We start from the raw sequence: 69,459 nt of genomic DNA, 5'->3' as shown, positions 1-69,459 counted from the left end.
TACGATTTGACAAACCCCCCCAAACTTTCAAATTTCTCACTTTGGACTCCTGAATTTTCAGTTGCTCTCAATGTGGACCCCTCCGTTAGATTTTAAACATTACATAACGTTTATAACTCTGACTTTTGTATAAAATTTCAAATTTACTCTTAATTCCAAAACATTTTTTTATTAAAAAAAAAAACAAAAATTAGGGATATGTTGGTCTTTTTTGGTATTTTTAACGGTTAAAATTGACGGAGAGGTCTACATTGAGAGCAATCGAAAGTTTAGGAGTCCAAATTGAGAGATTTGAAAGTTTAGATGGTTTGTCAAATCGCGTGAAAGTTTAGGGGGTTAAAATGAAGTTTCTCCTTTTTTTAAAGCACCTCCAATGGCCTCACTATTGACAAAGTTTTCCTCCAACTGGTTTGGAAGAACTTTCTCCAACTCAGTCTATAAAAATGACATGTGTCATTTGAACATGTGAAATGCACATGTTTTTTTAATAGCAAAGGCAAAGTTGGAATAAATAATATTTAAAACTCATATGCATCTCACATGTTATTAAAAAATAGGACACATATCATTTTTATAGACTGAGTTGAAGGAAGTTTCTCCAAACTAGTTTGGAAGAAAACTCTATCATTTTAACAATACACTTTCACTATTCAATTTAAACATTATTTTTCAAAGATTTGTTTATTCTTTCTTTAACTATTAAAGGATAAGAGAAGAACGAAACAAAGAAAGGGAGGAGATAAAAACTTTTTGGGAAAAATACAGTTTACCCCCCCTGAAGTTTTATAGGTTTTTCAATTTTAACCTCAAAGTTCAAAAATTGGCAATTTACCCCCCTGAAATTTCAAAAATTGGCAATTTAAACCTTCCGTTACTAATTTTCGTTAAATTGGACAGAAATTTTTTAAAAAAAAAACCTGAGGGTAATGATGTAATTTCATAGATTTCCGTCCATTTAGACGGAAAAATTAAACAGAGGGTTTAAATTACCAATTTTTGAAACTTCAAGAGGGTAGATTGCCAATTTTTTAACTTTGGGGTTAAAATTGAAAAACCCCTTAAACTTCAGGGGGTAAACTGCATTTTCCCCAAACTTTTTTTTTATTCAAATGGTGAGTGAATAGTACTCACTATTAAATAGTGAGTATTGTTCACTCACAATTTATTTTGGGTTAAAATGATGAGGCTGAAAATGGAAGATTTTAGCCACTTTCACCAAATTGCCACACCAAAATAACCAAAAAATGGTTTTGGTGAGGCTGCAAAGAATGCTCTGATGTATAGAATTATTATAATATGGTATTAAAAATAAGTAGCGTTATATAGTAAAATATATATGACTGCCTTATAATTTGATGACGTGTCATTAAAAATCAATATTAAAATCAATACTAGTCACAAATTAAAGGGAATAGATCCTCTCAATTTAAAATGAAATGGAGAGTATCCATTCAGTGCATTTAGGAGAACAAACTCTCTAACATCATAAAGCATAAAGCTTTTAAAAATATAGGCAAAAGCTATGTGGTTACAAAGTCGTAGATACATAAAAAAATCTAACAATCAAATCGCATCCATGACCTCCGATCTCACCCATGTACAAACATCATTTTTGGCATAGATCTGTTATTGCCATACTAGATCTAAGACATGGGTAGATCATATCCCTACAACAAAAGTTTTTATTTAACTGGCCATGAGAGATAAGCCCTCACATTGAAAATTTTTCGTCCTCAACTCGAAAGCCAAAACAATATGAATAAACAAAAAACCACAAACAACAGTAGCAGGCTCACACAAAAGTGCATAAGATTCAAGCGATCCACGCTCCGGCTTGTTCGAACCATAACTGTCGCATGCCGACCAAAGGGAAAGCGTTTGTTGTCTACAAGACTCATTTGTGCCAGGGAAGAAGGTGTAATGACACATATAGAACTTGGACCAACGGCAAAAATGTAGATCTATTTCGGAAAAAGCCGATCTAAGAACCCTTGCAGAAACTAACAAAGCCAAATGATCGGGGAGGAAAATGAATGACGATGCAGAATAGATGGCCAAAGCGGTTAATGAGGCTGGGCGCTACTACTGGAATCTAAACAAAATCTAAAACAAAAACAAGGAAAAAGGGAAATTGAGGAAGGATGGAAGAACCATCCTTTCTCCCTTTTGGATCGCATTGGAAGGGGGCTAGGGTTTGCTCTTTTGATAATTTTTTCCTTAGTGTTTATTCTTAAGTACTTATTTATTGACATGATAGTGAAAATTATCATTAATATATTATAGACAGATTAAACCGTTTAAAATTTAATGGTGATTTTTAATGTCACATCAATGATTAGGCATTTGAAACTTAAAAGTACATATAGCTTTTCTCAAAAAAAAAAATTATCAATGATTGATTTTCACTGTCGCGTCATCCTAATTGTCTGACAATTATATAACAATTTACTAAGGGTGCATTTGGCATTGCGATTTTCGCATACTAAGTCTGTAATTTTAAATCAAATTGCATAAAATGTACTGTTAGTGAGTGCATTTTTAAAAAATTATGATTTGAAAACGTAAAAAATATGTGTTTTCAAATCGCAGGCAAGCATGCATTTTAAAAAAGGCTTGATTTTAACCAAACTATAACTTTACCATATACTTAACTGCATTTATAAAAATTGCATTCTCAAATTGAAGGTGCATAGGATGATCACACTATTCTAAGTGTGGTCATCCCCACACCTGATTATATAATATTTACAGGAAGGTAATGTACTTCCAGGTGGAGGTAACAGGTCATGAGAGACAACTCTTGGTCAAGGGTTGTATTAGGACTCTATAAATAGAGTCCCATGAGAATGCAAACACTAAGCCTCTATAATTTACATTGGTTTGTTATATTACTTTCTGTTTTAGTTTTCTACATTCTGAAGGCCTGTTATTCTCCATTAGATTTCTACCCTAACGGGAGAACTTCTTTCTAAAGATTATTTACAAGATCCTACATTCAAATTTCTAGAGTGGTATCAGAGCCCAAATGGTGATGGAAGATCAAGAGAAAAACAACAATTCTACAAAAACTTCTACAGAGACTCAACTTTTTCTGTTTGATATTCGTCAAACAATCAATCGTCAAGTGATTGGTTTGGCTTCTACAGTTGCACTCTACAATTTGCACAAATCCATAGAGAAGCCAGATGAACAACCTCTTGTTTTGACGATTGGTAGTTTGCAATATACAGGAAATATTGAAGCAATGAAGAGAACGCATTTTTTGGAAAAGAAATACTAGGTCAAGTTTCTAAGTCAGCCATTGGAGGATTCGAAGAAGATTTTTCCAGAAAAAACCATCACAATCAACAATGAAAATTCATCTCCGAACCCATATTACAATTCAAGATCGTGTGTGGAAAAAGAAAGCCCAAGGGTCACTTCGTCTGAAGATTGTGACTCATTTTTCTCACTTTGGGAGTAAGAAAATCTGCAAAATTTGTAAGAGGAGGAGGATCCTGAGGAAGAAGACGAACCAGGCGAAGGAGATTTGCAAACTTGCCAAAACAACAGTGTTTTGACCAACCAGGAAGAAGACATTCAGTCTTCTTTGCAAAACGACGCCGCAGAGGAAGACCAGCACCTCTTGCGAAATGACACCATCCAGAATAACACGGACGACGTCGTTTCGGGCATCCCTGCACAGGCGCCTTCCAGCGCTTGTTCTAAAAACGACACCGTCCCAGTGAAACGGGATGATGCCGTTTTGATTTTGGATCGGGTCAACCAACCTGCTCCATGACTTCTGAAGCATGCCTGCAACACTTATAACGACGCCATTTCTAGACCCTGCAGCCAAATACGTCAGCCCTTCCGCAACATCCCAAAGTGAAAACACATAGCCCGAAAGTTTGTATTGAAAGCCCAAGCCTAGATAAAAAAGGCCTAGATTGAAGCCCACGCTTGAAGTCCACAATGTAGCCCAACCAGTTGGAACCCGACCCACTAAAGCCCGATCCGTTACTAAACAGCCCGCGCCCCTGAAGCCCGACCCGCCATTCCGCCTGTATCCGATAACCAACCCGGGATTCAACCCATGCTTTAACCAGTGGTTCAAGAGATCCGACTTCAACAGATCTAGTCCAACACCCACAGACCGCCCGGTTCACCTAAACCGACCGGTTCAAGGTAGATTTAGTAATTTCGACTGTTCTTGCCCGTTTTAGCCCCAATTTCGTCTGTTCAAAAACCATTGGAAGCTGATTCAAAAGGCTACAACTCTACAGGTTCTGTTTATAATAATTTCAATAATTTTCAGCATTATAATCATATAAATAATTGGGAAAGAGTTTGGTTTTCAAATCAAAGCCATCGAAGCATCAACCGGAGGTTCACCCGATCCCATTGGTTGGATCCAAGTGAACACAAGGAGGTTGCGTTCACTATTCCAGATTTGGCTAGAACAGAGATCTCATCTGACAAACGCATGAGTGGTCGACATCTTTTAAGGATTGTTAGGACCGCTGAGCAGAGCCCTAGGGACCCGTGGCCTATAGGCATACACCGCTACACTCCTCTGAGGACGAGTGATCGGGTCAGTCTACCAGATCCAATTTTTTGATATTATAAGGGTCACCTAAACAAATATAAGGCGTGTCTGACTTATCCCAATGATAATGGAGTTGTTGTTTTTTTTTTTTTGAAGGAAAATCATTCTTATCTCATTAATAGAGGAATCAAAAGCATTAAAACTCTTACAATCACAGAACATAACGTTCTGAAAGATCCTAGCTGAAGCTAAAAGATCAAAGTCGTAACTAAAAGATTACACATCAAAGACGCCAAACATCCGCTAATCTATAACTAATATTCAGTTGGAATAACAAATCTACGCTAGGCAGACACAAACTAATGCATAGGTAGCACTTATTCCTCGACCTTGGAATCAAAAGGACCCCATGCCGACACACATCCTCCTGAACCCGAAAGCCAGGATATCGTTCACATCCACAACCCCAGGGGTCTGGACCAAAATAACAAGCGAGGAGATCAAGAAAGAGGACATGGCCTTATTACAAGCAGTACAAGCAAAATACAGGGAAAATTAAAGCAATACAACTAAAAATTTAAAAATATGAGCATACTAGGCGGATGACAACAGCCGGAAGAAAAGCCGATCGAGTGCTTGCCGGAAACCGATGCGTAGATGGCGTTAGAAGCACATCGCGGTGGGAACGCGTGAAAAGACCCAGCAGAAGACAGTAAACGGCAAAGCTGGCGCGGAGGAGATCGGCGGCGCACTCAAAGAAATTGGGGGGAAGTTTGAGTGAATCCCCCATGAACTGCACCCACAAAGTGTGCCCAAACAAACACCTAGCAAGAAAAAATAAACAAGCAAACAAAGAACAACAACAGGGAAAAGAAAGCGAAATCTAAAAACAAACACAAAAAAGAAAAGAAACACAGATCGGGGAAGAGAAGGGGGAAGGATAATGGGGAAGGAAGGGGGGAACAGATCAAGGAAAGAGAGGGGGAAAGAGAGGAGGGGGAAGGGGGAGAATCCCCTCCCCCTCAGCTGTGCGGCACTTCCTTAAGCTTTGCTATGGTTTTTGAAGTTGTTGTTATTATTGTTATTATTTTTATTTTTACAAACAATATTGGTTTGTAATAATAATTAGAATCACAAACAATTATTTAGTTTGTAATAATTAGTACAATTATTCAGACAATTGTAAAAATTGTACTGAAAAATTATTAAAGTAAATATTATTATTATTGTGTTGTTACTTCTACTTTCTAAAATGGCTATTAAAGGTAATATTGATTCGTCTAGAATCAAAAGTCTCAATGAGATGAATTTTAGAATGTGGAAACGACACATTACTTATGTATTCACACATGACAAAGCACAGTACACCCTTACATCTGAGAAGCCTGATCTAGTTGACCTAAATGATGGAGAAGTAGAAAAGAAGCATGAAAAATGGATAGAAGACGATTTAATGGCAAGAGCCACACTTCTTCACAATATGAAGGACACCATCATTCCTCTATTTGAAGGTCACGAGTTTGCCAAAGAAATGATGGAAGCACTAGAGGCAAAGTATGGCCCAAGATTTGATACACATGTACAGTTGCTATTGGATAAATACAATTGTGCACGTATGAGTGAAAATGATCATGTGGGTGAATTTGTAAACCAAATGGAATTAATTGTAAAGGAGCTTGCAAATGCTGGTCATCCTGTATCAAATAAAATGCAGGTGACCACAATTAGGGCTGAAATTTAAAACCGCCTAACCGCAACCGCTAACCGTTAACCGCTATAACCGCTAACCGCTAACCGCCTAACCGCTTAACCGCTTTGAAAGCGGTTAGTAAAAACCGCTAACCGCCTAGGCGGTTGCGGTTAGCGGTTAGTGGGTTTTGGAAAACCGCTAACCGCTAACCGCTTTTTTTAAATATAATATATATTTATATTATATATATATATTTCATATAATAAATCACGATGAGGTGTTGTAGCGTAGTGGTACTTGCGCGATATTTCACTAACATTTCCGGGGTTCGATTCCCCGAACAGCCAAACCTTAGTTTTATTATTTTTATTATATAGAAGTGCAAAACGACCCTAAAATCTAAAGCTCCTTCTCCCTCCCTGCATCTGCTGCCGCCTCTCATCTCAACTCCGTCTCTCGTCGCTCTCGTCGCTCTCTCTCTCTCAACTCGCTGTCTCCGACTCTCCGTCGCTCCCTCTCTCAACTCGCCGTCTCTCGTCGGCGTCGTCGCCAAGCAAGGTAAGTTGTTAGGAAGCCTGTATATAATTTATGAGCATTTGCTTCTATCATTATGCTCTTTTATATCTTATTTCACTCATCATGACTCTGTTTCATCTTTCCTGCAATGTTTACACCCTATTGATTGCTTCCCATGTCTGATCTTTCATTGAAATTCTTTATACACCTGTCTCTGACACATCTGTTTTCTAGTGGTTTCTAAAATGAATGTTGATGTTATTCCTCGCTGCAAGTGCCAAGTCTCCTTATGTTGTCGATGATTCACAGTTTTAGATTTGTGATGTTGCCTTGGCCTGGGCTCTTTTGAGTACTTGGAGGCCACTGGCAAGGCTTTTGTATCTTGAGTTTATATCATGCTTGCAATTACACATATGGACTCTATTAAGAGCTGGCTCACAAATGTAAGAAATCCTTAACAATATGAATAGAGATGGTAGAAAATCCCAATTTAAAATATATATATATATATATATATATTGAAATCCCAATCTTTAGAGCCTTGTTAAAGTTTGCAATCTGCACATGGGAATCCACCCACAATCCCCCATGGGCTAGGAAAGTAATAGTAGATATAGGTGGCTCACTTACCCTAGCCCACCCTACAAATGTATATAGCATAGTGTAGTCTTTTTTATGCCCTACTTCTTTCGTTATTTCATGACATTGCCTGCGAGGCATTGGACGCTTTGGTCTAAAATATTTATTTATTACTTACAATTTATTTATTTTTTGCTTCTTTGAAAAACATGATGATAGAACCAAACTAAGCTTACTGTTCTGATACTGTGACTTTTTCTGTTGCGAGGTATCTAAGTTAATTATAAGGTTGTGATGATATAGGTAAATGTTTTTAAATTAGTGATTTGCAAATTTATTTACTTTTAATTACTTATTAATTCATTGAACTTATTCTATTGTAGATGGGCCTCAAGCTTCAAGTTCAACGACCGAATCATCCTTTGATTGAATAAATATTTAATTGAATTGTCATGGTAATTAAGGTTATTATTTCATTACTTATTAATTTATTTATGCTATATGCAACTTGCTAATATTTTCCAATTTCTTCACAGGTGGGGATTGGCATGAATTTCTTTGAAAATGTTGGTTGAAATGGGTTGTCTTGGTTAATTGAATTTTGATGAATTTTTGTTGGTTGATTGAAATGAACCTCAAGCTTAAGTTCAACCATCTTGGTTTTTTTTGTTGCTTGTAAGTTTATGAACTTGTTTGTGTTTTATTTTAATTCTATGTTGTGTATAAGACTACAAGTGAAGTAATGATTTTGTTGTAATTTTATCATTATATTGTATGATGTGTAGATTTGTAGAAGGTGGCCAACAAGATTTTGGTATATAGCAATTTTTAATGCTAAAATGGCGATGAAAAGGGAAAAAAAACCAAAAAACAAAAAAAAAGGTTCAAAATGAGTAAAAAAAATGATTAAAGTTAGCTCAAAACCGGGCCAAAATTGGCCCAAAACAGGTCCAAAATTGGCCCAAAACCGGTCCAAATTTGGCCCAAAACCGGTCAAAAAAAAAAGCCCAAAAAAAGCGGTTAGGAAAAAGCGGTTATCACAAAGCGGTTAACCGCTAACCGGGCGGTTAACCGCTATCCGGTTAGCGGAGGCGGTTAGTAATTTTTACTAACCGCCTAGGCGGTTGCGGTTAGCGGTTTTAGCCACTAACCGCTAACCGCAACCGCTATGTCAGCCCTAACCACAATACTCAACGATCTTCATTTATCATGGGAACATGTGGTGACTTCTTTAACACTTAGAGGAAAAGAAGTCTCCATGATTTCTCTACCAATGTTACCCGTACTCAGAGAAGAGAGAATGAAAAGAAGAAGATGAGAAGGAACATCCAGCAATTTGATGATGGCCCAAAACACACCACAGACTATCCAAGCTCCTACATTCAGAGACAAACCCAAAAAGTTCAAAAGAAAATGGAAGGGTAAGCCCAAAGGTAAGGTTAAACCTAAAGGAGCATGCTTCAAATGTGGAAAAGTTGGACACTTCAAAGTGAATTGTCCAAAACTCAATTGCGATAAAAGACCAAAGGAGATTGCAATGACGATCATTGAAGCAATGATGGTAAAACCAACTTCAAGCTCGCGGTGGATAGATTTAGCAGCAACTAGATATATCACAAGGGATAAAGAATTTTTTGTAGACTTCAAAGAGAAAGCTGCTGGAGAGCATAAAGTTTGCATGGGCAATACCACCTATAGTGATGTGTTAGGAGAAGGAAAGTGTAAGATTTCAGTCAAAGGTTTAGTTATTATTTTGCATGATGTTTTGTATTCTGTATACCCAGTATCCAGAAAAATCTAATATCAGTTCCTGTATTAGATAACAAAGGATACGGGATCAAATTTAAATATGGGAAGGTTTACAATAGGAAAAGGAATACTTTTGTAAATGGTATAAAAGTGGATAATATGTATTTAGTTAACGTTATTAATAAAGTTTCTACTTCACATTACTCACATCTGTCTAAAAGTAGTTATTATCTATGTCATTTAAGATTAAGCCATATTAATAAACACAAATTGATAAGAATGAGCAAAAGTGGATTACTACCTCATATTAATTATAGAGATTTTAATACATGTGAATCATGTATTAAAGGAAAAATGACTAAAAAGTCTTTTTCAAAACAATGGAAGTCATCAAAATTATTAGAAGTAATTCACTTAGATATTTGAGACCATTAAGAACTAAGACACATAAAGGAATGGAATACTTTATTACCTTCATCGATGATTATTCAAGGTATGGATATATTTACCTCATTAAAAACAAATTTGAAGCTATTGATAAGTTCAAAGAATTCAAATTAGAGGTAGAAAAACAGTTAGGGAGATCTATCAAAACCTTGAATAATGATAGGGGAGAATATGAAGCTCTGGATAATTTCTGCAAAGAAAATGGGATAAAACATTTGTATACAATGCCATATAAGCCTCAACAAAATGGTATTGCAAAAAGAATAAATAGAAATGACAAGATCAATGATGGCATTTGTTGACTTGCCAATTCATTTTTGGAGAGAAGCCTTATCCACATCAGCTTACATACTCAACATTAAGACAAAATCCAAACCTTTAACTCCCTATGAGATCTGGACAGATCTGAAACCCAACATAGAAAATTTAAAAGTGTGAGGATGCAAAGCTCAGGTACTTATACCAAAACCTTTAAGGGATAAATTAAAAGATAAAACATGGGAATGCAAGTTCATAGGATATGTTGAGCATGGTAGTAAATGTCGATTCTACCATTCTGAGAATGGATTGATAGAAAGCAGAGATGCTGTTTTCCTTGAAAATTCAGATCTAATCACTCCTATGAAAGATATCAGACTATTAGAAGATAAAGAATCTGCACAACCAGTACCTATCGAAAGCTCACTTGAAAATGAAGACATTACAAATCTCCAGGACAGTGGGAGTAAGGGGATTGGATCTCAATAGCCCTAATCATGAAAATAGTGGGAGAGTTAAAAGACAAAGACGACCATTAGTCATGCTTAAAGATCATTATTTACTAAGTATAGATGACATAAATCTTCAAGATGATCCTACTAGTTTCAAGAAAGCTGTAAAAGGTGATGATGTAGACAAATGGATAGATGCAATGAATGATGAATTAGACTCTATCAGCAAAAATGACGTTTGGGAACTCACAAATCTATCACAGCAAAGAAAAGCTATTGGATGTAAATGGGTAGTGAAGAAGAAATTCAAAGCAGATAAAAGTCTTGATAAATATAAGGCTATGTTAGTAGCCAAAGGATTCACTCAACAACCAGGTGTGGACTTTGTTGATACTTATTTGCCCATAGCAAAATTTACCTCAGTAAGAATAATCATGTTCATAATAGCTAAGATGGATTTATAGTTGTACCAATTAGATGTAAAAACAGTATTTCTAAATGGAAAATTGAAAAAAGACATCTATATGGTTCAACCTGAAGGATTCAATGTGAATGGACATGAAGAAAATGTTTATAAATTGAAGAAGTCACTGTATGGGCTAAAGCAATCTTCAAGACAATGGTACTTAAAAATTTCATGAGGCTATCATGGAAATAGATTTTGAGGTAAGTCCACTAGATCATTGTGTTTACATATATAATGACAATGATAAGTTAACTATATTATCATTATATGTAAACGACATACTATTGATTGGAAATTGTTCAGAAATGATTCAAAGAACAAAGAACTTTTTAGCATCTAAGTTTGAAATGAAAGACATGGGTGAAGCAACCTATGTCTTGGAAATAAAAATTTCAAGGGATAGGACCTCGAAATTGTTATACTTAGATCAAGAGAAATATATAGAAAAAGTACTTAGAAGGTTTAATATGGATAAATCTAAACCTCTAAATACACCTGTTTCACAGGGTCAACATTTGTGCAAAACAATGTGTGCTCGAGATCAAACATAAATCCTTGAAATGGAAACCGTCCCCTATGCTCAAGCTATGGGCCGTCTTATGTATGCTATGACAAGCACAAGATCAAACATTTGTCATGCTGTAGGATTGGTTAGTAGATATCAATCAAATCCAGGAAAGGAGCATTGGCAAGCAGTAAAAAGAATATTTAGGTACCTGCAATGAACTAAAAACATAGGTTTATATTTTGGATTAGAAGATCTAAACATTGCAGGATACACTGACGCGGATTTTGTAGGAGATGTAGATGACAGAAAATTTACAAGTGGCTATGTATTCTTATTTGGGGGAACAGATGTTTTTTGGTTAAGTAAGAAACAAAATTGTGTTGCAAAATTCACAAAGAAAGCTGAATATATATCGTGCAACACAGCGGTAAGCAATGTTGTTTGGATTAAATGTTTCATTAAAAGTTTAAACTTTGGAACGCCAGATGGACCTGTCAATGTATTTTGTGATAATAAATATGTCATCTCTTTAATAAAAAGTGGAGCTCAAAGTTCTAAAAGCAAACACATTGAAATAAGTTATCACTATATTCAAGATATAGTGGAAAGAGGTGAAATAAAAGTTGAATTTATTCCCTCAATAGAAATGATAGCTGATCCCATGGCCAAAGGGTTAACTCTAGATAAATTTAGATAGCATGTAGCAAAAAAAGGATTAAGGAAAACTTAAGAAAAGACTACATGGTTGAACATCATAATCAGAAGGATTCAGGGATGCCTGAATGAATGATAGTATGCGTTTCTTTCGCCTCATTAAAATATTTTTTGGGCGAATGACACTTGTAAATAACAGACATTATAAACTGACATAAATGTAAAGTCCACCCAAAGGCATTATGTTAAGTTTGGTATAATATTTGTATACCGATAGTATAATAAATCATCGAAAAGAAGTGTCAATGTAAATCTCAAATAGGGATAACCTTGGAGATAAGAAATTGAAGAAAGATTCAATACAAGTTTACATATGGTTACTATGTAAAAATCCTTAATTGTAGTTTGGGTGTGGACTGTATTCCCAACTATGGATAATCAATGTTATTTGCTTAAATTACATAGTAGGTAAAGTCACCACTAGTATGTTGTCAGTCAGACACATATGGTAAAAATGTGCAAATAACATAAGTGTGCACACATCAAAGATGTTATGATCTGATTATTGTCTGCAAGCGTTAGCAGATAAGGAGTTGACATGTTTTATGGTACCAAAGGTAATCATGTACAACTATGGTTTTATTACCAATCAAAATAGTATGATCAAGTGGGAGATGAAGGTGCATATGATGATCACACTATTATAAGTGTGGTCATCCCCACACCTAATTGTATAATATTTACATGAAGATAAATGTACTTCTAGGTGGAGGCAACAAGTCAAGAGAGACAACTCTTGGTCAAGGGTTGTATTGGGACTCTATTTACATGAGAATACAACCACTAAGCCTCTATAATTTACATTAGTTTGTTATATTACTTTCTGTTTTAGTTTTCAGCATTCTGAAGGTCTCTTGTTCTCCATGGAATTTTCACCAAAATGGGAGAAATCCTTTCTGAAGAATATTTACAAGATCCTACATTCAAATTCCTTCACAAATCACAAGTTTTTAAATTGCAAACCCAAAATACCTAAAATAACATTACTCTACAAACTAGACAATTTTATGACAATCTATTAAGTTGACGGTTGGCGTTTGCCCTTGAGAAATGAGTGACTTTTGTGCTAGGTTGCTATTTTTATTTTATTTATATAATTTTTATTGTTTTTTAATTAATTTGATCAATACTTTTTTTTTAGGGAATTATTTCATCTTCATTCCATAATAAGAGATACAGAGCGTAAAGCTCTTACAAAGAAATATAGTCATAAGCTAGGAAAAGTACAACATCATAGATACACTGAAAATTTAACAATAAAAAACGTATCTACTTCCTCCAATCCAATCCATGTGTACACTCCATTTAAGGGGCAGATCTGTTATGGGCAAACTAGATATGAATACATGGATATGTCTTATCTCGGAAGAAACAAACTTTATTCATCCGGCCATGAGACAAACCCCTCATACCGAAACTATCTCTCCTCAGCTTAAAGGCCAGGATAACACAACAAAACAAGAACAAAACAAAGAAAACCAACTTCAATGGCAAGATCCAATAAGAAAACGACAGAGGAAACTCGAAGCATGAGGTTCATCGCAAAGCGCGTGAGATCCACACTCCTCCTCGCACGAACCACATCTGGCGCGTGCCAAAAAGAAGAGAGAAAAAGTCTGGTGTCTACAAGGCATAGTGGCACCGAGAAGAAGCGTGTAGTGACACGTATGGGCTTGAGCCAACGGCAAAAGAGTAGATTAGCAACACAAGGAGTCGATCTAAGTTTCACAGCAAAATATCGATGAAACCCAAGCGCGATGAGAAGCCAAAATACGAGGTGGAAAGGACGGCTACTACCGTTGTTTAATTTGGACGCTACTATTGGGTTCTAAAATCAGACCATAGGAAAGAAAATGAAAGAAAGAACAAAAAAAGGGGGGAGGAGATTCATCCCCTTCAGGGTCTCACCGGAGAGGGACTAGAGAGAGGCTAATTTGATCAATAATTAATATCTCATGTTATTTTAATGAAAATTTCATTTGAAATTTTTTTTTTATATAGTTCTTGATGGTACATATACATCATACATGTGCTAGTAAAATAAAATAATTAAACTTCATGTTAAAAGACGTCTTAAATATAAGATAAAAAATAATCCATTTTTACCTATTTTCTTTTACTCTGTAGAGAAAAGAAACGCCACCGCTCTCCCCTCCGCCGAGCAACAACCCTCCGCTGCTGGAGGACCCATAAACCTGTGGGCTTGCTTGAAGGTGTGAATCTCCTCTCTTGTCGATTTTTCTTCTCTTTCACTCTCTTGGGTTTCTCTCCCTTCCGCCCTCTCCAATTTTCTCTTTTTGTGCATTGATTTTTGCTTGCATCTCTGCCCCACTCGGGCCATTCCCTTGATTAAAGCTCCAATGTTGCCGGTCAATTAGTTGTTTCTTTTAATAAATTTTATTTAAGCTTGTGTTCTTCTTTGGATTGGGTTTGCTGCTTTTGACGTTGTTTGATAGTGTTATTGAGAAAGTTGGTTTGATCTATTTGTTTGTTCACAAATAGGAAATATTTGATCTTTAAGCTCTGTTTGGGTCTCCTGAATTGGTCGGAATATAAAAAAAAAAAAAAACAAAAACAAATTTCTGGGTCATACTTAATTCTATATATTATGCTTTAGAAGGCAAAAAAAAGTTATAGAAAAACGAAAACAAATGTAGCCTGGTTGTGCTTTAGAAAAACTCGAAGCAAGAGGGGAAAATCCGACAATTTCTTTGCCGGTACATTTGTTTTTCTTTTTCCGATCAACTGAGTATCATCAGGGTTTAATTGAATGAAAGTGGAAACTGTAATGCAGGAAGGAGAAGCGAGGCTTGTTAGAGATGAGCTCCGAAGCACTGCAAGCCGCCAAGGCGTATCGGCGGCTTCTCAAGGCTGTGAAGAACCACATTGCTCAGGAAGACAGCAAGAGGCGCTTCAAGGAATATGTGACGGAGGAGTTCCGCAAGAACTGCACGTTATCAGACCTCGCCTCTATTCGGCATAAAATCAAGCTTGCCAATGACTACACCTTTTTACTCAACAGCGTCCACCATCACCAGGCACTGCTCAATCTTCATCCCTTCGATTACATTTTGGCTTTCCCCTATTGAATTTTGAATTTTGATTTGGTATAGTGTTGGATTTGAACTGAATAAACTTCTTGTTGAACATGTTGTTAGTCTTGGTAATGGTGTGAATGTAGTGTAGTAGTTCTTTTCTGGGTTATCTTCTGCTTGCTTAGTATAGGGCTATATGGGTTCAGTTTTGGAAGAAATTGTGACATTTTTTTTCTTCCCATTTTGGCTCTAATGTTTGAATCGGTAATGGTTGTGGCAGGAGCTACTATTCTCATACAACATTGCGGTGGATAGGTCGGAGGAAATGAAAAGAATACTTGGAAAATCTGCTGCGAGCGTGGGTCTTCAGCTTCCGGAGGTTTATCGGCCTTGATGGTTGGGATTTGTTTTACTTTTGTCTTATTTTTCATGCCTTTGGTGAGTTATGATTTCTTTGTCTTATGTTTAACTCATTTGCTGCCAATGGAGTTGAATTTAAAGTTTTATTACTGCACTGTTTTCTCATCTTGATAAAGAGAAGCTCAGTTGTGTTGGTTGAGCGTATAAATTGTATCAATGGAAAATAAGGAGAGTGATCATAAAATTGTACTTTGTAGTTCTTGAAGGTCATATTGGAAAAAACCATACCCATTATGATGTTTTATTTGATACTTGCATTTGTTAATGGATTCTCAGTGACCCAATGATTTGGTTAATTTTCAAGTGAGGGTTCTCTCCCATCTTGAGTAAATTTTCCAGGCTACAATTTTGCAGGGAGCCTGTGGTTTGTTGTCATTTCTGTCTGATTGTTTTTCATTTCCCTTCCATTTGTAAACAACATAAGACTACTATTTTGAGAACTAAATCAGCAGGGTAGTTTTAATCGTCATCTAAATGAAAATGATGTATAAATTTTTAAGGCATCTTGGGATTGCCTTGGCTAACAAACTACTTCCACTTTGTGTTAACATTGGGGTGCCTTTATGCATTCAATAAAACTGATTATTACTTATCAAAAAAAAAAACTTTGTGTTAACAGCTCCTTCTGTCTTGTCATAAAACTTTATTCTTTGCAACTCTTTTTAATTTGAGGTGAAGCCTTTGCCCCAATATTCCACCCACGTTATGATCCCCTTGGATAGTATGCTTGCAGGGACTGTAATGCTCTACCGTCGTAGATGTGAGTTTTTGCAGAATTCTGAGATTGGTTGATATTTGTGATGTCGGTTTGTTAAATTTGCTAGGCAAGTGTTTGATAGAATGCCAAAACGGGACTTGATTAGGTAGTATTGATGTTGGTAGTGGAAGAGAGGAATTTGATTTTTTGGAATTCAATGAATAGATGGTATTCCCAATCTAAATATGGGCTTAATGTTGCATGGGATTTGTTTGTGAAAATGCCTGCTAGAGACTTCTCTTGGAACACAATGATTGATGGGTGCATAAAGCATGACAAGGTGGAAGATGGCTCTCATTTGTTTAATCAGATGCCAAAACAGGATGCGGTACGTTGCTACAAGTTTATTTGATGGAATGTCAAAAAGAGATGATGTTGCTTGTAATGCTTTGATACCTGGCCATGTTCAAAATGGTTATTGCTTGTGATGTTTTGTGGGCAACAAAGATTGCCATTGAACAACAAAACTAACGTACGATTTTTTTAGCAGCGGCGAGTGAACTTGTGTGAAAAAAAAGAAAAGTGAAGTGGGTTTGTTTATTGATAAAAAAAGAGTTGCGAACTCAGTCTAAGGGTGCTTTTGAGATTGTGATTTTATAGATAAAAAAATATAATTTTAAATCAAATTGCAAAAAATGAATTATTTGGAATTGTGTTTTTAAAAAATTCTGATTTAATCATAGGTAAAGAAATGTTTTTTTTTTTTAAAAAAAAATCAAATTGCAAAAAGTGAATTGTTTGGAATTGTGTTTTTAAAAAATTCTGATTTAATCATAGGTAAATAAATGTTTTTTTTTTTTAATTAAAAATAATAATTTTAAAGGCTAGACTATGATTTTAAAGGTTAAACCGTGATTTTGTCAAACACATAATTGTATTTTTAAAATCGTTATTTTTAAATCGCACTTTTTAAAACCGCAAATCTAAACAAACCCTAAGCAAAGAAATATATGATCTTACTCTTGTCTCATTACCTAGTAGACGAATTATCATGAGATTTTTGTGTGACACAGAGTTAGGGGTGTCAACCGGGTTTCGGTTCCCAGTTATTGGCCAAAATCGGGAATCGGAACCGAGGTACCAGGTTTTTTAATTTTGAAAAATGAGAACCGAAATCGGGTACCTAGTTAACCGGTTATACAATAATCGGTCGATTTTGATTGGTACCCGGTTATCCGGACCGAGTAACCGGTTTTTTAAAAAAATTCAGTTTTGGCTTATATTAGGTATTTGGCCTAATTTTTGAGCTTATTTTATGTATTTGCCATTTGGTCTAATTTTTGTGTTTAATTTAACAATTTTTTGCTCATTTTTTAAAAAACACAATTAGCATTTTTGTCCCAATAAGTTGGGCTTTATTGTGATTGTTCAAAAAAAAAAAAAATCCCAAAAAATCATTGTTTTTGGCTTTTTGGGCCTTAAAAAAAAAAAAAAAAAATCCTATGTTTAAAAATGTCCTTAAACTTCATTGTTTAAAAATGTCCTTAAAATCCAATGTTTACAAATGCCATAAAAATTCAATGTTTAAAAATGCCTGAAAAAATTTAAAAATTAAAATTAAAAAAATTATTTTATATATACCGGTTATAACCAAATGGCAAAAATCGGAACTGAAACTGAGTACCCGGTTACCGGTTGGTACCCGATTTTTTTGACACCCCTACACAGTATACATGATCTTAAAAAAATGACAACATTAATAAGGGTATGTTTGGTTGAGTGTTTGATGGGCTTAAAAGTGTGTTTAACACCTAAAAAATCGATTTTTTTTTTTTTAAAAAAAAAATACTCATTTGGTAAAAAAAATTAAAAAAGCTTTTAAAGGTCCAAAGGGCTAAAAATTGGACAAAATACACTTTGACAAAAGCTTTAAAAGCTTAAAAATAAAGTTTTTGCTAAAAAAATAATTTATAAGCTCTATTTCTTAAAAGTAATCATAAAGATGCTTTAAGTCGATTAATTGTTTATCGAGCCCAATTTATTTTTTATTTATTTATTTATTTTCCTGATTAATCATCAACGCATCTAAAAATATCTTGTAGACACCTGGCACCCACCATAAACACTTTTTTGGGTTTCCTGAATGCGTAGGCTTTTGAGGATTCCTTTACTCTCAGAGCATTAGGAAATGGCAGAACAGCTTCTCTTCGGAACTGCCGACAGAATCATCGAGACTTTGGGCTCGCTGGCCGCCAAAGAGTTCAGGCTACTCTGGGGCGTGGGAGATGAGATTGAAAGCCTGAGGAACACCGTTTCGGCAATCAAAGCCGTGCTTCTGGATGCGGAGAAGAAACAGGCTGCCGGGAACCATGCGGTCGGAGATTGGCTCGGAAAGCTAAACGACGCCATTTATGATGCGGATGACTTGCTGGATGCTATTTCCACTGAAGCTCTGCGAAGGGAAGTGAGTACCCTGGGGAAGAAAGCAAAGCAGGTACGCATTTTCTTTTCCGAATCAAACCAGCTCGCCTTTCGTCTTAGAATGGGGCTTAAGATTAACGCGATTGGAAAGAGGTTAGACGCCATCGACGCCGATAGGGGGAGATTTCACTTGGAGGAACGCCATGTGGAGACACGAGTGGGTTGCAAGGAGAGGGATAACACCCATTCTCTTGTGCGTGCGGAAGCAGTTATTGGTCGGGAGGATGATAAGAAGGAGTGTCTGATGGACTCAAATTTTGAAGAGAATGTTTCAGTCCTTTCAATTGTTGGAATCGGTGGACTAGGAAAGACTGCTCAACTCATATTCAATGATGAGCGAATCGAAAATCATTTTGAGTTGAAAATGTGGGTGTGTGTCTCTTATAACTTTCATGTTAAAGATATTGTTGAAAAAATCTTAGAATGTGCAACAAACATGAAACAACCAACTGTTGAAATGAATACACTGGTAAGATATTTTGGAAAAGTAATCGATGGAAAGAAATACTTACTCGTGTCGGATGATGTGTGGAATGAGGATCATGAAAAATGGTGTCGCTTGAAAGAAGTGCTGATGGGTGGTGCTAGAGGCAGTAGAATATTAGTGACTACTCGCAATGAAAGCGTTGCAAGGATTGCCGAGACAGTTCAATCATATTCCTTGAGTGGTTTAGACGAAGACGCGTCATGGTCTTTATTTAAGCAAATGGCGTTTGAGAAAGGAAAAGAACCGGAGAATTTGAGCATCATAACACTTGGGAGGGAGATCCTAGAAAAGTGTTTAGTGTCCCTCTGGCCATAAGGACAATTGGAAGTTTACTAGAGTGGTTGTCTTTTAAGAACAATGAACTCTCAAAAATATCTCAGAAAGAAAATGACATCTTACTGACTTTGAATTTGAGTTATGATCAAGTTCCTTCACATTTTAAGCACTGTTTTGCTTATTGTAGTTTGTTTCCAAAGGATTACGAGATTGATAAATCAACACTGATTAAGCTTCGGATAACACAAGGGTTTGTCAAGTTATCAGATGAAAGATGCCCGGAAGATGTTGGCAATGAGTATTTTATGGATTTACTCTGGAGATCATTCTTTCAAGAAGCTGAAATGGATAAGCTTGGTAACATTATTTGATGCAAAATGCATGACCTCATGCATGATTTTGCCCTATTGATGGCAGGATCATTGATCAGCACATTAGATGATAAGAAGATAAATATTGATGAGAAAACTCATCATATATCATTTGTAGGTTACAATAAATCTTCATTGTGTACAGCTAGTAGGATACGAACATTTCTTTTTGGTGTTAGGGCTGAGATTGATTGTGATGCAATTTTTTCAAGTTTAAAGTTCTTGCGCGTGTTGGATCTGCACGGGAGAGATCTTCATTTTCTACCAAGCTCTATTGGAAAGTTGAAGCATTTAAGATATCTTGATCTTTCTTGGAACTTCGAACTCGAGAAGCTACCTAATTCTATAACCAGGTTGCAGAATTTGCAAACACTAATACTCTCCAATTGTGTATCACTCAAAGAATTGCCGAGAGGCATTAAAAGATTAGTCAACCTCAGGCATCTTGAGACAGATGAATGTTATGATTTGACTTATATGCCACGTGGATTGGGGCAACTCACAAATCTTCAGACATTATCAAGTTTTGTGGTCCACTCTAGTTCTCACTCCAAGCATAGCAGTGGTTTACAAGAATTAAACGGACTAAAAAAGCTAAGAGGAGAGTTAGTGATTTTCGGTCTGAGACATGGGATAGGTGTTAAGTCAGAATATAAAGCAGGAAATCTAAAGGAGAAACAACATCTCCATGCTTTGGGTTTATGCTGGAATGATGAAGGAGATGTCAATGATTCGGACGTTGCTAATGATGAAGCGTCATTGGAAGGCTTCCAACCGCACCCAAATCTGAAACAGCTTCATTTATTATGCTATCAGGGTTCAAGGCTTCCGAGTTGGCTTTTGTTACTCTCAAATCTTGTTAGATTTGAATTATGGATGTGTAGGAAATGCCAGTATCTGCCACCATTGAGTCAACTGCCTTCTCTCAAGTTTCTTAATCTTAAAAATATGGAGGCTATGCAATACATAGCAGACGGTGATGCTAGTAATGAGTTCCCTTCATCTTCATCGGCGCCAGTTCCATTTTTCCCATCCCTCAAGGAAATCCAACTTCGTGACTGCCCTAATCTCAAAGGGTGGTGGAGGAGGGAGGATTCTTCTGTGGAGGTGAATAGTGATAATTTTGCTGAAATAACAGCAGTAACATCAATGATAAAACATCATTTACTCCCTTTATTTCCTTGTCTTTCAACATTATCCTTCAAGAACTGCCCTATGTTGACTTCCATGCCAATGTTTCCACATCTTGAAAGAGAGTTGGACCTGGACAATGCTAGCTCGAAGCCATTGCAACAGACAATGATGATGAATATGGTAGCACCACAAAGCCCAACGTCAACAACAACAACCTCCTCTTCATCTGCTCCTCTCTCAAAATTGAAGTATATACAACTGAGTTCCATTCCGGATCTAGAAAATCTGCCGCTGCAGAACCGCACTTCTCTTGAGTCTTTGAAGATATCTTATTGCCATAGATTAAAGTCTCTCTCCGAAGGTATGCAACATCTCACAACCCTTCAAGTTCTGAATCTTGAGGATTGTCTTGAGCTTGAGCTAGCCAAAGATGAGGATTGGATGCAGTGGCAAGGCCTTACAAGCCTCCTCTCTCTTCGCTTCTCAAGACTTCCAAAATTGGCGTCTCTCCCCTTGGGGCTTCAATATGCTACCACTCTACAAAAGCTCAAGATTTCAGATTGTATAAGCTTAACGGCTATTCCAGAGTGGATCCACAATTGCAAATTGCTTCAAGTGCTTGAAATTCGTGGATGCTTGAGTTTGGGATCACTACCCGAAGGGATGTGCAAGCTAACGTCTTTGCAGAGGCTACAAATTAAGAATTGTCCCATCTTATTGCGAGGATGCAGGAGAGACGTAGGTGAGGATTGGGCCAAGATTGCTCACATTCCAGAGTTAGACTTACGATATCTGCCTCAATAGAGAGAAAATTCAAGCAGCCATGCTTGCTCAATTGATTCAGGTATATTAATCGTCATTTTATCTTAATCCTCCATAGAACTTGAAGTACCACCTTCTTCACCTTTATTTTCTTCTTTTTTGTCTCAATATTTCTTGGTTCTTAACTTCCAAATGCAGAAGCAGCAGGACCAGTTGAAGCATAGAAGAGTAACTTTCAAAATTGTAGGGCGCTGAATTCATGATTCTTCACATATCAGGAGAAACAGTTAGTCTCTATTCTTGCTCTTTTCCACAACCATTTAATCAATTTGTAATTGAGAACCTGTGTTCATCACTCCCCCAATTCCACGCTATTGTCATCTCAAACAAGAGACATTGAGTCAACTTGCCATCCTCAGGACTGAGTCGATTTGCCATAGGTTCCACAACTTTGCTAAACCGCTCTCAGCAAGATCTTTCTGCCAACCCCTACACCACGGTGTGTGAGTTTCACTATCAAGGAGGATTGGACGCTGACAAGTGGGACGAAGCCCAGATTGACCCCTCCACGGGAATTGGTATCCAAACGTTTGGCTTTTGGTCTTGTTTTTCAGCCCTTTTTTTTTTTCTGAGTGAATGAAAGATGGGATGGTTGTTGATAATGCAGTAGATGCCAAATGAAAGGGGTGTAGGAGAGTGAGAGGATGGCTTACACTGCTGGGTTCTTTGAGCTTGAGCCTTGATTGGTAAGGTTCTATTTCCTATTATTAACTACTAGTAGTACTTAATTTTTTTGTACTCGTCTTTCATTTCTATAAGTAAATATTTGGTTGGGTTTCTAGTGTTTGTTTTGATAGCTCTACTGCTGTTTTAAGATAGTATGAATATGGCATGCTGTTTCTTTTGAATTCAACCCCACTATGGTACATTTAATATCAGGATCAAGAAGAGAAAACACCCAACAAATCAAGAACAAGAAAAAAGAGAACAAAAATCAGCACAATTAAAGACACGGGGTAAAGCGGTAGTAAAGCTCCACTCAAATAAGGTTTGGTAAGATAGGTCTGTAGAGCCGCGCTTGTTTTCTCTTGATCATTAAAGCTTCAAGCGTTTCTTTCTCCCCATATGCACCAGAATAAGAATGAATGAATTGCATTCCAAACAATAATGTTGTCATTCCTTCTATGTACTTGTTATCAAAATTATACATATTTTTAGGCTTCAAATTTAAGCTCGGTTATCAAAATTAGATGCTCTGATGAGAAATCTTGGTTTCATTTCTAATTTAGATTGAGCTACACTTGTGCATACCGATTCAATTTTGCAATGACAGGCATGATTAGTTAAATGATGCAGTGCAGGACAAGGGTTATATATTTAGTTCTTCTGGATCAAGTTCGACATTTGTCATTTTGTAATACGAGTCAACAGAAAACAACAACAAAACCTGTAAAAAGTAAAACGCAGCAAACCCTCACTAACTTGGCACTCTGGACCCCTAAACAATGACATCTGTCCTAACCAATTTTGGGTCCTTCCGGAGGATTATCAGCCTTGATTGTTGGGGTTTTGTTTTACTTTTGTCTTATTTTTCATGCCTTCCTTATTTACCATCTTGTGGAGAAATAGTTGCCTTTGTCGAACTATGATTTCTTTGTCTTAAGATTAACTCATTTTCTGCCAACGGAATTGAACTTAAGGTTCTATTACTGCACTGTCAATGGAAAATAGGGAGAGAGATCATAAAAGTTTACTTTGTAGTTCTTGAAGGTCATATTGGAAGAAACCATTCCTATTATGATGTATTATTTGATACTTGCAATTGTTAATGGATTCTCAGAAACCCAAATGATAAGGTTAATTTTCAAGTGAGGATTCCCACCCATCTTGTGTAAATTTTTCAGGCTACAGTTTGCAGGGAGGCTGTGGCTTGATTCTGTCCATCATGAAATCACTCCTCCTTAGATCCAGGCATCCGTTTGAAATTGCAACAGCCTCTAGTTGTCATTTCTGTCTGGATTGTTTTTCATTTCGCTTCCATTTCTGATAGGTGAAGCTTTTGGGAGAAAAATTGTCACAACTAAGACTACTATTTTGAGAACTAAATCAGCAGGGTAGTTTTATTCGTCATCTAAATTAATATGATGTATAAGTTTTTGAGGGATCTTGGGAGTGCCTTGGCCAACAAACTACCTCTTTGTATTATCAGGTGCCTTAATTCCTGTTTACATTTGTAATATAAGCTCCTTCCGTCATAGATTCAAGTAAATTATGTTTCCCTGTTTCATGCCGCAGCATGTTTACATTTGAATATGAAGATAGAACGCATTAATTTATCTAATTTTAGAGATCAATTCTATTTTTTATTTTGAAATTGCAGAGTTCCATCTTCAATTTCAATTTGCCCTCGCATCCTTTTATTGCATTTCTTTTTTGGGTCAATTGAAGGCTTTTTTTTTTTTTAAAAAAAAAAAATTACCTTCTTTGTTGGAGTCACGTGTATCGCATATGAGTCATTTTCTTTTGGATATAACGAAAAATCCTAACAGAATAAACTAAGTAAAAGGACTAAGTAGTTTGGAGGGTCAAAAAAGGACTAACATATATCAACATATAATACTCTTCAATTATATGCTAAATGTAATGTAAATCGTAGAGTTACATAGAATATTTTTTTAGTAATGCAAACCACACTTTTATTCAATCATTATCTCACCTTATTGATATGATAGTGTCAATCGACCAATGATTTTTTTTTTTTTTTTTTCTCTCTTTCTTTCTTTTAGCAATAGTTTCGAATAATTAATTGACACCACCACGTCATTAAAGTTGGATATTGTTAGTAATTTGACCATATGGTATACCCACAATAGAGCTAATCTATATGTTTCCAAGAGTAATATTTATTGGATTTGTAACTTACATAACCAAGAGTTGTGTATCTTGATTGGTTATAAATAACTCATAGAGTCTTCAAGAGGTAGCTCAATCGGCTGGGATCACATTTTATGAAGTGGAGGTCACTAGTTCGAATCTCCTTCCCCTCTCTTGTGCGGACATGTCAAAAAAAAAAAATAATAATAATAACTCATGGAGGAGTGTTATAAAATGAATTAAGTTCATCATTTCAAAATTTAAAATTATGAATCTCCCTCAATTCTCTCGTCTTTCTCACTCAAATAGCATTTAAGTTGTTAGCATATATGCTTAGTTCTTGTAATAAAACACTATCGTTTGAGTTCTTTCAATTCTAGACGTTATAGATATCACTACACTACTTACAAAATATCTTAATTTGTGAGTTCTCAAGTACACATCATAAAACTCTGTATTTCTTACCAAAGTAAAGTTCGTAAATTAAAACCCTCATTTCATTACAAAAGAAAGATTCTACATAAAGATTTGGTCGCTTGTTACATATCTACGTATAATCAATGTGCTAACATCTTTACAAAGAGGTTAACGTCAATAACTTTTATTTCTTTTAAATAAACTCACGATCACAACCCTTTCCATGAGTTTGCAAGAGATGTTAATGCATCTATAGTATCTACATCTCTCACGGCACGGCAGTACACAATTTAACATGGTATTGAATTAAAAAATGATGAGTTTCAACTTTATTCCATTAATTCACTCTGCATTTAAATTAAAATTACTTTTACTCAAATTTATTTATTTAGTTCTCCCGGATGAGGTTGGATATTTTGTAATACGAGTATACGAGTCAAAAGAAAACAGCAATAAATCCGGCAGACAGTAAAACGTGGCAGTGTGAATCCCAAGACAATGACATCTGTCCTGATCAATTTTGGACCCTTCCTTCTCCTTTATCCATATACCCTAACTCTTGCCATTTCCTCTCTCCCAAAGCCTTTTGCTGTAGAAAAGAAAAAGAAAAAAACCTCCATCAAATTCAGCAGGAAATCATGGCTTCAGAAACCTTCCTGGAAGTGATACTTGCAATACTCCTCCCACCTGTTGGAGTCTTTCTGCGTTATGGCTGTGCAGTAATAATCGTCTAAATCTACTTCACATTTTCTTAACCAAAACATGTTTGATTTTGATTTTGATGAAGATGTTTTTTTGGGACATGCAGGTGGAGTTCTGGATATGTTTGCTGCTGACAGTGTTGGGGTACATTCCTGGAATCATATATGCGATCTATGTGTTAGTGGGATAGAGTTAGAAACTTTACTCTTTCTTTCTTTCATGTCATCATGGTCTGTTTTATTTAATGTAAGATGAGAGACTTTGTTTGTTTGTTTTTAGTTTAATTACAATAATTTGACCAATTCAGGTGATGTTGTTTGTCTTTAATTCAGTTCTTTCTTACTTTCTATATGCTTTTGATTCATAGTTGGCAATGGGAGATTAGATCTGAAAATATGTTAAATGGGTTTGAGGCATGGCATGGGGTTGATCTGTTGGGAGTAGATTTTCTTGTTTCTCTAAGCTGAAATGATGCAATTTTGGATTTAAAAAAGGAAAGGGAAATGGTTCGGAAATGGGAATTTTTTTTTTTTTTTTTTCTTTCCTAATCTCAAAGAGTTTTTCTCTGAGTGGGGGAGGAGGAAATCCTCCTTATCCATTCCACTAAACCCAGTTACTCTTGCCGACATTTTTTGCCATAATAAATGATATTAATTATACCTACAATATGTTTGAAGGGATTTGATAGAATCACATGCATTTTGCACGTATATTAAGCATGTGATTTTTACATTTCGGTGTCTAAAATGGATTTAGAATTACATGTACTTTTAACTTTTATGAACGTATGTCAATCCAATAGCGTAAGGTCCTGTTTGTTTATGCATATTTTTGAAAAATATTTTCATATTTTTGGGTGTTTGGTATAATCGAAAATAATAGTCAAATAAAAATATTTTGGTTAGACAGAAAAGCTTTTTTTAAAAAAAATTTTAAAAAATAGTTTTCGTTTTTAAATTTTATAAATTATTTTTATGAGTTTGAATTTTTCATTCTCAAACTGCCAAACTACTGACAACTCCGTTGGAGTTCGCTAGAAGTTGTTGGAAGTTTCTGCCATTTTTGCGTGGCATTTGGTTTGACATGTGTAAAGGTGGCCAAGTCGTCGGTGGCTTTTTGTGAGCTTTGAAATCAAGTTGGGATGGCATGGGAAGGACGTTTTTTAGGTCAAGTTTGATTGGTTTAGACAGAAGAAATAAAGAGAATAGAGAAAAGGCAAAAGGTTTTTTTTTGGTCTTTATTGACTAGACATTCAATTTGTTTTAGTTTCACGAGGGTTTGAATATATATAGGAGATCAAACATTTTGTTGATCAAATCTACACCCACTGACCCAACTATTCTATACCATTTTCTTAACCACACAACATTTACTTACAAAATAATAATAAAATAAATATGTAGCACATTCCTTTTCAACCCCAACATTGGATTGAAATCCAACAAAAATTCATCTCCAAATCAAATGGTGGTTTTTAAAATATCTCTTTTCCCTTATTTGAATAAAAAAAAATTAAAAAAAAAGAAGAAGTTATTTATAGATGTGAGGAAATGAATGTGGGAAAGTAAGAGTGTATGTAGTATTACACCTTTCATTTATCGTTCTCTTATTCTTTTTCAGCAAAATGAACAAGAAGATAGTCCTACATTTATTGGTAAAATTTGTATTTAGAGTAATACTAAATGTTGTACCTTAATTTTATTGGGTTGATTTGTAGTGTTTATCAGTTATATGATATTTTTTTTTTTTTTTTTTTAAATAAAGATCGATAGACATTGTCACAACAGCCAGGTAGAATGGAGGTGGGATGGAAGTGTAGAAAAAGTATGTTTGAGATTGCATTAAGAAATATAGTTTTTAAAGCCAAAAATAGTTTTTTTTTTTTTTTTTTTTCAAAAATACTTTTTTTATTTATTATTATTTTTTTTTTTAGAGTAAAAAAGTCAAATAAATACTTTTGAAGTTTTTTTATCAATCAAACCAGTTTTTTTTTTTTTTTTTTGCACGGCTTTTTAGCTATTAAAAGTATTTTTTAAGTTTTCTAACGCAATTCTAAACATATTACTTTTTTCTTTATCCCCAAGACAAAAAAACATTTATGAATAAAATGAACAAAGTTTTCATTTAAATTAGTTGCGTAAATTTTTTAAAATTTAGTCTATTAAATTGACATTTATCTCTTGAGCATGTGAATTTTTTGTAACATTTTTAATATAAACTAACATGTGTTTTAAAGCATGTAATTCTTACATTTTTTTTTTTTCCAATCCAATTTGAAGGAGGTGAAAAATACTGTCATTGATTGGAGTTAGGAGAAAGCAATGAGTGACTCGTTGAACATGTGTTTTGAAATCAGTCGAAGCAGCATGATGTAATTGGTAGGAGTGAAAAGGCGGTTACGGTTAGCGGTTATTGACTAAATCCGCTAAATGTAATTGCCTAGACGGTTAGTAAAATCCGCTAACCGCTTATGTTGTTCACAGCCTAGACCGTTAATTAGCGAGACGTCGTTTTTATGGTAATATGATAATACCCTACTACATATAACATCATTTCCAGATTTATATATATAAACACAAAACGACGTCGTTTCATGTGCGTGTATATATATACACATGAAACGAATTCGTTTTGTGTTTAAACCTACGTCGTTTCATGTGCGTGTATATATATACACATGAAACAAATTCATTTTGTGTTTAAACCTAAAACTGCTAACCGTAACCGCCTAAGCAGCTAGCAATTTTTTTTTAACCGCCCGACTTTTCATCCCTAGTAATTAGGGGTTTGAGGGTGTCCGAGTCTCTCTTAGAAACCAATTTTTCAGGGTGTAATATGTAGCATTATTCAAAGATAATACTACTACATTCACAGATTAAAAAAGAAAAGAAAAAAGAAGAAGCATTTATGGATAAAAAATAAATGAGAGTTATTGTTTTCTCTGATGAGTCAAATTTATGAGTAAAAATTTGACTTACCCTAAAACCAAAAAAGCATTTGTTAGTAAAAGAACTCCTAGAGTAATCTTTTTGAAGACTTTCAAATTATCATAGCGGTAAATTTCCATATTTGATAAATTAGGCATGGCTTACATGTGTCCCACCCTCCTCTCAAGCACCCATAAAACATTCAAAATTACTTTCATTTTTATGTTATACAGTAAGACATTCAAAACAATTTGTATACAATAGTTATGAACTATTCGATTCCACAAATAATATGTATATAAAGACGGGAAATTATTTTATTTCAAATAAAAAAACATATATGAACAAGTATTATTTGGTTATAGATGAAAAATAAAAAAATAAAAAATCAAATAGTATAGATAATTTATATATTGAAAAATGAAAGAAAAACCATGGTTTGTATATAGTTTATTTTCTATGTCATTTTGTTGAATTTTTAAATAATTTTGTATAAAACAACTTGATGCACTTGAAGAGAAAAATATAAAGATATTTTGGGAAGAGTAAAAATAATTCATTTAGAAATGCCTAGGAGTAAAAAAACATACGAGAATCTCTTACATTCCCAAAAGAGAAATTGACATTACATTCCTAGAAACATGGATGCCAATTGCCAACCATAAATGTTAGATTATGTTAACCAAGGGTAAATTTCGGACAAAAATTAGTTATAAACTGATTTACAATTTATTTTTTTACAAACTAATTTAATAGAGTGATATGTGTTTCTTAGCATGCGAGAAACATATGTTTTTTTAATGAGAAATGCTATAGTATAATAAAAATACAATTTTTGGCCCATAAAAGTCCTAGGTGGCAAAAGGTTATAGGCTCCATCGGTAGTTGCTGCGGTCCCACCTATTGATTGGCTTATAATCTCTTGCCACCTAGGACTTTATTGTCTTTTTATTGCACTATAACATATAAGACACATATCATTTTATTAGATTGGTTTGTAGCTAATTTTTGTCCGTAAATTTCTATTTACCCAAAAACCAAAAAGCATTTATGGGTTAAAAAAAGAATTATGAGAGTGATCTTGAGGACTTTCAAATTATAGATAGCAGTAAATTTATAGATTTGATGATTCACTGCATGTTTTACGATCGTTTTTTCGGGTAAAATTTGTAGGAGAATGAATGCATTTATGGGTAAAAAAAAGAGCTATATGTATTTAGAGGGTTTGAAATAATGGATAGCGGTAAATGTGGAACATTGTTTTTACCATTTGTAAACTTCACCCACCTTTCCCTTTTCAGTCATATTCTTTTCCGTGTTGCTTCAGTCTTCACCCCATTTTTTTCTCTATCTACTCTCAGACAACCAAGACAAAAAGCCACCATCTTCTCTCTATCTCTCTCTAGAATTCAATTCCTTCACTTTCTCTCTCTAGAATTCCAGTTCCTCATCTTCAATGTCAGTCTCAGCAGCCCTGGTGCTATGCTAGGGCTCTGAAACTGCAAAATGGTGTTCAAGGGGCGCTTCTTCTCCTCCTCCAAGAAATCCGACTCCTCCAGCCCCGACGGATCCAACTCCAACTCCCCCCGATCCCTCGCCTCCAACTCCCCGCTCCGATCTGACAAGAAGAAGCCCAAATCCTCCTCCAAGGACGACAACCCCTCTACTTTCCGCCAGACGCAAGCGAAAGATGGACTCAAGAAGAAAGATTCCAAGGACAAACAAACTATAACGCCAACTCAAACCCCGTCAAAACCCACTAAAACTTTCGGGTCGGGGTCTGGGTCCAAGGAGAAGAAGGTGGCTACACCGGCGGAGCCTCTCTCGCAGGTGTCGCCGATACTGGCGTCGTCTCTGGGATTGAATAGGATAAAGACTCGATCAGGGCCGTTGCCGCAGGAGAGCTTTTTTGGGTTTAGAGGCGGCGGCGGTGGCGACAAGGGCTCCGCGCTCGGCGCCAGTAATTTGTCCAGGCCCGGAAACGCCGATGCCGGCTCCGGTACGGGTTCCGGGAGTGGAGGGAAGAAGAAGGAGGTGGCGGGGCCGAGTAGTAGGATGTTGGGGTTCCAAGAGCATTGGGTGGATAATGGGAGCAATTCGGATAGTATGTCCACTGGGAGTGCGCAGTCCAGGGACCAGAGCCCCAACGTGGTGGGGCGCTCGAGGTTACAGAATGGGGAGTCCTCCTCTCAAGCTGGTATGGGTTTTTGTTTTCTCTTTGATCTTTACTTGTTTTAGCAATCAAGCGGTACTCGCTGTTTATGCACGAATGCGAGCTTGTTGTTCGTTTGATCGATTGGATTGCCATGGTTTTTCCATATGTGTATGTTTTGTATCTGTTTGTTCTTTCATTAAGTTTGTATTTGTGGGATTTTGCAAATGAGTTCGTGCAGGGTAGAATGTCCAATTTCGTTATTGTTTAACCGAGAATTTAGCGTTTTGGTAGTTGAAGAATGTTCAGGTAGATTTTGTTTTTAATTTGAGAGTTTAACATTTTGGTAGTGTGAGAAGTTGAGTAACGGAGCTCTTGAAAACGGCCTATATGTGCGCCCATTTTGTAGAATTGAGCATCGGTTCCAACATTGTGTTTATAGACATGGTAGGATATTCTCGGGAGGGATTTCATGGGTGGGTTCTGTTAGATGCTACCAAAGCCATTGCTACGTGGCTTACTTTTTAAACTCATGGTTTAATCTTAGCAGCCCCCTTGTCTTCTCCTATTCCTCCTTTCTCTCCCTGTCAATCTTCGTTACTGGGGCCTGGTTGGTTTGTGGGACATTTAAATCATGAGAGTTACTCATTATTTAGAGTTTGTACTGATAAAAGTTAAAATTCCTATGATAGGGCATTATTGTTGTTTGAATATGGTTCCAAACAACAATATCCAAACCATATCCTAAAAAAAAAAAATGGTTAGGATATTTAAATACATTAATATTTAAATAAAAAATCTCAAACTGGAAAATGCCCCTGAGCATTGACTGACATAATTTTTGGTAAAATATAAATACATATTCTTAAAGTAAAAAAGTTTGATTTAGGTGCCATATTAGTACATTATTATTGTGCTTGATCTAACCTACACATGGTGTGATGAAGGAATAACGGAGTTGGTTAGATAAAGATTACAAATATTCTCAGAAACTATACTTGTTATATTTATGTGTCATCCATTTCGTTGAGGATTTTAACAGAATAGTATAAGGGCTGGATACCAGGATATTGAAAGAATTTAAATTTGGGTATTTCACAAAACAAAAACATTAAGTCTTGAAGTTGTCTCAACTTGCTAAGTGTTTTCAGCAGTGCCATTTTCTTACACTTATATGAGCAGACTACAAAGGTATGTGATGTATAGGGTGTCAAGCTACATATCTTAATCCATTGTTCTTACGGTCTTTGAACAAGAGGGAAAAAAATCATGAAACTCTTAAAATGAAGCAATGAAATTGTAACAGAAGTTATCTATGAGCAAGAGTGACTAGGTCCATGTAGAGTAGATGTTGGAAATGCTATGAGAGAAAATGTAATTTTGAACTAGATATAGAGATATGTGGAGTTTTATTTTATCTTAGTTTCTGATTTCTATTTGTGGGTGTATGGCTCACTTATAAATGTGATTTGTAAATGTTCTAGGGGATGCATACTTGTATTGAACAAACTAGGAAAAGTTCCAGGTGGTTTGTGCTTTCCAGGTGTTTTTCTTCCCCAACCATCATAAGAAAACAAACTTTGTGAGAGGAATGGTGATGAGTAGGATATTTGGATGGAAACTAATGGAAGATAGCAATGCAAATGATGAGAGCCTGAAAATGTGGTAATATATGACATGTAGTACAAATTTACAAATACAAAAATTCTTACTCTTCTCTCTCTTGTTTGAAGAGAGAGAAGCTCCAGAAAACCTTTGTGGTTTTCTTTCTCCGTCTCCTTATGAGGTTGTTTTTCTCCTCTTAGTGGATCTCCCTTTCTTTTCCCTCCTTTCTCCTCCCTTGGTGGTTTTTCTCTTTCTCTCTCTTGTTTTCTTGGGTTTTCATCTGCAACACCATCGAATCTACGGGGTTTTGTTATCTTTCTCAGCACACGCGCCACCTCTTTGCCTTCATTGGTCTCCTCCATTCCAATCGACACCATCCACTTCTATGCGTGCACTCCATGCGCCTCCTTGGCATGCATGTGCTGCATGTATGATTGTAAATAAACCTGTCTGTTCGATAACCCACTCGGTTTAGCTCGACCCGAACTCGAGCTTGATACTGTACAAACCCGCTCGTTACTATAGAAACATGTTCGATTAGTAAATGACATATACTCGACTCTCTCTTGAAAACTTGATAGGGGCTCGTGAGCTTAGCTTGTTTTAAAAGCTTGACGAGATCGTTTGCCCAACTCGTTAGCTCGTTCATATATATTGTATACATATACAAATATATATTAATATATTACTAAAAATTAGTTATATAAATTTAAGTATGCATATTAGTAATTAAGTAATATATGTTATATAGGTTACTTAATATTTATATGTATGTATTAGTCAACATACTATCTAGTTAGTTCATAGACTAACATATTATCTAGTTACTTAATATTTAATAGCCTGGCTTGAGTTGAGCCCGGCTCAGCTCAAATAACATGCAGATTTTTCTCTTTATTTAGTTGTTACTGCACTGACTTGGTAATATTGGGCTTATTGTTATGTTGCCTAGCCCTTTTCTGGGTTTTGGTTTGATGTATTCTTCCCCTTTTCCCTTCCCTTGTATATTGCTTAGAAAAAAAAAAGAAAAAAAAGGGACTATGTATCACAATTTCAGGTGCAATTGCTACATGTTTCTTGGTCGTTTGCATTTTTGCTTCGCAAATCTTCCCCCATTTATTGTGTTTTCCTTTTAAATGGAATTGAGATGTTTAGGAAATGGAATTGATTTTCCAGGGTATGATTCTTTTTTTCCTATTACAAGCTCAAATAGAGTCCCATTAATTAACATGGTACTCATGGTACATTGTTTTCGGAGCATAACTTGTCCCACTTATTCTGCTGCACATCTGTTATAGTATCAAATAACAATTTTTGGACCTACTGTCTAATTTGCCTAATTTATAGAAAGAAAAGTGGTTGACATGCTGCTGACCTGAAAATACACATTTCCAGAAGTTGATATGAACCTTCTCTTGTGGGCGTAGGCATTTACTTTTGCATTCAAATATTTTGCTGAAAATCTTTTTTCTTCTTCTTTGCCTCGCTTTTTTTCCAAATAAAATATACTGCTTTTATTTAGGGTGTATGCAAGATTAGAACTTTTGCATCATTTTAAACTTTGGTCATTCTATGATAGATTCAATTATTGAAACGATTCAGTTGTGGTTTCATTTCTTCTAACTAACTGGCATATTTGTTACGTGTTTCTCAAAAATTGCTTTTGATATTTTGAATCACCTACCAGGGCGCTATGAATCATCATGGGGTCAGTCTGGAGGGTTAATCAGTCCAGATGTTTGTACACCAGAGGTACTGGTGAAAATATTTTTATTGATGATAACCATGCAATTGTTTTATCTGATTTAGTGATTATATTTTCTATTCATTATTTACTTTTCACAATATAGTTGATGGCTTGAATATTTGCTTCCAGACTGCATATGACTGTGACAATCCAAAGGAGTCTGAGTCTCCCCGTTTTCAAGCCATACTACGTGTTACAAGTGCACCTAGAAAGAGGTTTCCTGCTGATATCAAAAGTTTTTCTCATGAACTAAATTCCAAGGGTGTTCGCCCTTTCCCATTTTGGAAGCCTCGAGGCTTAAATAACTTGGAGGTACTTAAGTTTCTCTTTTGCATTAAATTTTCTTGCAAATGATAAATACAGCTCGGGAAGATTCATTTATTTTTTTATTTCCCTGCTGTTCTATGCAGGAAATATTGGTTGTCATACGGGCAAAATTCGACAAAGCAAAGGAAGAAGTAAACAATGATCTGGCTATTTTTGCAGCAGATCTGGTCGGAATTCTTGAAAAAAATGCAGATAGTCATCCTGACTGGCAGGAAACTATTGAGGACTTGCTGGTTTTGGCTCGGAGCTGTGCTATGACATCTCCTGGGGAGTTTTGGCTTCAATGTGAAAGCATAGTTCAGGAATTGGATGATAGGCGTCAAGAACTTCCACCGGGTATGCTGAAACAGCTTCATACCCGAATGCTTTTCATTCTCACAAGGTGTACCAGATTGTTGCAGTTCCACAAAGAAAGTTTGGCCGAGGATGAACATGTTATTCACTTTCGTAAATCTAGCATCCTGCATCCTGTGGAAAAACGAATTCCTCCCAGCATGGGAAGGGAGTCCAAGACTTCTAGTGCTACAAAGGTCTCAAAGGCTCTTTCAGCTAGGAAATCTTACAGTCAGGAGCAGCATGGCTTGGATTGGAAGAGAGACCATGTCATACAGCCAGAAAAGTTTCTCTTACCTCCTGCAGATGACACTTCAAAGAACTTGGAGTCTCCCTCAGGCAGGAACCGGATTGCTTCGTGGAAGAAACTTCCATCTCCAGCAGGAAAAAGCACAAAAGAAGCTGCTCCGTTGAAGGAGCAGAATGAAGGTAAAAGTGAATCTTTCAAGACATTAACCAACAGGAGGGGGATTTCTGACACAGATTTGGATCCTGCTAAGCCTCCCGAGCTTCCTTCTGCGAAAGATTCTCTTGAACATACTTCAAAGCACCAGCACAAAGTTTCTTGGGGTTACTGGGGAGATCAGCAAAATATTTCTGATGAAAGTTCAATAATATGTCGCATTTGTGAGGAGGAGGTCCCTACTTCAAATGTGGAAGACCATTCAAGAATTTGTGCCATTGCTGATCGATGTGATAAGAAGGGTCTAAGTGTCAATGAGCGTCTTGTCAGAATTTCCGAAAGTCTTGAGAAGATGATGGAATCATTTGCACTGAAGGATATTCAACATGTAGTAGGAAGTCCAGATGTTGCAAAAGTATCAAATTCAAGCGTGACAGAAGAATCTGATATTCTCTCTCCAAAACTCAGTGATTGGTCCCGTAGAGGCTCAGAGGACATGCTTGATTGTTTTCCTGAAACTGATAATTCTGTGTTAATGGATGATATGAAAGGTTTACCTTCAATGACATGTAAAACTCGTTTTGGCCCAAAATCTGATCAAGGAATGACAACATCATCTGCTGGTAGCATGACACCTAGGTCTCCGTTGTTGACACCAAGGACCAGTCAGATTGACTTGCTCTTGGCAGGAAAGGGTGCCTACTCTGAGCATGATGATGTTCCACAGGTATTTACCTTGTCTTATTTGGTTCGTTGTTTGGGGAGTTGCAGTACCACTCATTACTATAAGTGGTGAAATATGTGATTTCCTGGTTTTTCATTTGCCAATAGCCTTAGGGCCTAATGTCATTTTAATCTCCCATAACCATCTTCTGGTGGTCGAGGCTGCGGGTTCACATCCCATTAGGTGTCCAAGTTAATTACCAAGCCAGGAAAAAAACAGAGAGCTGGTATCTCAATCGAGTTTTAATTAAAACTTTCAAACTTCAACCTTTTAGCTTGTGGATTTCACATTTAATGGGAGAAATGAAGAAAGAACATCTATAATATTGTCAAGAGACGGCTATGGCTTCAACCTTTTAGCTTGTGGCTTTCCCGTGTATGTGGGTTGCGCCCCTCTGCGCTTTTTATATCATTATTACTTATCAAAAAAAGATTGTCAAGAGATGTCTCAAATAACATTTAACTGCTCTTTTATCCTAAAGTGGCTTAGAAGAAAACTCTTAACATAACAGAGCGAATGTTTCTCATCAGTGCGGATCAACAACATTTAAGTAGTCCTAAAGCTCATTTATAAGAGCTCTGATATCAAGGACATGCCTCAATAAATCCGGACATTTTCTCTGAAACACATATATTCTGTTTGTACGCATGTGCCCATGTGTAATATTAGTAGGTAGATAAAATGTAAACAAATAATACAAGAGAAACTGATGTCCAGAATTAGATTTAAGAACTGAATTTGGATTTGATTATCGATGATATGCAATAAAGCAATGTCTGACACAAAGCCAATCACCAGCCTGATTTAAAAGGTTTGGTTTTGATACTGGATTTGACTGATCTGTACCAATCCAATTTTTTTTGTTAAAAATGAAAATTGAAATTTTTGGGATAGGTAATTAGTAATGTGGCTACTTTTAGAAACATCATATGTCTGAAATGATGGGATTGCTGTGAATGGTGTTGGCTCGTGAGGGAGCGGTACAGAGGCCTGGTTTAGGCCGTTGACGGTGTTGATTACCATGGGATATTTGGGTTTTTTCTACGTAGAAGGAAAGGTGTTTGAGATTCGGTCAAAGGTTTTAGGACATTGGTTTCTTTTATTTCTCGAACTGGCCAAAGGTTAGTTTTTGGCATGATGTGTGGTGTGGAGATAGTCTGTTGAAAATCTCTTATACTCAGAGAAAACATGCGTGGGTGGCGGATAGCATGCAGGTTCGAGAGGGGATTATTTAGTGAAATGTAATTTTTACTAGACCAGTTTCGGATTGGGACGTGGAGGTAGTAGTATCTTTCTTTGAGAGTCTGTATTCTTTCAAACTAAGACAAGGAGAGGAGGATAGAATAGGATGAAGTCCTTCCAAAAGGAGCAAGTTTGAAGTTAAGTTGTTTTATCAAGTGTTACTAGCCATAATGGATCATTTTTTCCTTGGAAGAGTATATGGAGAGTCAAGGCGCCATCACGGGTGGCCTTTTTGTGTGGACAACATCAATAGGAAAAATATTGACGCTTGATAATTCGAGAAAGAAATGTTGTGATGGTTGAATGGTGTTGCATGTGCAAGAAGAGTGGGGAGTTCATTGATCATTTACCAATTCATTGTGAAGTAGTAGGGAATTATGGAGCTCTGTTCTTAATTTGTTTGGTGTAGAGTGGGTTATGTCAAAAAGGGTGATCAACTTGTTGGTCAGTTCGGGAGGACAGTTGGACATGGTACAACTATGAAAGTATTGGGGTTGATTCTATTGTGTTTAATGTGGTGTTTTTGGCAAGAGAGGAATGCTTAGAGTTTTGAAGATGTAAAGACTCTGGTGATAGAGTTGCGGAAGATTATGTTTAACACTTTCTATACTTGGATATGTGCACATCATAGTTTGCTCGTTTCTAGTTTTGCAGATTTTTTGAATTTGTGTTCGCCTTTTTCTTCAAATTAGGGTTTCTCTTATGTACTTCCTATGTACTAGAGTTGCGCCCCTTCAAATTAGGGGTTCTCTTATGTACATTCTGGACCATGTCCGACGATTGGACCACGTGAAATAGGTTCTTGTCAAAATGGCATAAGCAATCAATGAAGAAGAAGATGGTCCATGGACTCCGCATTCCTCTTACGCAGGCAACATCTGTCCACCACAATAACATACCACTTTTTGAGGTTATCCATGGTAAGGATCTTACCTAAAGCTGGCAACCAAGCAAAAATGGCTGCCGTCAACAAAGCCTTAGTCTGCCAAGCACTCTTCCAAGGGAAGCGACAAACCTTCACTACAAACCTAGGAATAATAGAAGGATCTAATCTTAAACAATCCTCTTTTGGAGGGGACCCACCATAGCTTATCTTCACGTCCTTGTCTCACTCTAGCTAAATACAACATCCTGAAGAATGAGACAAAAACATTCACCTCCCAATCAGGAGCTTCTCTAACAAAGTTCACATTCCACTGCTCCACTATGCCATTTAAATCTGGAATGGCTTCCTTAAGGGCCACATCCTCACACCATTGACTATGTCAAATCCTAATGTTGGAGCCATCTCTCACCTCGAATTTGGCCTGACACGAAAATTTTATTCAACCCCTCATAATGTTCTTCCATAACCCCACCCCAAACGCTTCAGAAGGCTCAATAGAACACCATCCACCCCATGCATTGCCAAACTTAGAGTTCACAGCCGCTCTCCACCAAGCCTCTCTCTCATGCATATAGCGCCAAAGCTATTTACCTAAGAGAGCACGATTAAATGAAAGTAAGTCCCGAATTCCCATTCCTCCCTTAGAGAACGACAAACAAATATTGGACCGGCTAACTAGGTGCTATTTGAACTCTTCACCTAGCTCACCCTATAAGAAATCACGGTCGAGCTTCCCAATACGGTTGGCAACACTCACTGGGATAGAAAAGAGGAACATGAAATACGTAGGCAAGTTAGAAAGTGTGCTCTTCATAAGGTTAACCCTACCACCCTTGGACCAGTACATCATTTTTCAACTAGCCAACCGACGCGCTATCTTTTCAATAACGCTGTCCCAAATATGCTTCGCCTTAGTCTTCACTGGCAAAGAGGAAACCCCACAACCTAGAATAGTGTAGCAATGCTTCACCAGCAAAAAGTCCCTTGATTATGGTTTCCCAATAGTGTAGCAATGCTTCTTGTTTCTAGGAAAATATATATTTTATTATTATTTTTGAAAAATGGGTTGACTTTACTTTTTCTCAAGGTGGCTGAATTCAATTTTGAATTTATAATATTGCAGTGAGTTTAGTTTCATAGTTGATGATAATTTTAATGATTTCCACTTCGCACAAGATCGTTCCTACACAACATTGTCAATTGTGGCTTATTGAGACAGATTAGGTTTGATGTGACACTTGTAATAATAACATAAATAGCGTAGACTATTTTAATTTAAAATGATGAGCTTTTTTTTATAGGAAAAATTACAGTTTACCCCCATAAAGTTGACAGCGTTTTTCAATTCGAACATTAAAGTTTCAATTTTTGCAATCTACCCCCCCAAAGTTCCAAATTTTTGCAATTTGACCAATTGTATCCAAAGCTTCCCATATTGCCCTTAATTTTTATTTTTTTATTTTTTATAAAAAATTTTTAAAAAAATTCGGGGTGGCCGTAGCCACCCCTTTGGCCATCTGGCCATTTTTGCACCCCCAAATTTGTTTTTTTTCTTCATAAAAAAAATTTTTAAAAAAAAATTAGGGGCAATATGAGAATTTTGGTATAATATTGGTCGAATTGAAAAAAAATTGGAACTTTGTGGGGGTGGATTGCAAAAATTGAAACTTTAGTGTTTGAATTGAAAAACGCTGTCAACTTTGGAGGGTAAACTGTAATTTTCCTTTTTTTTTACTATAATTGTTGAGGGTATTGATGGTTAGGATCAGTTGGATTATCATCATTACTATTGTTATTATTATTATTATTACTAGTTACATTATTATTTCGTTTCTCTTTGTAATGTGTTCCTTCTCATGTGAGGGTCAGATTTTTAATTCCCTACCGATTTGCAGTTTAGTTGCATAACAAGTTTGGCTATCACAAAAACTTCCCTCTTCCATTATTTTTTCTATTTGCAAGGCTATATTAAAAAATTAAAAAAAAAAATCTGTGGGGTGGGTTGGGGAGGTGGAGGATATTTATGCCCCTATTATGTTTAATTTTTTTTTTTGGTTTTTTTTTTTTGTCTGTGGGGTGGGTTGGGGAGGTGGAGGATATTTATGCCCCCTATTATGTTTTTTTTTTTTTTTTTTTTTTTTTTTTTTTTAAAAAAAAAAAAAAAAATTGCCTCTTTGTGGCCAATGTTTATCCTAACCAATAGTTGAATAATCTATTTCAGATATATATTTTTTTTTTTAAAAAAAATTATAGTCTGTATCAGCTGTGGAAGTGTATCCCATCTTATTGTGTTCTCTGACCACGTAGTTGTTCCAGTCCACATGTCACATTTTTCTTCATTCTGGTAAAAAAATTTATACCTATTGAAAAGAGAAGCATATTTGGGCTAGAGTGTGTGGCTGTTACCACAAGGTCAAAAGTTCAAGCCCCTTCCCCTAGATATTTTTTATTAAATCTTTTAATAAATCTGAAAAAGAAAGCTGTTGAAAGATAATATATATATATATAAAAGAAAGGATGACCAAGAAAAGACATGGTTATTGTCAAATGATACACATCTCCAAAACTGATGGACCTTTAAAAACAGAGGCATACTATGTACTGTTTTCTCATAATTTAGCATTGTACATTCCAGGAAAAAGTTGCTTCTACCTGTAAATTAGCACCTATTTGCTCCCTTGGCAACCCAAGCCCATAAAGAAAAGGAAATAATTTCTCGAGCAACATTGCATCAAAAGATATGAACCCATACTTTGATTCCAAACTTTAGATCTGTCTAAAAGGTTATTCCAAAGTTATTTTGCAAATGGACCTTTTTAGCAGCTCTATATGCAGTTTGAGTGGTGGTGCAAGGCAATAAGGTCTACTCCCAAGGTGTAGGTATTTGTTAATCATTCAATTGCAGTTTTTATTTATTTATTTTTGTGTCTAAAATGGCATTCTGAAGGAGATAGAAGGGACCATCAAATAATGGTAGCTCTGTTGACAATGTGATTTAGATTGTCGTCTTTGGTCTTTCTGTACCAACGTACTGTTTGCTTATATTATTAGCGCATTTGTACATTTTGAATTTGTAGAAAGGTATGTTGTTTGATTTATGAACTTATGGGCAGAGTCAATCTATATTAGCTAAAATATATAATAAGACTGCAAATGCATGTTGGTTTTTTTATATAGTTTGTAGTAGTGTTCCACATGGTAGTTGTTTGAATTCTCACTTTGTTGACTTGCTGATACCCAACCATTAGTCTGTGTAAAAGTTTCACTATTTATGTTGTCTTTTTAAAATTCCTTATGGTCAATGCAGATGAATGAACTTGCTGATATTGCAAGATGTGTAGCAAATACACCTTTGGATGATGATCGCACTTTACCATATTTATTAACTTGTCTTGAAGACTTGAGGGTTGTCATTGACCGCAGGAAGGTTGATGCGCTTACAGTGGCGACATTTGGGGCACGCATTGAGAAGTTGATTAGGTGAGTACTTTGCTGCTGTATTTCTTGAATGTTTCAAATTAAAAATCACAGAGGGCATCAGATTTACTATGAATGGTTCTGAAAAGTTTGTTCAGCACTTTTACTTATCAAAAAAAAAGTTTGTTCAGCACTTTCTATTGCTGAAGTATCTGTACCCATGGCTTCTGATTGGAAGGGTTTAAATTGATTCTGTACGTGAAATTATTAACGTGGTAAATTATGATTTTCTAGGGAGAAGTATTTGCAGCTTTGTGAGATGGTGGATGATGAAAAGGTTGACATAACCAGTACTGTAATTCATGAAGACGCTCCTTTGGAGGATGATGTGGTTCGAAGCTTGAGAACAAGCCCTATACATTCTTCATCCAAGGACCGTACCTCTATAGATGACTTTGAGATTATAAAGCCAATCAGTCGTGGAGCATTTGGAAGGGTTTTCTTGGCTAAAAAGAGAACAACAGGGGACCTATTTGCGATAAAGGTACCAAGTCTGCTGTTGCTTCTATTACTTCTTTTGAAGTTAGAACTTTTTTATCCTCAATAAATCATGCCCTACCAGTATGATCTGCATGGGTTACTATGATCTTTTGATAAGCACATAGGTTACTATTATGCATCACAATAAATAGAATATAGTGCCCTTCATCCCCATTCCTATTCCCGCTCTTCAAACTAAACAATCTGCATTTTAAGTGACCTATGTGGGACCACTAATGGTTGCTTGTGCACTTCTTAAATAAAATTTGACGCATTTTTTTTTCAGGGTAAATGGAAATTTGTCATAGTTTGACTCATTGCCTAATAATTTGGCACAGACCTTGTATTGGTACATTGCGAGATGTTATGAACGTTCTAACATTTACCACATTATCATGCGAGAGGCCTTTGGTTCAAATGGTTGTTAACCCCATTACAATGATATGATGATGAGTTTAAGTTCCATTTAGTGAAGTTGTCAAAAATCTGTACTCTAAGTGATTGTAGCGTATGCTATGGAGAGGGAGGTTCTATGGAGATCGGTGCTGGACAATAAATATGATAGTTTGCGGGGAGGTTGCAGGGCCTTTTTGTGCAGAAGTGAGGAAATGTGTAAGGAAGGGGTGGGAAGGTTTTTCTAAATTTGTGAGGTATGAGGTGGGAGATAGATTTGTTTGAGAAGCTTCTTCTAATCTTTCGTTTTGTTGTTTTCTTTACATATTTAAGTTTCACTTGTGGTTTTATCTTCCCAGATTTTTCTTTCTTGACATAGCCTAATGAATTCTGTTTTCATTTTTCTCCTATGCTTTGTTTTGGGTGCATCAGAGAATAGTATCTTATGTTCTTTTTTGCCAGGTTTTATGAGGCAGCCTAACTCCAACTTTTATGCTTGTATGTTGTCATTGAGCTGTGAAGAATCTTAGTTTTTAATTGCATCTGATATTTGTGCGATTTGCAACAGGTTCTTAAAAAGGCAGATATGATCCGTAAGAATGCTGTTGAAAGTATATTAGCAGAACGTGATATTTTAATTTCAGTCCGCAATCCTTTTGTGGTGAGCAGGTCTAGCTAGCTTAGCATTTTTTCCTTTGCTTGAGAATTTTTAATTCATTATAACATGAATGGTTCATTATCAGGTTCGCTTCTTTTATTCTTTTACATGTCGTGACAACCTGTATCTTGTGATGGAGTATCTAAATGGAGGAGATTTGTATTCGTTATTGAGAAATTTGGGCTGCTTAGATGAGGATGTTGCTCGTGTATATTTAGCAGAAGTTGTAAGTATATTTTTGTTTTTGAAATGTGATTATTTCTTATTCTTATGAAAGAAAATGACTATTGTTTATGTTATAGCGTGATTCTAATACCTGTGGACCTTTTTTGTTTTTTTTTTGGGGGGGAGTTGGGACAGGTGCTTGCTTTGGAATATTTACATTCTCTGCGCGTGGTTCATCGTGATTTGAAGCCTGATAATCTGTTGATTGCACATGATGGTCATATTAAGGTGACAATAACTTTTATTTTTTTGTTCTCCTATTTGAGGCAGATTGTCGAGGTTGCACATCCTAATGTTTCTAGCTTACTGATCTCAACATAGATAGATTAGATGGTATAAGCAGAACCATGACGAATTTATTGGTTCCCCCTAGAGTTAGTAATGGGTCAACCAACAGAATAGATGCAAAAGATTCGCCAATTACTTTATTTCAATTATTGCATTATAAAAGATTATTTTGCTTCCTTTCAGCTGCATAGAAAGAAAAGAAAACGAGAAAAAAAAAAAAAACAGATGGACCGTTTTTGTTTGGTTATGGTTGACTCGGGTGAATTTGATTATTGTACTTCACTATTTAATATTGACTTGGCCCTTAACAAGGTATTTAGATTCAATTTACTCATACCCAGCCAAATAATTGTTTTAAAAAAGTCTGATACATTCAGTGTGCATTAGATGGTAGTCTGTGCTTGTCGTTAAGTTCCCCAGTATTAGATGGAATGGTGTCTAGTGATTCTTTTTAGTTTATTTTATCTTTTTTCTTTCTGTCTGTTTTGCCGCAGCTTATGGTGAAAAATTGAAAGTTGATAGAATGTTGGCTTAATGTTTTATTCAATAAAGTTTTTTTTTTTTTTTTCCTTATTTTAATATAATACCCGCCTTATATTTTGGTTCTATTGTTTATTTTATAGGAGGTCTTTTGTAATCAATGTAAGTAAGGGTAGAGATGGTCTTATGGTAAGGATACAAAACGATACAAAAATTATATGAAAATATTTCTTCTTTTTTTTTGTTTCTTCTTCTTTTTTTTTTTTCTTTTTTTTTTTGGGGGTGCGGTGGTAAGGAACGGCAAGGAAAATAAAAGAATATGAGAATATCATATCAAATATGAATGTTAATTGTTGTGCTGTTGAAGCTTCCTTTTAATGTCCCTTGTTTCTGGGGTGTAACCTGATACGCTCGGTTCAGAATTGGACTACTTACAACTTCTGACCCCAGAGGGGTTGAAAGTGAAAATTTCAGGCCGAGCTAACCGCTGGGTCGGATCATGCCAAACTGACCTTGACACTGACAAAGTTGGTTGGGTGAAAAAAAAAGTCTTACACTTAAAAAGAAATGGAAAAAACTGAAGAAAGAAACAGATGTTATTCAGCAAGAGTCCAACAAACCCAGCAAGATATTCAGGGGAAAAAAAACCAAGAATTGATAAGTCTTTTCCAAAAAAAACCAAAAAGAAATTCTTGGTTTTTTTGATAAGTCTTTTTTTTTTTTTTTTTTAACTTATCAAAAAAACCAAGAATTGCAACTGAAACAAGAAAATGAAAAAACTCAGGAACACCGGTCAACAAAAACAAAATCGGCAGATCTGTCATAAGAAGGCTCACCTGAAGGCTTTTCTGTCACAAGATTGGCAGATCTTGGTCACCTGAAAGACAGAGTGACAGAAAATGACTAAGCGAGGCTGTGAAAGTGAGCAGTGAGAACAGTGAGGTAAGGGCGGTGCTGGGGCATAGATGAATATGAGAGAGAGCCTAAATTTTTTCCTTTGAGGGGCGAAAAGTGTTTTTTTTGGTACGAAAGAAAGCCAAAATGGCCAAAGTGAGGAGTACTGAAGGTGCTAGGGTTATTGGGTTAGGTTAAGAATAAGGGTAAAGGAATTATATATATTAAAGGGGGTTGGGTTGGGTTTTGTTGATTTTTCGAGCCCCTTAAACTGACTTCTGACCCGACTCTAGGTTAGAAGTTCAATTTTGACCCAACCTCGACCTCACCCTGGTGGAAATCAGTCAGGTTTGGTTGTTCGGATTGGGTAGGCGGTTTTTTCGAACATCCCTACCTGTTTCAGACATGGCTAAGCATTTCCCTGGTCTTTCCTATGTTGCCTTATTCAGCAACGTGAGACATTAATATAGCCATGAAAATATTGCTATTTGATCCTTAGTTGTGCCATTTGGTTTTTTGGAGCACTGTCAGCTGGTAAATTATTGTCTAGTGTTCTGAAAAATGCTTTTGCCATATGTCATTGCTTCTGCAGTATGTTACCTTTTCCTATTTTTTTTTTATATATATATATATATGTTATGTATGTATGTATATATACCTATCCAAAAAAAAAAATGTATGTATGTATGTATGTACAGACAGATATATGCATGCCTATGTACATTCACACACACACCCCAACACCCACTCACGGCCACACCCATACACAAACGCAATGGAATTATGGAAAAAATTCTTTTTATGAGTTATCTGGATCTAGCATAACATAATGTGATATATGTTTAATGCATCAATTTGTTAAATTCATAAAAGTTTAAGAGGTCAATATTCAGAATTGACCTGGTGAAGTATGGTCCTAGGAGGGTTGAATAGTGTATGGTCCATTTCGAGAGTTCTTGCATAAAGAGGCAGTTCTCAAGACTCAAACTTAACGCACTTGCACATGAGACAAAAATATTAGCATTAAGTAAGAGAAACTTGCACTTGCACAAATTTTAATAGATAACGGAAAATATTAGTATTAAGAAAGAGAAACTTGTGCCTTCCCTTTGCTTAGCTGGTTTTAAGCTCCTTTTTTTAAATCATATATTAGGTTCACGCGACCTTGAGACTCACTGTTTAGAACATTGCTTTTATGGGTAGGTTTTTGTTTGTATTGAAAACTATCATTCCCTAGAAACTTATAAAGAGTTCCTTTGTTCCACCTGTGCAGTTGACGGACTTTGGACTTTCTAAGGTTGGTCTGATCAACAGCACTGATGACTTGTCTGGTCCCGCAGTCAGTGGGGCATCCCTACTTGGGGAAGATGAACCTCAGTTATCTGTATCCGAGCATCAGCGAGAAAGGAGGAAAAAACGTTCTGCTGTGGGTACACCAGATTATTTGGCACCAGAGATACTTTTGGGAACAGGACATGGTTTGTATACCATTTTCTTTGTTTAAGGTGCTATGGTTTTTTTTTATTTTTTTTTATTTTTTATTATTATATTCAACTTTAGGTTTACCTTTGGTAATCTTGAAATAAATAAAGCTTAAGCAAGGTGGATTAGTAGTAGGTATAAGAGTCAAGGTTTTCAAACTTTGAATAGACTTCAAATGAAGTGGATTGGATCTCTTAACTTTTGATGAGTCAACTTTAAAACTAAGCGGCACTCAACCTTCACGCTTCCACCCTCCCCAATACACACGTGTGCAGAAGTTTATTCTCTTCCCTTGCATTAAAGTGGTAGGATTAATATAGACCATTTAACCTTTTTCCTGCAGGTGCAACTGCTGATTGGTGGTCTGTGGGTGTCATATTATTTGAGTTGATAGTTGGCATTCCACCCTTCAACGCTGAACATCCTCAGGTTAATATCTTGCTTATTCTACTCTCCACTGGTGCTGGAAGTAACATTTACTATGCCTGAGAGATTATTTTTAAAAAGTAATTGTCTGTACAATGAGTAAATTGGGTGATATTATTGTCAAAATATTGTCTGGGACATGTAGGCAAGCCTTTGTGATTAGATTTGTTTATGACACTAAGTTACGGGTTTGAGACATAAGAAAGAATTTCATATAATTTTTAAAAGTGCCACTTGGTGCAATGAAAATACATTAAATCTCATCCAAGTTATTATTGCTGCTTACTAGAGAATGTGGCCTTGCACAGGTTGGCTCATTCAGATCGCTTAGAAGTTTTTTTTAATAAGTAATTCAATCTCATTAGAAAAGCGTAGAGGGGCACAACCTTTTATATTCAAAAAGAATACAAGAGAAAACCCTTATTTGGGAGAAAAAGAACGGAGGTCCAAAAACTCATAAAAACGCATACTATGGTGTTGTTGTCCATGTGTAAAGGGATTTGAACATAATATTTTTCAGTTCTACCACTGAAGTCTCTAGATCTTCAAAGCTCCATGCATTTCGCTCTCTCTAAATACACCATTTTAAACTCAATGGAGTCAACTTCCAAACTTCCAAAAAGATATGGCTTCCCACCTAACCTCTCCTATTCACCAACTACTCTCTCAACCTTCTTGGCATAACCCAATTAACACCGAACAAATGGAAAAGCAAACTCCATAATTCTCTTCCTACAATTGACTTCCCGCTTTTCTTCCACATAAAACACCATTCTACCACTATGATGTTCATCTTCCTTAGGTTATCCAAAGTCAAGATTTTTCTTAATATCACCATTCTCACAAAGAATGTCACTCTGGAAGGAGTCTTAACTTTCCAAATATTCTTCCAAGGAAAAGAAGAGCTAGTAGGAATGGATAACACTCACTTCAAATTCCTCCTTTTAGAAAGGATCCATTATATTTTATTCTCACCTCCTTGCCTTACTCAGAGAGAATACAATAGCTCAAAGAAAGAAGAGATAAAATCCACCTACCAAACATGCACTAGTTTGGTGAAAAAATTATATTCCATTGAAAAGATTTTCATTTTGGAACTGCATATGATCCTCCACGCACGCGTCCTTACAACGTGCAATACTAAGTGAGTTCAGATAAGAAATCTTCAGGGGCTGTTCCCCAAATCATGCCAACCTGACATTGGACCCATCTCCCACCTCATTTCTAACAAATCATGTACTTAGAAGTTATGGCGTGATAAGCTGGTTTTTATTTGCAAGATTGGTTTTCCTCCTCAAAAGTAGATGATAAATAATACTTCATCATAGGATTGGGTATATTAATGTTGATTTTAGTATGTTTCCGGAAGACTCGACTTGAACTAACCTTCTAAAGGCATTAGACTAATTTTATGTATATGTTCATCAAGTTGGGTGTTGTTGATTGAGTTCTTACTTATGGCTCCCCTTTTTTTTTTTTTTTTGCTTCTAGACAATATTCGATAATATTCTCAATCGTAAAATACCTTGGCCCCGGGTACCGAATGAAATGAGCCTTGAAGCACAAGATCTAATTGATCGGTAAGAGCAGCATTTGATTGTTATTATATTTGATGATCTTCAAGGATCTAATATACGTTGAAGTTAGTATTACATGATATAAATAATGTTTTTTCATCTACAAAACAAGGACCATTAATATCTATTAATTGTTATTTGTGATCGGCTTTAATTCATGTGAGACTCGATGAGACTCTTGTTCAGAAGTTCTTATTCTTGGTCATATTATTATTTTAACTGCGCTTTGGTTTTCTTGACTAATGTGATATGATGTAGAGTTTATTAACAGCTTAAAAGCAAAAAATTTAGAGTGCTTAAAGCATCTATAATGAGCTGAGTTGAGAGCGCCCCTTCCAAGAGAGGGATGTTTGATGTGAGATCTTTCTATAGTGTCCTTGTACCTCATGAGAGCGCCCATTTCCTTGGAAGAGTATTTGGCCCCTTGAGAGTGGCCTTTTTGGCTTGGACAGCTGTCCCAGGGAAAATCCTAACCATGGATAACCTAAGGAAACAAAGTGTCTTTGTGGTTGATTAGTGTTGTGTGTAAAAGGAGTGGGGAGACTATGAATCATCTTCTTCTCCATTACGAGACCACTAGTGCTTTGTGGATTGCTATCTTCAGTCGTCTTGGGTTAGCTTGGGTTATGCCTAGAAGAGTAGTAGACCTTTTCACTTGTTGGAGATGGTTGAGAGGTAGTCCCAAGTGTGTGACTGTGTGAAAGTTAGTTCCAGCCTGCCTTTTGTGGTGTCTTTGGAGAGAAAGAAACGATAGATGTTTTAAAGATTGCGAGAGGACAGTGGCGGAACCAAAGTCTTTCTTCTTCAAACTCTCTATCTCTGAACAGCTGCCTTAGATTTTAATTTGCTTAGTTTTCATATTTTCTCAACTTGTTTTCTCTTTCTAGCTAAGTGTTTCTCTTGTATACGTGCTTAGGTTGCACCTTTTGCGCTTGTATTGATATTTCATGTACTTATAAAAAAAAATGAGATGAGTTGAAAGTTTGGAGATATTTCCTTGCCCACTTCCCTAGAATAATGACGTCATATTTTGTGATTTTTTTTTTTCTCAAATTTTGATATGCTACCAACTTCTGGAAAGTTTTAGAGGCTAACCTTTATTCCCTCACCAAATAGCATTAAATGTCTAGCGTATGTCTCAAAGCAAGACAAGAAGAACTGTCGTGGACTTGCCACAACAAAGAAATAGTATTGGATCTCATCGTGAATGGGGCCTGCTTTTGACTGGATCTGTTGATGCTGATATTGCTAATCATACTATTTGGGAAGGGGAGAAATCATAAATGATTGAAGCGTAAATTTTCAATTGCAGTTGTAGGTGGGAGGGAGGGGCTGTTGCCAGCCTGATTCTCTTTTTCCTTTCGGTTTATTAGAAGTAGATTTTTAATAAATATTATTAGAAGTAGACGGGTTTATTTTGCTAATAAGCTTTAGCTCAAATGGAGCTTCCTCCCATTGTGGCAAGATGGAGGGTGAAGGTGTGAGCCTTGATCCCACTATATAAGAAATAAGGTACAAAGTTTCTTTTGAGTTTTAGAAGATGCTTGTGTAACCTGAAATACTGCATCCATGAATGCAGTATGTTCTCATATGGGGAGCGAAATAATAAATAGACACAAATAAATATAAACCGGTCTTTCTACAGGTGTGCTCGACGGTCGCACAACCTATTTGCAGGTATGAATGATGTCAGGGATTGATAAAAGAGAGATGTATTGATATGAGAGATGTATAGTTGGGAGATATTAGCAATTAGACCTTAGTATACCCACAGTGGAGTTATTCTATAGAGAGCCCTTACTATCCAGTCCATTCTTAAGACCCCACTTTTGCATCCTTCAATAAAAATTTGACACCTCACTTAAAATCACCAAAATACACTAAGACTAAAACACCAGATTACATCTCTCTAACCCACCAACTCATAAACCACCCCACCCCTCCAGCCAAACGGCGCTGTCGGAATCCATGGAGCCATAGCTGGAACACGCACAGAGAGAGAGAGAGATAGATGATGTTGGTGGCCCAAGCACGTGGGTCTCGGCCAGAGACCCGCCGTGGGTCTGGCTGCTGACCCGGCGTGGGTCGCCGAGACTTACATGGGTCATGGCCAAACCCAACCGTGGGTCACGGCCAGACCTAGCTGTGGGTCAGCAGACCCATGACGAGTCTTTGGCCAAGACCTGCATGCCTGGGCCACCAACATCATCTATCTCTCTTGAGCAGATTCCGGCTGTGGCTCCATGGATTCCGGCGGCGGCGTTTGGCTGGAGGGGTGGGGTGGTTTACGGGTCGGTAGGTTAGACGGAGATGTAATCTGGTGTTTTAGTCTTAGTATATTTTAGTGTTTTTAAATGAGGTGTCAAATTCTTATTGGAAGTTGCAAAAGCGGGGTTTTAACGATGAACCGGATTGAAGTTTTTCTCTCTTCCATATATTTCCAAGAGATGTATCTCTTTGAATTTGTAACTTCCATAACTAAAAGTTGTGTCAATTGGTTGGTTATACATAACCCCTCAGATGAAGGTTAAAACAATTAATTCAATCAACCATTTTTCAGAATTCGAAAATATTGAATCTCTCTCAATTCTCTCTTATATTCTCTCTCAAACAGCATTTAGATTGTGGGCACGTATGTGTTGTTCTTATAATAAAACACTACCGTCAAGTTCTTTCGAATCTAGTCGTGAGAGGCATCACGATACAGTGTAAAACACTTACTAAAGATCCTTGTAGAAATGTACAAATCATATAACTCTATATTTTTTATATTTATTGTTGGAAATAATTTTGGATGGTGCACAAATTCTCATTGATATAAAATCATTATAATCTAAAAATTAATAATAAAATAAATAAGATACAAGAGATGAAAAGTAGAGTATGAAAAGATCTCACAATGTGCGATAGAATTACGCAAGAGAGTTGTCCTTAAAGGTTGATTTGTGTCTTCCGGAGTATATAACTCGATGCAATCGAATCTTTTGACATTATGAAAAGAAAAAGCTGTGAGTTGTAACTATCGGTTGTATGCGCATAGACCATTAATGCTGAACTGAGAGTTTAATAGTTTGATAGTTAAACAAGAAAATATTTGCGATAATCTATTTATTTCAGTCCTTAGTAATGCATGATGGTCTAAAGTTTTTGGTGTGTACTTGGATACAAGAATTTTATTTTGGAAAGTGGGATCAATTCAAAGTGACTGGTGCATGTGTTTTCTTGGGTATGTCGTTGTTATGATGGTTGCTTGTATATGCTGCAGTATGAACTGCTCTTACTGAACTGTTGAAATAGAATATTGATCATATGCTTGTTGTATCAGTTGCTGGTAGTACACATTAGTAAGTGCACATGTGGATGTGGATTAATTTATATGTAATATGATCGTGTCACAACCAAAACAGTTATTAACTCTGATACAACATGAGATAGCTAAGATTTCAATACATCAAAGTTATTGGCATTTGTTATATGTTAAATGTCAACTACTTTTAACATTTTATTTTCTCTGTAGTGTTGACTGATAAATGTATATTATAATAAATCATATGAAAAGACAAACTCCATTATGTGGGAATATATTGCTAGATTTAATTTGATTTTCTTCATGTAATGGCTATACTTCTGGACTCCGTACTTACGTTACCAAGATAGATTTTAGTTCTGATAATGTGTATTTAGTAAGTTCAAAGATGCGGTACATTCATTTTTCAGATTACTGACAGAAGATCCTCATCTGAGACTTGGAGCCAGAGGAGCATCGGAGGTATTTGGTTCTTAATACCCTTTACCATTATTTTTGCTTATATGTTTCCATGATACCCTTAGATGTTGAACTAATAAAAGTGAAATTTATGATCCAGGTGAAGCAACATTTATTCTTTAAAAATATCAACTGGGACACGCTTGCCAGGCAGAAGGTGCGATTGCCTGATCCATAAAATTATAGAGTTATAGATGCAATATTTCTAACTATGTTAGATGGACTACATGATTTGAAATTTGTCTCTTTTACAGGCTGCGTTTGTTCCCTCTTCAGAGAGCGCACTAGATACCAGTTACTTCACAAGTCGCTACTCATGGAACCATTCGGATGACCATGATTATCCTCCCAGTGAACCTGAGGACTCCAGTGATGCTGATAGCTTAAGTGGCAGCAGTAGTTGCTTGAGCCATCGGCAGGATGAAGTGGTATTGTATTCTAGGAACTCTTTGGACATAACAATTATGATAGAACTTCCCAGATTGTCGTAGTTATATAATATTTATATTGGTTGCTTTGCTCTTGGCAACATATTGATAAACAGGGAGATGAATGTGGGGGTCTTGCTGAATTTGATTCTGGTTCATCAGTCAATTACTCCTTCAGTAATTTCTCATTCAAGGTAGCTTTTATATCTGATTGTCCACAGAAGTTGCTCTAACTGTTATAGGCATGGTGGATACTTTAAATGTTTCTGTTTCTTAACCACCTGTGTAAGAATGCGAATAGCCTTAATTGTTTAAAGCTTTTTTGGAATGTCTGATTAGACACCTCTTTTGTGTGGCCCCAAGGGAGGCGGATACCTGTAAAAAATTTCCATTACATAAGAGGTCCCACTTTCCATGTTTAGAAAATTGGCCTTGATGGATGTGTTTCATGTGAAACTGGTTCTGTGTTGATGAAACTGGCGGATATTTTGAACCTCAAAGGGTTGGCCCAAGTGGTGAAGGGTTTGAACTTGGCGGCATCCCCAATAGGTCTAATGTTTGATTTCCCTTAGGTGTAAACAATTCTTGAGGGCCACACCTGCGGCGAAGCCGAGTCTTGGTCCAAGGGTTAACTTTCAGGAATGAGTACATGAAGTGGCTGTCTTGGGAGGTTCTTTGTCATACACTGGTGGATATTGTGGCTTTCATTTAAATTTTGAGAATGAAGGATGGTCCTGAGTTAACTAATGTTTCTGGCTTCCTGATGTCTGTTCATGCCTTAATCTAGTCTTTTATGTTTTAACTTTCTCATAGAATATTGTTCATCTAGCCTCTTATTTTAATTTTCTATTTGTTGTGGTTAACAGAATCTCTCTCAGCTCGCATCAATCAACTATGATCTGCTTACTAAGGGTTTGAAGGAGGATAACCCAACAAACCCTAATGCATGACCTATCTTCCCGTCGAAAGCTGGGATTGGGTTTTGAAATTAGGTTGATTGAAGGGCTAATCAGTGTTGTTGTATACCCTGTACATGTATGATTTCAAAACCTTCATGATTTTCATTTCATGTTTTGTATATATATATATTATGTTGTGCAGCAATTTGATTGATGTGTTGTATTCGCAGAAATATAAGAAAATGAGAGGCTGAGACTGGTTCGGGATTGTGCTCTCTCCACATAGTTAACATGCCCTACTCTGTGGAGTTTCAGTTTTAGCGTTGAGCTGTTTTGTTTCATTTTGAGAACCTTTACCCTAGTTTATATGCCTCAATGTTGGTTGCAGTCTCCTCTCATGGTGTACCTTGATTTTTTTTTTTTTTTTTTTTTCTCCATAGTAATGAGAACACACCTTTTTGTACAGTTTACCATGTAGTTTATGAACTTTCTTTTTTCTGAGCTTATGTGAAGTCCTCCCATGCTTTATTTGGAGGGATTTGCTTAGGTGCTATAAAAAACTATAGGTGATCTCTTGTTGTAGTTTTTTCAACGGGTTGGATTTAATTTTACTTGCTTTTTTTCATAAAAAGCTTGGAATTAAATTTAGATTGTTGAAAAAACTACAGAAGATCTCCTGAAGTTATTTTTACATCACATAAGCCAAATCCCGGAAAGAGTTTGAAAAGAGGTGCTATGATGGTGGTTTACTCTTCCCTCGAGCTATACACTAATGCTCCAACAATGCACATTTTACAGGCCTAATTCATTTGAAAAAAAAAAAAAAAAAAGGTAGTGAAATTACCAATTTCATCAGTATTTTTATTTATTCCCAAATGATAGAACAGTATATATATATATATATATATATATATATATATATATTCACAAATCCTATATTCTTCCTAATTCATGGTGGGCTGAAGTTTAGTCTTCTTTCTCGAATGAGAGCTTAAATACCACTTTGGTCCTTCTGCTTTGATGATCTAACCCTAAAAAGAAAGCTAGTCCAAGGAGGAAGACAAAAGCCTTGTGGGTTTGCTCCTTTTTCTTTGCTTTTTCCCTGGGCCTTATTTTGAGCCATTGTAAGTTAGTAAGCCTCATGGCCTCCATAGCCTCAAAAGATAGTTTCAACTGTGAAGGATGATGTGCATTAAAATCCAGCATGGAAGCTAAATAGAATGGAGTTGAATTGGAGAATAAGTATATATTGATCAATCCATGCTATTTGATATGGTTGCATTTGGTTTGTTAGAATTGAGGACAGGGATTTCCTAACTCATGAGTCATGACCCATGGAGCTTCTTTATATTGTGGGTGTTAAGTTTGAATGAGAGCTATTGATGAAAGGTCCATTTTGGTTTGTGATTTTAAAATTTACGATTTAGAAATAACGACTTTAAAACATGCTATTAAAAAAGCTAATTTTAAAATGTAATTAAGCATTTTGTTAAACTGTAATCTAGCATCTAAAATCGCAATTTAGTTTTAAAAATTGTGCATTTTAAAAAACACAATTCCTCACCAGCAATTTGAAAATGCATATTTTTCTGCCTTTCCAAATTGCAATTTTTTTTTTAAATTTTTTTTAAAAAAAATGCATTCCTAATAATACATTTTTGGGGATTTGATTTAAAATCGCACTTTTGTCTTCAATGCATGCAGTCTAACAAGGGAAGCGGTAGAGTTGCTGCTTGACGTCGGCAAGCAAGCACATGGGCTGAGGCCCATTCTGATGCAATTTGCTGGCATGGAGAGAATTTATATTTACACTTATTGAAAATATTAATAGAGATATGCTAGAATCTAATAAAAAATTTCATATTTTGCCTATAAAAGTCTACGTGGCAAGATATCACATCATCTTCTTTTTGTTTTGTTTTTTTCCCTTCGAAAAATGTTTCAGTGCAATATATAACCCACATTTGGCCCATTTTTAGTGACATAGCAGGTAAACAATCACATGAAAGGGAGGATTGAAATTTGAAATTTGAATTTCAATCCTCTCTTTCTCTAAATATGGGCCAAATGTGAGCATTATATTGCACCGTAGCATACATTTTTTTTCCCTTCACAAAAAATATAATGTGGTATCTTGCCACATGAACTTTTATAGACAAAATGTGGAGTTTTTATTAGATTCTAACATTTCTAATATTAATAAGAAAGTTTGTTCTACCTACTCAGATGCTTCCAACTAAATAATTAAATTGCAATAATGCTTATTTTATTAGGCTATAATACTACTTGCAATTTATAAATTAAAACCACATACCCTATGCGGTCCCCCCATGTTGTCAACAAGAACTTTATCATGACAATTAAAAAAAAAAAAAAAAAAAAAAATCCAGATCTCAATTCACTAATCTCCCCACATGGCATTGCTTCCTACCCGCACAAGATCCTTTCCAATTTAAAGTGAGATAGAGGGATTTTATTTTATCTTTTAGATTTTTTTTTTTTTAATTAATGGTATACATTATGCCACATCATTTAAAATTTGAAATGATGTAGCAATGTATATACTATTAGAATAGTTTTTCTCGTCCCCAAGAGGTAGCTCAATCGCCTGGAACCACGCCTAATGAAGCGAAGGTTACTAGTTCGAATCCCCTTCCCCCCTCTTATGCGGACATGTCAAAAAAAAAAAAAAAAAAAAAAAGTTTTTCTCGTGTCAAACACTAACCAATTCGCACTTGTAAAAGAGAGAAGACATAAGCAATATAACCTATCTGGAATATCATCGAGGGATAACTTTATTGCTTAAATCAACAATGTGTTTAAAAGAAGGGTGATTAACTTCAAATAAAGCAGAGTTTAGGAAGAGAATATATCAAAAGTTACTTTTATCTCGTAGTGGGTTACCTTCAAGGGTGAAACTAGCATTTGAAGTTTGGGGAGGGAGGATAAAATTTTAATTTTAAAAATTATAAGAACATTTTAAAAAAAAATTGAAAAAAAAAAAAAAATGGTGGCTTGAGGGGGCTTCATGTGGTTCTACCCCTTGTTACCTTTTACATCGACTTGCCTTCAACTGTTTCCTGTCAGTTCATGCACAATCCTTCTTTTTAGGATGATTCATCTCACGTCCACTTGCACTAAAATACGTCTTATCATTGATATGGGAGTGAATTCCATACTTCATGTATTCGATAAGCTCGGGTTTTGGTCATGTGGGCTTGTCAGCTCATATATCCAACATATACAGATGGATCTATAAAATCTAATCTAAATTATGAAACGATTGGAGAGGAGTCTAATGCGGGTTTATATTCCCACGAGTCTCCCTCAACTTTTAGGTGAAACTGACGTGGCCTAGACCCTAGGGCAAGGTTGATCCTCAGTGGGTTCTTTGTCCAGTTGGGCATGGGACTGGCAGTGCCCAAATTTTGTATTATGTGATCAAAACTTTTGTACTCATCCTCTACACCAGAGGTGTTTTGATTCTTCAGCAATGCAACGGATAGCAATACTTCAATAGCAAAGAGACAAAGGAGCCCCATTTTGGAAAATGGAAGGCAAGGTCCATTGCCAATCTTTGTTTCTTTTCTTTTCAAACTTATATGAGGGGAAAAAAACAAAGAACCAAACTTTTATGAGGGATTTGAAAAAATCCTTCAAGGCTTTGGATGCCAACAAAATATAAGCATCACCTCCTCCAGTAGGACCACAAATATAAGATTGTCTTCTTGCTTTTACAGCTGAACCTCCATTTATATGCAATGCTTTGGTCCACCATAAAACTATCATCATCATCTTCTTCTTCTTCACAAGGGCCAGAAGTTTTTGTATTTTGAAATTTCAATTTTGTCTACTTTGTGTTTGATCCTCTCAATGATTCATGGATGGTTTTCTAGCTGTTTGTTGTTTCTGATTACTGATGATGAGAATAAACGTAGGAGTATCAGCTGTATGTATGTACTCATGCTCCATCATTCATTGCAATGTTGGCATTATGTGTAGTAACAATAATTGGCATTACCCACTCTAGCTCAATCACTCAGTAGTCAAAACAATCTTTCTTATTGTGTTTCAAGATAATGTTTGGTAAGGACGCCATTTTCCTCCAAACGAGATTTAAATTATTTCAATTCAGTCTATTAAAATAATATTTGTCAGTGCTACAAGAGAAGCAATGGCCTGTCTTATTTCTCCTCTCCTCGAAAACGGACTTGAAATGGAGAAGATCCATTTAGTGCAATTAGGAGGGCATACTTGTCCAAAACATTTTGTCCAATAAACAAATGGACAATATTACCCTCCTAAATACAATAATGGATCGTCTTCATTTGAAATGGAGAGGATCCTTTTCCCCTCTCCTCCCCCCATCATCAATACTTTCTTTTTTCTCCTTTTTCCATTTTCTTTCTTTGGTTTTCAAGCTAGGTCTACCGTTCTACCACTTTCACCACCTTCTCAACCCTTCTCCGCCCTCACTAACCTCCTCTTCGCTCCTTTGAACCTCTAACCCAAATGTGCCATTCACCTTCATCCTCCATCTCCAACACGCCCCCGCTCGTCTTCTCCGACCTCCCCTCTACTACGTGAGCCTCATGCGCTTCCCTGCCAATCCCCCTCGCTTCCCAAGCTGCAAGTTTTTTTGTTGTCTTCTATATGGTCTCCCCTACCATGTGCCCCTATTTTTGTTGTGGAGACATAAATAATGTCCATTGAGCTACATCTGCTGTACACCACTCCTGTGGGACATCAATTGAAGCTCATTGTCAACAGCTCCAAATCTCTTCCAGGTTATCTTGTTGCCATTGTCTCATGATTTGAATAAACAACTTTTTTTTTCTTGAATTTCTTTCCAAGAAACATTGGAGCAAAGCTCAATTCAAGTTATTTGTTTGTTTGTTTTATCTTCTAGCATTATATTATCTGTCTGGGCATGATTGTTGGTACACCTCTAGTGTTTTGTTTCTTCTGTAACTCTCTTTCCCAATATTGAATAGGAAAAAGAAAAGAAAAAATAAATAAAAGGTAGGATTCATATCTAAATCTAAGCTTTTGCTACAAAGAAAGAGGTTTGGGGGATTGATCACATCACAACCACCTATAAAAGCAACTATAACATCTCAACTTCGACAGGCAAAAAGTTGTGACAAAAGCAAAAGCGAAAGGAAAAAAGCACAAGTAATAATTACAACCACCATCGTCCACCCAACAATATCTAATGGAACAGATATCCACCCCAAAGTATTAATGAAAAAAAAAGAAAAAAACTAGTACAATGGGGAAATTCGATAAGAGGAAAAAAAAAAAAAAAGAAATATAAATTGAAGGTTGGCTGAGGAAATAAGGTGAGGCCCGGATTAAACATACAACCAAAACACCAGAATTAAGATGCAAGAACAAAGCAATGAAGTTCCTTTTACAATACATCAGGAAGGAAGGATGGCGGCAGGCACTGAAAAAAAGAAGTCACCGAGAAGAGATATCATCCGAATCATTGATGAGATCGGGTTGTGGGATTTGATCTTCTCTCAAGCTAGAGCCACGCAGCTCCTCAATGCGCCTTGTGACTTCAGCCATTGAAGGGCGTTTATCGGGATATTGTGCTGCACAATCTACTGCAAGCTGCAAGAGCTGAACCATCTCCTCCTCAACATTCTGGTACCGGAGGAGCTCGAGATCGAAAACCTCAGAGGTCCACTCCTCTCGAACTATGGACTGCACCCATCTGGGAAGGTCCACTCCTTCCTCGTTCAAAAGGGCATGAGTGGGAGCCTTGCCAGTGAGCAGCTCCAAGAGCAATACACCAAAGCTGTACACATCTGCCTTCTGGGAGACTTTCCGAGGGTCGGTGACCTCGGGGGCACGGTAGCCGGCCACGCGGTTGGGAGTCGAAGATGGCCCGACAAGGTGCGCGAGACCAAAATCGGAAACTCGGGCGTCGTAGGATTTGGTGAGGAGGATGTTGGACGATTTTATGTTTCCGTGAGAGACGGCGGGGCCTTGCGAGTGCAGATATTGGATGCCACGAGCCGCCCCGAGGGCAATGGCGGACCTGATTTCCCAATTCAATGGAGTTCTACCCGCTCCTTTGTTGCCTGTCGTGGAAATTTAGAGACAATAAGGGAGTAAAGATAAAAACTGATTGAGGCGTTGAAGTTGTGTTTCTCATTTGGTTTTTCTTTATATGTAGTCAACATTGTTACAATTGAATTGCAGGATAATTCAAGAGTTCTTTCTACCACAAATTATATAACTCCTTAATCTGAATTGTTGCACAAGAACAAATCAAACCTAACAATAATTATGATAATAATGCAAGCAAAAGGATATATATAGACATCACAATAGTTGGATCAGTGCAAAACAATCTAAGACAACAGCAAAACCCACTTGGAGATGAAGAACAAATTGAAACAAGCCTAATAAAATCCTCAAGACGATTCAAAGCAAACAGAAGAACCTATAGATTTTAATTAAGTCTCGTTTCTTTGTTGGCTGTAAAACTTAATCCTCATTTTCATTATTTTGTAATTTTTAATAGAGTAGAAACTAGATTATAAACAACAAAAAATGAATAAAAGAGAAGAAAATATAAAAAATAAAGAGAGAAAAAATAAATAAATCATAACAAATAATCACAACCGCCAAAAACTCAAAAGGCACACCAATTCACAAAAAGGCTCACCATGCAAGAGCGCAGACAAGCTTCCCATGGCCATGTAATCATACACAAGCAGCTTCTCGTCCCGGCTGTAATAATAAGCCCTGAGAGGGACCAAATTCTCATGATCCATCGATCCCACCGCCTCGATCTTCTCCTTGAATTCCTTATCCGAAATCGTCACATCCTTCAACCGCTTCACCGCCACCACCGTTCCCATCTCCAACACCGCCTTGTACGCCGTCCCGAACGTTCCCTTCCCCAAAACCTCCGCCGACGCCCTCAACAAGTCCTCCAAATCAAAAACCCTCGCAGCGTTCCCAAAAAACACCAACTTCTTAACCCCTGCACCATTAGCACTGGCCTCTGCCGGCTTCGCGTTCCCGGTCATGGCCGCCACCGCCGCGGCCGCCACGGAATACCCATTTCCGTACCCGCCGTTCTCGACCTCGCCGACCGGTTTCTCGCCCGGAATCTCCGCCTCCGTGTGCTTCACCGTCGCAATGTCCACCGCGCTCGTCTTCTTGCTTCTACTCTTCTTCCGGCACACTACTATCAGAATAACAAGGATTAGTAGAAAAGCCAATACGGATCCGATCACAATGCCCGCAATAGCACCGCCGGGAAGCTTCTTCTTTCCGCCATTGATTTTGCCCGGAAGGCTCACATTTTGGGGGGACGAACAAGCTTCAAAGGGCAGCCCACAGAGTGAATTCCCCAGAAACGAGTCCTGTTTAAACGACTGCAGTTTCTCTGGGACCGACCCGTTGAGCAGATTGTTGGAGACGTTGAACTGCTCGATCTTTGGGATGTCTAGCGTGGGTGGAATCGACCCGGTGAGTTGGTTGTTCTCGAGAAACAACGTTCTCAACCTGGTCAGATTGTTGAGACCCAGAGGGATCCCACCAGAGAAGTTGTTGGAAGCAAGGTTGAGCCGGACGAGGTCACGAAGAGTGAACAGAAAGTCCGGGATTTCGCCTGAAAAGAAATTACCTTGCAAGTAGAGGTTGCGAAGGTTCACACAGGAAGCGAGATCAGAAGGGAGTTGGCCCGTGAGAGCGTTCAGGCGCATACTGAGAGTGCGAAGACGGGTCAAGTTGCCGAAAATGCCGGTGGGGAGTTCGCCGGAGAGGGCCACGCCGGGAAGGCGGAGCGCGGCGACACGGTTGCCCTCGCATTTGACTCCAGCCCAAAGGCACGGACTGGACTCAGTGACGTTCCACAGAAGCGTTCTCCCGCCGACCGCCAACCGGAGGGCCAAGAGAGCAGATCGGTCGGAACCCAGATCTGGTTTTCCCAAGGGCAACACGGCGAGGAGGGCGAAAAGCAAAATGGGAAGCAATCGAGGCTGCATTCTGGTAACTTGGTTGGTTTTCTTCTGGAGAAAACCACCCAGATTGTGAAGAAGGAAGTGGGTTTGCGGGGTTTGAAGCGCTGGTTTAATTTCTAAGCATTGGTTGGTTTTGGGGGTTAGTGAGTGAGTTGGGGAAGCTGCATTTTGTCTGTGGATTGGGAGAGAGAAAGAGACAGAGACAGAGAGGAAGAAGATACAGACAGGCTGTGTTGTTAAATGCCAATTTGATGCAAAAGAAAAATATATACTTGTAAAGCAAGGAGAAAAAACCCTACTTCTACTTGTAGACTACTCTCTCTGCATTGTGAGTTGAGCAGTCAACTGTGATACCCTTTTTATCTTTTTCTTTTGTTCTTTATCCTTTTTTTTTTTTTCTTTTCCATATTCAGAGCCACCATGACTTTATGAGCATTTTCTCCAGAGAAAATGAAAGAAATACGAGAGAGCGAGAGAGAGGGAGGGAGATTTTATTGAGCAGAATCAAATAAAATATCTGATTTTGTTTATTAATTGTTTTTTTTTTTCTTTCCTATTTTTGTTTACTAATTGTTGTCAATTAATAGACAACACTAGGCTTATCCGTCTATCCCTGATTCCCTACACTTCTATTATTAGCCTTCATAGGCGACTATATATTGCCTTGGTTTGGAAAGTGTGTTAATTTAGCAATAATTTATATGACCAGATTTTGTTTACAGAATATGTGTTGTTTTTTTTTTTTTTTTTTTTTCAATCATTTTGATTTAATTAAATTTTTTTTTTTTTTCATAATCATGGAAAACTTTACTTTAAATCCCTAAATAAGCACTCATTTTGAGAAAACCCCTTTAAATTTAAAAAAATTTTAATTTCATTTTCTGAACTTTCAATTTGATCCAACTTACCCCTCTGTCAATTTTCAAATGTTAAAAGTGATATTTTTTTATGAAATTTCAAATTTACTCTCAACTTCAAATTAAAAATTAAAAAATAAATAAATTTATTATAAAAAAAAATCACAAGGTGACCCTTTTTTTTCAATTTCTTTTTTTTTTTATTAAAAAAAAATAGAAATCGAATGGTAATTTTGTCTTTTTAGGAATTTCTATTAGGGTTTAACAGTAAAAAATGACAGAGTTGGTAAATTACATCAAATTGAAAGTTCGATGGTGAAATTGAGAGTTTTTAAAATTTAGAGAGGTCTTCTTAAAACGTGCATTAGTTCAGGGGTCATTGTAAAGTTTTTCCAAAAAATTATAATTAAATATAATCTAAACCATTGATAATTAAATTATTATAATAATTTCAATAATAAAATTATAAATTATAAATTTCCTTGTTTTGAACTCTTTAATTTGTTTTGTCTATCCCACTAGTCTAGACTCTAGGTGTTATTGGCAATTGTTGCCCATTTGGTAACCCTTTTTACAAGCTTTTTGCTTTCTAAAAAAAAAAGAGTAAAATTAATAAATAACTCAAAATTATTTTTATATTTATATTAAATTAAAACACTTTTTAAGCTTAAAAACATGAGAAGTGCTGGAGAGCAAAAAAAAAAATGAACACAGAAAATTTTTTAAACTGAAGTGGCAATGGTTTTTAAATTAAATAAATCCAATTTTTTCTCCTTTATCTGTCACGTCAGTTTGAAAATTTTTTTTAGTTAATTTGTTTGGCTCCCTAACACTTCTTTGAAAACATCATTTAAAAAGTTCTATCAAATGACTGAGAACAATTAGTAAACAAAACAATTGTATAAATTTTACACCCTATTAATAATCTAATTCTTTTAATAGATTGATAAGTGTAACCTCTTGCATAAAAGATACTAAAGAAAATGTAAAAATTCAAATAATTTTTTTCTTTTCTTAAAAGCTTTTAACTTTTAACTTCTACATTTAGTTTTATTTGCCCCTTTGAATAATATTAGTAATAAATATAAATGTATACCAACGGTCATTATGAAATTTGAAATAATTTTTTTCATGAATTTTATGCTTTTAAGCATGCTCATAGGATTCTATTGTCCTTTCAAGTGAATTCTTGATCATTGTGCCATTTTAATACTTGTTTTCCAACTATTTAAACATTTTTATTTATAGTGAAAAAGAAATTTGATCCCCTGATCAAAGAGTTCTCAAGTGATTAATTAAAAATCATCTAACAAATCAATATGGTGTTATCACTTTTTTTTTCTTTTTTAATTCATCTTAATATTTGATAATTTAAACCTTTCAATGGTTCAAAGATCCTCGGATATACCAAACTAGAAAAATAATATATACAAATATTCTTTTCTTTTTTTTTTAAGTTTTAACATATTTTTTTTCTAGTTCTTACTGTTCATAATTGAATAAAAAAGTTATTTTTGACTATTCTAGAACATCTCCAGAAGAATAGGCAAATCCTTCGTTATAGTCAAATTTGACTATTAATAACAATTTTTTCCTCTTCAGCAGAATAATCATTTTGTAATTTTTCCTTGTAGTATGAATAGTAAAGAGCGTCTCCAACAGAAGTAGGCAAAATAGCTACTTAAAAAGTACAAATTTTTACTTCAGCTACTCATTTTTTATACACATTCCAGTAAGTTCTCTATTATACTCTTTATTTTCTTTAAATATTATTTTGTATGTAAGAGAGTGAAAGAAAGAGGAGAAGAGAGAGAGTAAAAGATATAAAGTGAGAGATAAAAAATAATAAACAAAGCTTATAGTTTGAATAGTGAATAGGCTAATTAGCCTATTTATTGTTCACATTAGATGAAAAAAAGTTAAATTGCATATTCTGTTGGAGATGAAAAAACACTCATAGTAGTCAGATTTGATTATTATTAGAGATTTGACTACTCTTTTGGAGATGCTCTAAATAGGCTGATTAGCGTATTCACTATTGAGTATTCACACTATAAACTTTGTTTATTATTATTTTTATCTCCATTTCTTTCTTTTACTCTCTCTCCTCCTCTTTCTTTCACACTTTTTTTTCACACAAAATAATATTTAAAGAGAATAAATAGTAGAATAGAGAATTTATTTTAGTGTGTATAAAAAAATAAGTAGCTAAACTAAATATTTATACTTTTTCAGTAACTATTTAGCCTACTTCTGCTGGAGAAGACAAAAATAGCTAACAATAGTCAAATTTAACTATCACGAGTTATTCTCCTATTCTATTGGAGATACTCTAATGAATCTAATTTTGTTTCATGTATAGAGTATCAGGTGTTATTTCGGATTATACAATAATTTTGTTATGCAATTGAAATGTCTCTCGATAGTTTCAATTTGGTTAACGTAGTTTGTTGATTTACCATAAAGATTACAATATTTTTCATTCACGGTATGAAAATGGTTTGAGAGAATGATTTTTATTATTTTTTTATAATTAATAATCCATATTGATAAAAAGATTATTAATTTGTCAAACTATCAATTAATTAAATTTTTATAGATAGTGTTGGGGCGTAGAGTTTTCAATTTGTATATTTGGCATTGTATGATGGAGCATTTTGCTCCTAATTAATTTAATATCAATAAAGATAACTCGTTTGTTAAAATAATAATAATAATAATTTTTTAAAAAAAAAATTCCCTATGATGATCATAACTGTTATTTTTTATTTTTCTAACTTACTAGATATTTGGTAAAGAATAGGACTAGATAGACATTTTTCAAATGAAGAATTCACTTAACAATTGGTTTTGACAAGACCCCTATTAAAATAACTCTACTCAACTTTGAAGTAAGTATAGCATATAAAGAAAATTAAAGAGACAAGTCCAGAAACAAGAAGATGGGTGTTGGTGTTATAGTTCGAGATGCAGAAGGATTTTTTTTGGCCGCTATGTGCACCTATGGCCGCTTGGAAGGTAGTAACTTTTTATAGAAACCTAGGGCTCTAACGGGTAATTTTGGAAGGCGATGCGCTAGAAATTACAAATGCTTTGCACCAAGAAGAATTCAATTTGAGTCAGTACGGACAATTGATCGAGAATACCCGAATCAATCTAAACAATATCCAATCATGGTTCATAGGGCATGTTCGGAGGGAGGCCAACGAAGCAGCTCACCGTCTTTAGCAAGAGTTTGCTTATTGATTTTAATGAATATAATGGTTTTTCACTCCAAACAAAAAAAAAAATCCTACTAAGAAATAAAAGGCCCTTGAAAGAAAGAATCCTATTGATCTAAGTTTTAGCCAATGGAATGATCTTTTTGCCCATAACGTTAATACAGTTTCATTACCTTTTATATAGTGTGCTGATTTTTGAAAGAGACACAATTTAAAGCATTGTCTTTACATTCACCTTCCTTAATTTGTTTTTTAAAACTATCACAAAGTAAATAGAAAACGAATATTGACTTTTTAAATAAAGTAAAGGGTAAATTATAATTTTTTTTTGAAGTAATACTCAACTTATCAAGGGTAAATTAGAATGAGTAATGCTATGTACTATCTTTTTATCCTCTTAAAATCTTTCTAAAGCTGATGTGGCTTTCAAAATCACCATTAGACCAAAATTCAAGTACGATTCATCTAAAATTTAATAGTAATTTTGAAAACCACATCAGCTTTAGGAGCATTTTAAGAGGATAAAAAGATGGTACTTAGCATTACTCGATTTGAATTAGACAAGTTGTTTAAACATTAATTATTGACTTTTCAAAATAAACAATATTTTGATACTGAACAAACAATTCAAGACAAAAGTAAAAAACCAATTAAGACATTTATATGGATCAACAATCTCTTACACAAATGATAACATGCATAGAAGTAGTATGTCTTAGAAAATCCTTTACATTTTAAAGTAATATTTCACTTTTTAATTCATACATTAGCTTCTATTATCCATTTGTACAAAATTTACATTTAGTATTATTTGATCATACAAAAACAAGATTTTCCTATGAACTTTAGCTCATACATGAGGTTGTATAATATTTATTATAAGTTTCTTACAAATTGATGTGACATTTTATGTAACATTTATTATGCCTGCCACTAAACAATTAAAATGATTGTAACTGATATAACAATATCACATAGAATGTCATGTAAGCTTGGAAGTTCACATCACATTTATCATGTCAGTTATTAAACAATTAAATTTGAGTGTAGGTAATATGACAATGTCACGTGGACTGTCACTTCAATTTATAATGAGTCCATGGGGTTTAGCTTCATATCACATGATGCGCTTGTTGTCTAAGTTAATAAAAAATTATAGCAAAAAAAAGACATTGGAAATTAAATGATAGATAAATAAAATATATTGCAAAAATTAAAAGATTGAGAAAATATTAGAAATTGAGTGACAAAATTGAGAATAATAAATGTACTTCTCTTATTTCGGTTATTACTGTTGCTTGGTGCAACTGCCGTATCGTTACATTAACCATTTATTTACTATCACTATCGTATGATTCGAATCGTCCCTACTCTCATCACCCACCGTACTTTTAGCTTTATTTTTGGAGAATATTTTCATGTTCGAGAATTCTTCCACTCAAACTTTTTTTTTAAATATATATATATAAAATCCTTTTTTTTTTAGCAGTACGAATAATTTTAAAAGTTTCTCTTATATCACTTTTGTATTATTCGAAAAGTGAAATGATTTTTAAAATTATTATTTGATTAAAATTCAATAATGATCAATCACAAGTATAAATGCATAATTGTAATTTTAAAAGCCGCATCATTTTTGGAGGAATACAAAAATAATACAAGAGTGACTTCTAGTAATGCTGATTTAAAAAATTGATATCTAGATTTAATTTAATTTAATTAATTAATTAATTAATTAAATTTTTTTTTTTTGTGTGGCTTAAGGTAATTAAGATTTTTTACAAGTGCATCTACGATGTATTTATGTTATTGCGTGGTTGCTAATGACTTAGCGATTCGGATGACATGGCAAAAACTCCGTTAACAATTTTCAAACTGAAACGTTTCTATATTAGTTCTAAATTGAAAAATAAAATAAGAAACAATGAGATTTTTAATTTTTTTTTTTCCTATGAAAAAAAAAATGATGAGAGGCCCATCAATAATGATAAAGTTGTAGTACGTACTATGTAGGACCTTGTTTTTTCACTTTATATAGTAGCTACAAGGATATTTCACCATTTATTTTATCCTATTTTACAAGGATATGTCCGTAATGCCCTTATTTTACTTGCGAAATACCAAGAATTTCTTTTTTTTTTAGTAAGGATAATTGGGACGGTTATGTAAACATTACGAGATAATTATAAAATAAAAATATAATTTTTAACATTACTCATAAATGCTAAAAGGGATTAATTCGAGCTAGTCTTTGATTCCCGTCCAAGGTCGTGGGCTTCAATGGGCGGATGGGAGGCATTCCATAGCGTCCTCACCAATGGTGCTGGCAGGGGTGTAAACGAGCCGAGCTTGAACAAGCTTTTCTTGTTTGGACTCAGCTTGTTTAAATTTTACTCGAGCTGAACTTAAGGATGTGCCAAAAAATCGAGCTCGATCTCATAATAAATCGAGCCGAGCCGAGCCAGTTCACGAGCTGACTCTTATATTTAATTTATTAATTTATTTTTTTATTATAAATTTAAACTTTAAGTACTCTTAAACGGCTCAAGAAACTAGCTTGCATATGAGCATTTGCTTAGTCTGGCTAGCGAAGTATGGAGCTCGAATCAATACATTAAGGCACTTGGTTTTGAAGAGAAAGGATATACATCATTTTATAATAAAATGATGTTATTAGAAGAAAAAAAATATCAATTTTTAATATTAATATGAGGAATTATGTGACTAACTACCAATTCGAGCCTTATACGAGCTACTCATGAGCTTAGCCGAGTCGAGCCGAGCTAGCTTCATTTAATATTCAAGCTAGTATTCGTGTTCACGAAACGCTTCATTTAATATTCGAATCGAGCACGAGCCGAACTTATGCGAGCCGAGTCCGAGCTTGCTCGTGAGACTCTTCGCTCACTTAACAGTCCTAGGTGCTGGGTCTCGATGGGGGTTTGACTCATTATTGGTGGTGTGGTGGGTAAAAAAATTAAAAAATAAAAAAATTTTAAAAAGGTGAGATTCCAAGAAATTGTGGTGGGTAATTTGGAGCATAAAGTATTTAATTAAACCCTTAATATTTTTTTTTAGAAAAAAAACAAGAGATGATATCTTGTAAGATCAGAAACTGATTACAATGGTGAAACGACTTAATCAAACCAAACGTAGCCTTAAAATAATCAAAATCACCCACCGACTATACGGCGTTATAAAGAGTCGTATTGCATTCTTGTTGAAGGAAAAGTCAACAGTGGGTGTAGGACCTGTCTCTGATTGGTCGCTTTCACTCTCATGTGCTGTAGATGGTCGCTCACTCAATCACTTGCTGCTTACGCCATTTCCCAAAGTTTGACATCACTACCAAACTTTATTGTGTGATACTCATATTTTGTATTTTGTATTTTGTATTTTATTTTATATATTTTGTAGTTAATATGGCATAAAAATCTTTAGAAATATTTCATAGGAGTAATTTGCTCTCCAAATTATATTTGGACGTGTGAATCTTATATATATTCTCCAACAAAGTTCTGTTTAAATTGTTAGTAATTTTGACAACAAATTATTAGAAATCTTAATCCCACCTTGTACTAGTTTTATTTTTCATTTTTTGAATTATGTTAGAAATTACATTTTTTATTTTATAATTATTATACAATATTGACGCGACAGTCTTTTTTTTTTTTTTTTTTTACCTGTCCGCACAAGGAAAGAGAAATTAAGGGGAGGGGGAGGGGGGGGGGGGGGGGGAGGGGGAGGGAGAGAGAGAGAAAAAGATATTCGAATTAGTAATTCCCGCTTTATAAAGCGTGATCCTAACCCGATTAAGCAATCCCTTAGGGATGACGTGACAGTCTTAATCAACTCTTAGATTAGTCTTTTTGAATTAGCTGAGATTGTCATGTTTATATTGAGGGATAAAAATGTAGTTTTTAAAATTACTCATTTTTCTTCTAAGTATTTATCATAATTGTCTGTTTGTAATCAAATCCCTTTTTTTCTTATATATAGATCATGTAATAC

At 35.7% G+C, this 69,459-nt stretch overlaps 5 protein-coding genes, 1 long non-coding RNA gene and 1 pseudogene across 11 annotated transcripts; 6 read left to right on the top strand and 1 right to left on the bottom strand.

The window, feature by feature from the left end:
- Positions 1–7,695: 7,695 nt before the first annotated feature.
- LOC148584373 (uncharacterized) lies at positions 7,696–8,078 on the top strand. The gene is made up of 2 exons (XR_015912788.1): positions 7,696–7,768; positions 7,850–8,078. It is a non-coding gene; the product is annotated as an uncharacterized LOC148584373 (long non-coding RNA).
- Positions 8,079–14,012: 5,934 nt separating this feature from the next.
- On the top strand, positions 14,013–15,633 carry LOC132184838 (complex 1 protein, LYR family protein). The gene is made up of 3 exons (XM_059598614.2): positions 14,013–14,120; positions 14,702–14,945; positions 15,223–15,633. Exons 2-3 carry the CDS (start codon positions 14,727–14,729, stop codon positions 15,334–15,336), a joined length of 333 nt encoding a protein of 110 aa, XP_059454597.1. The 5' UTR covers positions 14,013–14,120; positions 14,702–14,726; the 3' UTR covers positions 15,337–15,633.
- Positions 15,634–18,247: 2,614 nt separating this feature from the next.
- Positions 18,248–19,674, top strand: LOC132185405 (putative disease resistance protein RGA4 pseudogene; annotated as a pseudogene).
- On the top strand, positions 18,248–23,892 carry LOC132184777 (putative disease resistance RPP13-like protein 1). 4 transcript variants are annotated; one of them, XM_088518324.1, is made up of 4 exons: positions 18,248–21,652; positions 21,769–21,856; positions 21,990–22,316; positions 23,475–23,892. In XM_088518324.1, the coding sequence occupies exon 1, from the start codon at positions 19,681–19,683 to the stop codon at positions 21,610–21,612; it is 1,932 nt and encodes a 643-aa protein (XP_088374450.1). In that variant the 5' UTR covers positions 18,248–19,680; the 3' UTR covers positions 21,613–21,652; positions 21,769–21,856; positions 21,990–22,316; positions 23,475–23,892. The 4 variants fall into 4 exon arrangements, with proteins under 4 accessions (XP_088374450.1, XP_059454508.2, XP_059454510.2 ...); XM_059598525.2 differs by having other exon boundaries at positions 21,769–22,148; positions 22,238–22,316; XM_059598527.2 differs by having other exon boundaries at positions 21,769–22,148; positions 22,238–22,316; positions 22,510–23,892.
- A 1,533-nt stretch (positions 23,893–25,425) lies between these two features.
- On the top strand, positions 25,426–25,874 carry LOC148584372 (low temperature-induced protein lt101.2). Its single transcript, XM_088518232.1, has 2 exons — positions 25,426–25,580; positions 25,670–25,874. Exons 1-2 carry the CDS (start codon positions 25,500–25,502, stop codon positions 25,751–25,753), a joined length of 165 nt encoding a protein of 54 aa, XP_088374358.1. The 5' UTR covers positions 25,426–25,499; the 3' UTR covers positions 25,754–25,874.
- A 3,946-nt stretch (positions 25,875–29,820) lies between these two features.
- LOC132185959 (Protein kinase superfamily protein) lies at positions 29,821–53,888 on the top strand. Of its 3 annotated transcripts, none has more exons than XM_059599781.2 (18): positions 29,826–30,687; positions 33,935–33,999; positions 34,124–34,306; positions 34,405–35,784; positions 41,217–41,389; positions 41,621–41,870; positions 42,828–42,920; positions 43,003–43,143; positions 43,278–43,370; positions 46,078–46,282; positions 46,630–46,715; positions 48,204–48,292; positions 52,007–52,058; positions 52,156–52,212; positions 52,310–52,483; positions 52,600–52,677; positions 53,350–53,518; positions 53,613–53,888. In XM_059599781.2, the coding sequence occupies exons 1-17, from the start codon at positions 29,997–29,999 to the stop codon at positions 53,431–53,433; spliced, it is 3,894 nt and encodes a 1,297-aa protein (XP_059455764.1). In that variant the 5' UTR covers positions 29,826–29,996; the 3' UTR covers positions 53,434–53,518; positions 53,613–53,888. The 3 variants fall into 3 exon arrangements, with proteins under 3 accessions (XP_059455765.1, XP_059455764.1, XP_059455766.1); XM_059599783.2 differs by having other exon boundaries at positions 30,599–30,687; positions 34,098–34,306; XM_059599782.2 differs by lacking the exons at positions 48,204–48,292; positions 52,600–52,677; positions 53,350–53,518; positions 53,613–53,888 and having other exon boundaries at positions 29,821–30,687; positions 52,310–52,400.
- Positions 53,889–58,540: 4,652 nt separating this feature from the next.
- On the bottom strand, positions 58,541–61,753 carry LOC132184254 (putative inactive receptor kinase At1g48480). Its single transcript, XM_059597811.2, has 2 exons — positions 60,065–61,753; positions 58,541–59,474 (listed from the first exon to the last, which is right to left on the bottom strand). The coding sequence occupies exons 1-2, from the start codon at positions 61,392–61,394 to the stop codon at positions 58,846–58,848; spliced, it is 1,959 nt and encodes a 652-aa protein (XP_059453794.2). The 5' UTR covers positions 61,395–61,753; the 3' UTR covers positions 58,541–58,845.
- Positions 61,754–69,459: the final 7,706 nt, after the last annotated feature.

The sequence above is a fragment of the Corylus avellana genome, chromosome 7, assembly GCF_965113065.1.
Source record: "Corylus avellana chromosome 7, dhCorAvel1.hap1.2, whole genome shotgun sequence".
NCBI classification, from domain to species: domain Eukaryota; kingdom Viridiplantae; phylum Streptophyta; class Magnoliopsida; order Fagales; family Betulaceae; genus Corylus; species Corylus avellana.
This window is presented reverse-complemented; position numbering and strand designations above follow the sequence as displayed.

Bases quoted from the DNA above. Each gene is read 5' to 3' on its own strand.
- LOC132185959 (XM_059599781.2), top strand. From the start codon at position 29,997: ATGGTGTTCAAGGGGCGCTTCTTCTCCTCCTCCAAGAAATCCGACTCC. The intron at 46,716-48,203 runs GTTAATATCTTG...TTTTGCTTCTAG, and splicing joins TCAACGCTGAACATCCTCAG to ACAATATTCGATAATATTCT. The intron at 52,678-53,349 runs GTAGCTTTTATA...TGTGGTTAACAG, and splicing joins TCAGTAATTTCTCATTCAAG to AATCTCTCTCAGCTCGCATC.
- LOC132184838 (XM_059598614.2), top strand. From the start codon at position 14,727: ATGAGCTCCGAAGCACTGCAAGCCGCCAAGGCGTATCGGCGGCTTCTC. The intron at 14,946-15,222 runs GCACTGCTCAAT...TGGTTGTGGCAG, and splicing joins ACAGCGTCCACCATCACCAG to GAGCTACTATTCTCATACAA.
- LOC132184777 (XM_088518324.1), top strand. From the start codon at position 19,681: ATGCATGACCTCATGCATGATTTTGCCCTATTGATGGCAGGATCATTG.
- LOC148584372 (XM_088518232.1), top strand. From the start codon at position 25,500: ATGGCTTCAGAAACCTTCCTGGAAGTGATACTTGCAATACTCCTCCCA. The intron at 25,581-25,669 runs GTAATAATCGTC...TGGGACATGCAG, and splicing joins TTCTGCGTTATGGCTGTGCA to GTGGAGTTCTGGATATGTTT.
- LOC132184254 (XM_059597811.2), bottom strand. From the start codon at position 61,394: ATGCAGCCTCGATTGCTTCCCATTTTGCTTTTCGCCCTCCTCGCCGTG. The intron at 59,475-60,064 runs GTGAGCCTTTTT...TTTCCACGACAG, and splicing joins CTTGTCTGCGCTCTTGCATG to GCAACAAAGGAGCGGGTAGA.